The sequence below is a fragment of the Mya arenaria genome, chromosome 7 (genome assembly GCF_026914265.1).
Source record: "Mya arenaria isolate MELC-2E11 chromosome 7, ASM2691426v1".
In the NCBI taxonomy this organism is placed as follows: domain Eukaryota; kingdom Metazoa; phylum Mollusca; class Bivalvia; order Myida; family Myidae; genus Mya; species Mya arenaria.
This window is the reverse complement of record NC_069128.1, coordinates 53,681,901-53,746,813: the sequence shown is the minus strand read 5'-3', so window position 1 is coordinate 53,746,813 and position 64,913 is coordinate 53,681,901. Positions and strand designations below refer to the sequence as shown.

Below are 64,913 nucleotides of genomic sequence, written 5' to 3'. Positions count from 1 at the left end.
TATTTGTTGTTTGATAGTGGAATTTGCGATTCAATTTGTTCTCTCAGTATTAAGTATTGTTTATACGCTTGAAATGTTGGTACTGCTTTTTTATATTTTACTGAGAATATGAAAAATTTCATTAACAGAATAAGGAAATTGCAAATAAGGGTGTTTTTCCTTTAACAAGAATTCCTAAAACGCCTCCTGTTTGGCAATGCAAATATTCATTGATTTAGATGTAATGAAATTATTTAGTTCGTTCCATAATGGTTGTATCTTCAGACATATATGAAATATGTTTGGGATGGGTTGCAGGGACGTAGCTAAGCAGGTTTTGATGATAACTGGTAACTCATTTTCAATTGAAATCGATATGACGCTTGCGCGGTCGCCTCCAAGAATTTAACATTTACTTCAAACTACATTGTGTTTGATTTATGTTTAAGTTATAATAAACCATGACATATGTTCTAAATACTTAGGGCATAATAGTTGAATAAAATTACACCTGTCACGTTTTAATACTAGCTGTATTTCCAAATACTGTAATTCATTCGCATCTTTTTTTTTCATGTCATTTTTTAACATTTTGATACATTTGTACTCAATGCATTCTCTGTCACTGAGTCTGATACTTCGATTCAAGAAATAGATTGCCGTGTCAATGACATTATTTTACTCTACCTTGGTAACACTTGTTAGTAATATTGTTTTCGTTCTAATACCAATCCCATATTGCATATATTATTCCGTACAAACTTAATATTTTGACTAGATCATTTTAAATTCATGAACAAATATGTTAAGAGATCTACTTTCGAAATTTCATGTGCAATATTTGGCAATGCTTCATTGAAATATGCTTTTGCGTATTGAATAATTTTGATAAAATGCGAACAAAGATAAAACATTCATTAATAATATCACAAAATCTGCAATATCGTATGTGAAAGATCCATTTTATACATGAACGGACTAACTTACGTAAATTACTTTGAATGCTGACACGCGACACTTTTAAGTTTTTACAAGGGAAGCAATTATGATTCTCTTCGTGCAGACTTTCTATAAATACTCCGTTTATCAGACAACTTGAATAGGCTAATGCAAATGGAATACGTGAACAATTAACGGTGCTTAACTTCAAACGGAGTGAATTTTCTAAGGGAAACGTGACTTACCTTTTTATTGTTTAAATCTATTGGATTTGAACTAATTTTTAATGAATTGTATGGTTGCCATATACTTGACACGCTAGAACGGCATTTTAACCAGTCTGAAGTCTGCCAATGTATAAGGAAATCAATTAGTAGTGTGTTACCTTTAAACAAGTACTTGTAGACTCGTAGGAAATCAATTAGTAGTGTGTAACCATTAAACAATTACTTGTAGACTCGTAGGAAATCAATTAGTAGTGTGTAACCATTAAACAATTACTTGTAGACTCGTAGGAAATCAATTAGTAGGGTGTAGCCTTTAAACAAGTACTTGTAGACTCGTAGGAAATCAGTTAGTAGTGTGTAACCTTTGAACTTGTACTTACCGTGTAAGTAGTGTTATGCAACCTCTCTATTGATCGGAAACGAAAGTTTGACGACGACATAGACGAAACCTGACCAAATAAACCCAATGTGATTGCCATGCTTGCAAGCGATACAAACAGTACGTATAATTCAATTCCCTATAAAGATGCTTACTTACCAGGACAGTTCGCTGCAATGCAAATTTCATAGTTGATATTATCCCCAAAACAATGGTTGCCGTCCTTTGAAGGCCATGGATTATCACACACGCGGTTACGACGCTTCATGCCGATACCGCACGTTGAACTACACGGCCCAAAACCAGTCCAGTCACTCCCTCCTCCATGAACGGGCATGGTATACAAACATCTTTGAAGTAAACTTCCTATATTATTAAGATTACGAATCGTACATTCTCCACTTCAATATAGTTGTCAAGTAGACGTCTCTGCACAAAACTAAAATCGGGAAATTGGATGTGTTGGGTGTCGTGAGCGCCATACGTTTTTCAAAACAAAAATAATTATAAAGGAAAAGGAACAAGACTGTGCTGTGCAGTTTATGATAATCAAACTGAAGCTCATTTAAAAAAAGGCATAACGCTGGTGTTACTGGGGGATTTCAATGATTATCGAACTTCATAGAACAAATTCAGTTTCTACACACATATATCATGTTCAGTTGCTACAGTTGCTACACCCATATATCATATTCAGTTGCTACAGTTGCTACACCTATATATCATGTTCAGTTGCTACACCCCATATATCATGTTCAGTTGCTACATCCCATATATCATTTTCAGTTGCTACACCCCATATATCATTTTCAGTTGCTACACCCCATATAGCATGTTCAGTTGCTACACCCCATATATCATGTTCAGTTGCTACACCCCATATATCATGTTCAGTTGCTACACCCATATATCATGTTCAGTTGCTACACCCCATATACCATTTTCAGTTGCTACACCCCATATATCATGGTCAGTTGCTACAGTTGCTACACCCCATATATCATGTTTAGTTGCTACACCCCATATATCATGTTCAGTTGTTACACCCCATATATCATGTTCAGTTGTTACACCCCATATATTATGTTCAGTTGCTACTACCCATATATCCTGTTCAGTTGCTACACCCCATATATCATGTTCAGTTGTTACACCCCATATATCATGTTCAGTTGCTACTACCCATATATCCTGTTCAGTTGCTACACCCCATATATCATGTTCAGTTGTTACACCCCATATATCATGTTCAGTTGTTACACCCCATATATCATGTTCAGTTGCTACACCCCATATATCATGTTCAGTTGTTACACCCCATATATCATGTTCAGTTGTTACACCCCATATATTATGTTCAGTTGCTACTACCCATATATCCTGTTCAGTTGCTACTACCCATATATCATGTTCAGTTGCTACACCCCATATATCATGTTCAGTTGTTACACCCCATATATCATGTTCAGTTGCTACACCCCATATATCATGTTCAGTTGCTACACCCCATATATCATGTTCAGTTGTTACACCCCATATATCATGTTCAGTTGTTACACCCCATATATTATGTTCAGTTGCTACTACCCATATATCCTGTTCAGTTGTTACACCCCATATATCATGTTCAGTTGTTACACCCCATATATCATGTTCAGTTGCTACTACCCATATATCCTGTTCAGTTGCTACACCCCATATATCATGTTCAGTTGCTACACCCCATATATCATGTTCAGTTGCTACACCCCATATATTATGTTCAGTTGCTACACCCCATATATCATGTTCATTTGCTACACCCCATATATCATGTTCAGTTGCTACACCCCATATATCATGTTCAGTTGCTACACCCCATATATCATGTTCATTTGCTACAGTTACTACACCCCATATATCATGTTCAGTTGCTACACCCCATATATCATGTTTAGTTGCTACACCCAATATATCATGTTCAGTTGCTACACCCCATATATCATGTTCAATTGCTACACCCCATATATTATGTTCAGTTGCTACACCCCATATATCATGTTCAGTTGCTACACCCCATATATCATGTTCAGTTGCTACACCAATATATCATGTTCAGTTGCTACACCCATATATCATGTTCAGTTGCTACACCAATATATCATGTTCAGTTGCTACACCCCATATATCATGTTAAGTTGCTACACCCCATATATCATGTTCCTTTCCTACACCCATATATCATGTTCAGTTGCTACACCCCATATATCATGTTCAGTTGCTACACCCCATGTATCATGTTCAGTTGCTACACCCATATATCATGTTCAGTTGCTACACCCATTTATCATGTTCAGTTGCTACACCCCATATATCATGTTCAGTTGCTACACCCCTTATATCATGTTCAGTTGCTACACCCCATATATCATGTTCAGTTGCTACACCCCAAATATTATGTTCAGTTGCTACACCCATATATCATGTTCAGCTGCTACACCCCATATATCATGTTCAGTTGCTACACCCCATATATCATGTTCAGTTGCTACACCCCATATATCATGTTCAGTTGCTACACCCCATATATCATGGTCAGTTGCTACAGTTGCTACACCCCATATATCATGTTCAGTTGCTACACCCCATATACCATGTTCAGTTGCTACACCCCATATATCATGTTCAGTTGCTACACCCCATATATCATGTTCATTTGCTACACCCAATAATTGTATATTTACACAAGCAACAAAACAACAATATTTGTATTCTGGTGCTTATATAGGTGATTCATCTGACGATGAAACTTTGCCTAGTCAATATGTCAGCAAACATTGTTACCCAGTTTCAATATGATTCGACAATCAATAGTATGTTATTGTGTGCACAATATATTAACTCGACAATATTAATGTAAAAGGGATAAAACAACTTCAGTTTTACTTTGGCGATCTTTCAATCGATCTTGGCAGGGATATAATACCCATAAACAATGTGACTAAGTATTTGCCATGCTCGGATATTGAATATTTAAAGCATTCACTGCTTAAGAAATAAATGATATTTTTATCGGGGCGTTACAATGGTGTTTGAGGTGCGTTTCATTTGACATTCGAATTGACTGGGACTTTGTTTCTGTATAATTTTGTATTCAATAGCTACTGACAAGTTACTGTCTGTATAATATACTAACCTACACGTTTGTGTAAAAGGGACACTACTCTGGTGTTGTTGAGCCGATAATTTCACGATTGAGTTTGTTCACAGTTTCACCACTATAAATACCCCAAACTTGAAATTATTTGTCAGCACAAGGTTTAGCGGACACCGACGCCTTCTCTTACGCCAAAAGTAAAACATGTACGACGCCGTTTTAGGCGATACAAAAATGATTCATTAAATATACTTTAACGTATGCTAAACGCGGATAATGTAGGTTTTGTATGGTTCAAAAAGGTATATTATCCTCGAAATCTAGCTCTATCGTTGTTCAAAATTAAGAGGAATTTACACAATTGTATAGTTATTACTTAGTGCTGTGACTTATTTGCAATTTTTTCTTCCAAAATCTTAATTGTAAGGGAGTTAACTCTAGTACCTTTAATAACTTTTCGGTAATTCTTTGCTTGATTTATTTTATTTGGCGCTCACATTCATTGTTAACATTCAATTCGCATTATCAAGTCTGCATTTCTAAACTTGACTTTGCTGATTTTGACACGCATCCTTTAAGTGACAGGCACATACTTATGAATAAAGCACTGCACATTCGAAGGAAGCATGTCTTTTGGTCTTTATTTCGTAAATCGTTTGCCAAAAGTTCAAATATTCACCTTTCCTCGGCCATCTTGGCGGTTTTCAAAAAGATAATTATCGTAAAATCCACCAACAGGTTAAATACAACTGTAATATCAAACCGTACAAAGTGGTTGTTCAAAGTATTTAAAATTGGCAAGTAATTCCAAATATGTTTAAACGAAGCACTTATAGCAAGTGCATAGATGGCTTGGTAGCCCAGATTTATCGCTTACCTGAAGCTCGTCGGCATCAATTGAGAGTTAAGCTGTAAACTGCAGCGACTGTCCGCTCGAGTCTCTCCCACTCTACATTTCTGCCCACTCACGACATATGACCGCGCACCCATGGAAACTATACAGGAAATACGTCTCGGTGAACAGGCAGTTATGAGTGTATCAGATGACACTTCCACACACAAGTGTGAGGCGTTCAATACAGGATTACAATGCCGAAACATGTAAATATGTCAAGGAACATTGCTTTTTCTCTGGCGTTAAAGACACTGCAACTGAACATCTCACTAGAAATGTCTGTTCAGAAAAAGTAACAACTATGACAGGGCAGCCTTTGTCACCGTAAACATCTAGTTACTTGACAGTAGCCTCACAAAACGTATCAGAAAACTGTTAAATACCGCAAAAAGCCTAAACTGAGGCGGGCAATTTTGGAGCGAAAATATTTCGAAGGAAAGAAATCTGTTAAAAGTATTTATAAGAATATGCCAAGGGTCAGCTTGTTGATTTGGTACTTATTAAAAGATCTACTCATTAACACGGCGAAGTTAATTTATTCAAACACCATCAAAATGACAGGGGAAAAAATGTGTGTCAATATCAATGAACTGTATGCAGTGACAAACTTTATGCGGTGGTGAACTGTATGCGGCGGTGAACTGTATGCGGTGACGAACTGTATGTGGTGACGAACTGTATGCGGTGGTGATCTTTATGCGGTGGTGAACTGTATGCGGCGACAAACTGTATGCGGTGGTGATCTTTATGCGGTGGTGAACTGTATGCGGCGGTGAACTGTATGCTGTGGTGAACTGTATGCGGTGGTGAACTGTATGCGGCGGTGAACTGTATGCGGCGGTGAACTTTATGCGGTGGTGAACTGTATGCGGCGGTGAACTTTATGCGGTGGTGAACTTTATGCGGTGGCGAACTGTATGCGGCGGTGAACTGTATGCTGTGGTGAACTGTATGCGGTGGCGAACTGTATGCGGCGGTGAGCTGTATGCTGTGGTGAGCTGTATGCGGTGACAAACTGTATGCGGCAGTGAACTTTATGCGGTGGTGAACTGTATGCGGCGGTGAACTTTATGCGGTGGTGAACTTTATGCGGTGGCGAACTGTATGCGGCGGTGAACTGTATGCGGTGGTGAACTTTATGCGGTGGTGAACTGTATGCTGTGGTGAACTGTATGCGGCGGTGAACTTTATGCGGTGGTGAACTGTATGCGGCGGTGAACTTTATGCGGTGGTGAACTGTATGCGGCGGTGAACTTTATGCGGTGGTGAACTTTATGCGGTGGCGAACTGTATGCGGCGGTGAACTGTATGCGGTGGTGAACTTTATGCGGTGGTGAACTTTATGCTGTGGTGAACTGTATGCGGCGGTGAACTTTATGCGGTGGTGAACTTTATGCGGCGGTGAACTGTATGCGGTGGTGAACTGTATGCGGCGGTGAACTTTATGCTGTGGTGAACTGTATGCGGCGGTGAACTTTATGCGGTGGTGAACTTTATGCGGTGGCGAACTGTATGCTGTGGTGAGCTGTATGCTGTGGTGAGCTGTATGCGGTGGTGAACTGTATGCGGCGGTGAACTTTATGCGGTGGTGAACTTTATGCGGTGGCGAACTGTATGCGGTGGTGAACTGTATGCTGTGGTGAGCTGTATGCGGTGGTGAACTGTATGCGGCGGTGAACTTTATGCGGTGGTGAACTTTATGCGGTGGCGAACTGTATGCGGTGGTGAACTGTATGCGGTGGTGAACTTTATGCGGTGGTGAACTGTATGCGGTGGTGAACTGTATGCGGTGGTGAACTGTATGCGGTGACGAACTGTTTGCGGTAGTGAACTGCATGAGGTGACGAAGAGTAGGCGTTGGCGGACTGTATGCGGTGGTGAACTGTATGCAGTGGTGAACATTATGCGGTGGTGAACTGCATACGGTGGTGAACTGTATACGGTGACAAACTGTATGCGGTGGTGAACTGTATGCGGTGGTGAACTTTATGCGGGTGTGAACAGCATACGGTGGCAAACTGTATGCGGTAACAAACTGTATGCGGTGGTGAACTCTATGCAGTGGTGAACTTTATGCGGGTGTGAACAGGATACGGTGGCAAACTGTATGCGGTAACAAACTGTATGCGGTGACAAACTGTATGCGGTGGTGAACTGTATGCGGTGACGAACTGCATACGGTGGCGAACTGTATGCGGTAACAAACTGTATGCGGTGGTGAACTGTATGCGGTGGTGAATTGTATGCGGTGACAAACTGTATGCGGTGGTGAACTGTATGCGGTGGTGAACTGTATGCGGTGACAAACTGTTTGCGGTGGTGAACTGTATGCGGTGGTGAACTGTATGCGGTGGTCAACTGTATGCGATGACGAACTGTATGCGGTGTTGAACTGTATGCGGTGGTGAACTGTATGCTGTGGTGAGCTGTATGCGGTGGTGAACTGTATGCGGTGGTGAACTGTATGCGGTGACAAACTGTTTGCGGTGGTGAACTGTATGCGGTGGTGAACTGTATGCGGTGGTGAACTGTATGCGATGACGAACTGTATGCGGTGTTGAACTGTATGCGGTGGTGAACTGTATGCTGTGGTGAGCTGTATGCGGTGGTGAACTGTATGCGGTGGTGAACTGTATGCGTTGGTGAACCGTATGCTGTGGTGAGCTGTATGCGGTGGTGAACTGTATGCGGTTTTGAACTGTATGCGGTGGTGAGCTGTATGCGGTGGTGAACTGTATGCGGTGACGAACTGTATGCGGTAGTGAACTGTATGTGGTGACAAAGAGTAGGCGTTGACGGACTGTATGCAATGGTGAACTGTATGCGGTGGTGAACTGTATGCGGTAACAAACTTTATGCGGTGGTAAACTGTATGCGGTAACAAACTGTTTGCGGTGACGAACTGTATGCGGTGGTGAACTGTATGCGGTGGTGAAATGTATGCGATGGTGAACTGTATGCGATGACGAAATGTTTGAGGCAGTGAACTGTATGCGGTGACGAACTGTTTGCGGTGGTAAACTGTATGCGGTGACGAAGTGTATACGGTGGTGAACTGTATGCGATGGTTAACTGTATACGGTGGTGAACTGTATACGGTGCTGAACTGTATGCGATGGTTAACTGTATGCGGTGGTTAACTGTATACGGTGGTGAACTGTATGCGATGGTTAACTGTATACGGTGGTGAACTGTATGCGATGGTTAACTGTATACGGTGGTGAACTGTATGCGGTGGTTAACTGTATACGGTGGTGAACTGTATGCGATGGTTAACTGTATACGGTGGTGAACTGTATGCGATGGTTAACTGTATGCGGTGGTGAATTGTATGCGATGTTGAACTGTTTACGGTAACAAACTGTATGCGATGGTGAACTGTATGCGATGGTGAACTGTATACGGTGGTGAACTGTATGAGGTGGCAAACTTTATGTGGTGACGTACTGTATGCGATGATGAAATGTATGCGGTGACAGACTGTAAGCGGTAGTCTGTATGCGGTGGTAAACTGTATGCGGTAACAAACTGTTTGCGGTGACGAACTGTATGCGGTGGTGAACTGTATACGGTGGTGAACTGTATGAGGTGGCAAACTTTATGTGGTGACGTACTGTATGCGATGATGAAATGTATGCGGTGACAGACTGTAAGCGGTAGTCTGTATGCGGATGCGAATTGTATACGATGGTAAATTGTATGCGGTAACGAACTGTATGCGGTGGCGAAATGTATGCGGTGGTTAACTGTATACGGTGGTGAACTGTATGCGATGGTTAACTGTATACGGTGGTGAACTGTATGCGATGGTTAACTGTATGCGGTGGTGAATTGTATGCGATGTTGAACTGTTTACGGTAACAAACTGTATGCGATGGTGAACTGTATGCGATGGTGAACTGTATACGGTGGTGAACTGTATGAGGTGGCAAACTTTATGTGGTGACGTACTGTATGCGATGATGAAATGTATGCGGTGACAGACTGTAAGCGGTAGTCTGTATGCGGTGGTAAACTGTATGCGGTAACAAACTGTTTGCGGTGACGAACTGTATGCGGTGGTGAACTGTATACGGTGGTGAACTGTATGAGGTGGCAAACTTTATGTGGTGACGTACTGTATGCGATGATGAAATGTATGCGGTGACAGACTGTAAGCGGTAGTCTGTATGCGGATGCGAATTGTATACGATGGTAAATTGTATGCGGTAACGAACTGTATGCGGTGGCGAAATGTATGCGGTGGTTAACTGTATGCGGTTGTGAACTGCATACGGTGACGAACTGTTTGCGGTGGTGAACTGTATGATGTGATAAACTGTTTGCGGTGGTGAACTGTATGCGGTGACGAACTGTATGCGGTGGTGAACTGTATGCAATATTGAACTGTATTCGGTGTTGAACTGTATGCGGTGACGAACTGTATGCGTTGGTGAACTGTATGCGGTGGCGAACTGTATGTGGTTATCACCTGTATGCGGTGGTGAACTGTATCCGGTGGTGAAATGTACGCGGTGACGAACTTTATGCGGTTTTTGAACTGTATGCAGTGTTTAACTGTATTTCTTGACAAACTTTATGCGGTGGTGGACTGTTATTGGTGGTGAACTGTATGCTGTGATGAACTGTATGCGGTGACGAACTGTATGCGGTGGTGAACTGTATGCAGTGTCGAACTGTATGCGGTGGTGAACTGTATGCGGTGCTGAACTGTATTCGGTGACGAACTGTATGTGGTGTTAAACTGTATTCGGTGACAAATGTATGCAGTGTTGAACTGTATGCGTTGACTGATGGCTTAAGTAACTCCTGCGCCAGATTAGATTATTGATATACGTAATATATTCAGTACCCCTAAGGCGTGTGACCATTTAACACAGCCTTCTTAGGCCTCGTCTCAATCTCCTCTTCGTTATATTTTATTTCTTTTATGTTCTCCAATTATTCCCCCAAAGTAGCCATTTATTTCGTAAGAGAGGCATTAGTTTACAAACAGAAAGTTCCTACGACGAAAGCTTGTGGAACGACGTGAGTAGATTAATGAATTCAGCTGGTTAATTTTCTTCATTCTAACGCACTTGGTGATTTTTGATATCTAAATTTTTTAACGGTTTCATGCTTAAACATTTTCCGTGAACAATACTTGCTCGGACCATTAAAAACCGTATTCACCGTCGCAAATGTTAAAACACAACACAGCTATTCCTATACTCTAACGCTCTTGACGAAGTCCTGCAATCTGATCATATTTTGTAACCACATTTTTGTTGTATTCATACGCGAGCACTGAAACAACACGTGACTATAATTATATTTGGCGACCTTTAACACTCGTATAAACCGCCACCAATTTCAAAATTACAACACAGTTATTTCTTTAATATTCTCAAATTAATGTCGCCCAAGTAAATATTCCTTCCGTAAGATAGCCATACGTGTGTAAACAAGAGTGTTCCAATGTTGAGAAATGACATGACTATGAAGTAAATGAGTTCAGCTCGTTTGGTTCGAAAAACAATTTACTGTCAAGGTATTATCACAGCATCGGCGTCGTTGTCGTGGATACCGTCATCATCGGCGCGCTAAAACTTCAACATTGGCAATAGCTCAAACTCTGTTCAAGATATTCGAATGAATCTTGGTGCGCATGTTGCAAGGCAATACGCATATATATAGCAAGGCCCATAACTCTGACTTTAATCTTTTTTAGTTGTGCGCCTTTTTCTACCAAAAAACAACAAACGAACCTTGGAGTTCGTTCATCGACACTCTTGTACTTCTTTTCATCAGACACAAAGCTCTATTCATTCAACAAGCTCAAAACATTTATATTGTGTATTTTTGAACTAAGTTATAGTTCGATGAAATGGAGTAAAACCTTAATGATTAACAATGGGCGGAATAAGCGTAGCAAACGAGCCCTTTCTTAATCATTAAGATTTTACTTCAGGTCATCTTACTGACTTAGAGTTCAACCTCATTGGCTGACACATTGTCAACGCAAAATCTGACAAAGGCTGTAAATCGGATGTATGGCAGTAGGCGGACTTTCAAACACCCGCGAAAGTTGAAATTCTAAATGATTAAGCGTAGTACTTACTTAATGATTGCCGATCTGCAATTTCATTGGCTAAAAATGTAGGTTGTATTCTACTTTATTTTTAACTCGATTGTGACGAAAGCTGATAGCTTACAGAATCACTCTCGAGTTCGTTTCCTGGGTAACCAGTACTGGCCATGATAAAGTACCCTCGCAGTCAATTGTTTGGTCAATTCTTTGGGTTATTCAAAGATAGCCGAAACGTTTATTGATTAGTCAATATTTATCCAAATACTAATATTAACCAATCAAATCATTTAAATGTGCAAACTAACCAAAATATAACCTGTGGACAACTGAACCAAGTTTTATACAATTGGCTGCCGTTGTGGATCGAACCCAAAACCTCTTGGGTAAGAGGCGGACATATATACGGCTAGACCACTCTCACCCACTTTGTATTGTGTATGTGAGTCTTAAATCACCTATAAATAAGATATTTCAATAATTTATAAAGGATTATTATCAAGGACATATCTCTCATACTCTGACAACAGTAATTATATATAATATTTGTCAAAACACAGTAGCAGCTATGATCTAAAACAGAAGACATAATACACGAAGAGGAGTGTCCCAAAAATGTGTGTGGTAAAATGGTATTTTTTAAATGCATATAAGCACACAAAGCCACACTGAACGATTTTAAAATATTTGACATTTGTTACGTTGACTCCTTGATGTTACGTCGGCGTGCGCCGGATTTCAAATAGTGATGTTTTTTAAACATACGTATTTTTGTCAGTTTTGGGGATTTTATCTTAAATTTTGTCCACAATTGCAGGTATTATGTGTAGAAGGTGGTGGTAAACTCAACACTTCTCAGGGTTCTACCGTTTATTACCAGTGTTTATAGAAAAAACATATCAATACAATATAATACAACAATAGACAAATGTTTAAAAGACAAAATACAAGGTGCAATACAATGGCCACGCCCATGTGTTGGAACAAAATATAAACACATACAAAACAGGTTTAATAGTTATTTAGATATTGATTAATACAAACGAACGACTAATAGTACACTATGTAATGATATGAAACAACTCACCAGGCTGTGAAACGATACAATTATTTAAATAAGATTCATACAGTTATGTTGAAACTGAATGCATTAACTATATACGGACAACTTTGCAGTTATGCGTTTAGGTTGAGAATGATGAGAGAAACCTAGAAAGTTGGTGTGGAATGGTGAAGATATAAATCAACCAATGTAATCGTCAGTTAAATATATAAAACCTGTTTAAGACATCACACCATACAAAACATTGTATATACTCGTACATGAAGGTTACATGGACTGAACGAATGAAAATTACAACATGGACTGTTGGGGTGGAATCAGCCTGTCTTCATATGTATACATACTGTATTACAAATAACTCGCCGAAATTCACTCGTTTTGTAATGGTGATTGTCTACGATATTCTGGGACAGCCCTTTTTCTAATGTAATTATATGTATTTGTTGTTGTTTTTTCTCCGTTCAAATCCGATAGTTGTATAAATACGTTCTATCAATGATACTTAGGTGACTGAGAACTCAGTGTGTGTATACCACGTGATAAATTACGTCATATATGCTACAGCAGAAGGCAATATTTTACTTAAAAAATGAAGACTTCAATCAAAGATTAATTTTCTATTACTACACCATTTTAAATAAAACAAAAGGCAGTCTATGCCGCTTAAAGAACCGCGCCTTCGTTTCATTACCGGGTAGTTTCATCAAACACTTCGACAAACCTGTTTCCAAAATAATGTTTTGACAGTGCTCCGTCAGACGGCAGTATTGTGAAAAGGTTTGTCGAAGTGTTTTAAAAAAAACTACACTCTCAACCAAACTCTGGTAAAAGACCTAAGGCGGGGCTCTGTAAGCGGCGTAGACTGCGCTTTGTTTCATTTAAAATGGTGAAGAAATAGGAAAGTTTAAAGTCTTCATCGGAAGCAAAATATTGCCTTCCGACGTAGCATTTGTGACGCAATTTATCACGTGGTATACACACACTGGTAGCATTTGTAACGCAATTTATCACGTGGTATACACACACTGGAACAAGTAGTTGAACATGTGTTTGTTTCGTTGGAAATAAGTAAAGCAAGCAAATGCATTAACATTGCACATACTTTATATATTCTGACATAGACGGAACATAGAATATCTTAACTGTATAAGTTCAAAATCAAAATATTGTATATTGTTAATGCTCTTAACTGTTTTCTTTTCAATTTCTTAAGGTTTCACTCATTTTAAACGAACGAAAAAAGTAACAAATTCTGATTGTTTTTTTCTGTATTATTAGTACAGGGATAAACTTTCATTAATCTGAACCAATTACATTAGCTGGTCATAAAGTTGAAAACATAATTATACTTTTATAGCTAGTTGAGTTAAGACAAAAGAAGTTGTTATAAATTTTGTTCAGAACTCCGCCACGCACTAATGTTTTACATCAGTCTAGGAGCTGACGATCATCTTGATTTTCGATCTGACCACTTGCAGCATGATCAACTTCCGGGCGCCATATTTGTCTCCAAGGGCAACGATGGTTCCCTTGTCACGTGACATGGTGACGTAGAAGATGTCCACACCGCAGTTGAACACGCACGTTTCCGTTCCGTTCTTCACGTGCCACAAACGGATCGTGCCGTCAGCGGAACCGGAAACCGCGATCTCGTTGTCGCTCGAGAGCGCAGTGCACCAAACCTTGGAATGGAGATAAGAATAAATGACATATTTTTAAGACTGCACTGTTATTCGTTTCAGCAACAACATTTTGAATTTAAATGGTATATCAAATATGACATTAATTTACAACTGTTGAAACAATAAGAAAAGCATGTTACAATATGAAAATTAAATATAGGTTAAATACACCACGGAATGATAATCCTGTCATTTGAATAATGACAAGCCTCAAAGGTTCTTTTTTTAGTTTACTTTAATTTAAAATATATTTTAGAATGTAACCTCACAACAGCTCCACTCACCTCGTCCGTGTGTCCCTGCAGCGTGTGAATGGGCCTCTCCGTGTGCATATCCCACACCTTCAATGTCCCGTCCGCCGAACCGGAAACCAGGTATCGTCCATCGTCCGATAACGTCACGCTCTTCACTTCCCGTGTATGCGCATGCGCACCGCCACTTCCGAGCAGTTGCCGGTTGGGTTGCGCGGTCTGGAGGCTCCAGACGACAAGGTCACCGTTTCTCAAACCTGTCAAAGCTTCGTCCTTTGGCAAGATGACTGTTACTTCCGGATTTGCGTCTAATTTCAACATGGCGGGTTCATTTACGATATAGCTAGTCAATGTCATATCAAATGTCATGAATTCTGTGTCATTATCAAATGAGTTCGTAAATCCCGCTATTATATAGCGGTCGTTCTTCGATATGTTTAGGAAGGAAATGTAGTCATTATTTCCTACTGGCGCGTCATATCGCATTTCTTTGATCATTTGATTCCCCATAAGGTCCCAGGCGATAATGGACGTTGCATCCCCAAATTTGTCCGTCCGTCCGAAGAGTACTTTGTCACTATCATTCATGGGACACAGCGCGGAACAATACTCGCCCACAGCCATGGCCAGTGGCCGACCAGTCTGGAAATCCCAGATCTGAAAATAGGAGAATGCAATTGTTCACACTGGCTTTATTTCTTCGATATATTTCTGCGTGTGTACTAACAATATATATAACAAAAGCTTTTTGACTGACTCTCTTTTCCAAGCCCAGGGCAACATTTTAAAACCTTGGAGGGAAAGAGCGTTAATGTGTATTACTTAAGTAGGTTTTAGACGAAAATAGCGAGTTTATGCCATAGGCCATGATTACGAAAAGTTTCAAATCCAATTCTAGACTCAGACTCTGAAAAGTACTTTTATTAAATTATAAAGAAACCTCTTTATTCAAATCGTTTTGCAGAACAAATGTGAGTAATTGTACGTTTCGAATAGTTATATAATCCAGCAAATTTCACAATTCGACTAGAAAGAAAGTTACAATGAAATGAAAATTTGCAGTTTTGCCACTTAAGTCTGAACTCAAACTTGAGACTGTTCGTTATCATAGCCTCTGATGCTCTAGCGCTTATAAAGTATCAATTGAATGCATGCATATACAAAACACTCAAAATCACTTCACAAGTAACTGAAGTATGTCAATATCTTCCAACGATTCAGTTCTACCCGAAAGTTCTCTATACGAACCACCACATTATCGTTAATTATGAAATTGCCAGTTTTATCATCATGTCAAATACAGTTTCCATATGTGTAAAGACAGCAACTAGCCTTAACGTTTTTCTTTGAACGTTTAAACTATATGGACAGAACCATTCTGTTTGACAGCAAACTATGACGTTATATTACCTGCTTACGTCATTACAACTATTCATACCTGCTTACGTCATTAACACTATTCATACCTGCTTACGTCATTAACACTATTCATACCTGCTTACGTCATTAACACTTTTTATACCTGCTTACGTCATTAACACTTTTTATACCTGCTTACGTCATTAACACTATTCATACCTGCTTACGTCATTACAACTATTCATACCTGCTTACGTCATTAACACTTTTCATACCTGCTTAAGTCATTACCACTTGTCATACCATCTTACGTCAATACCACTTGTCATACCCGCTTACGTCATTACCACTTGTCATACCCGCTTTCGTCATTACCGCTTGTCATACCCGCTTTCGTCATTACCACTTGTCATACGCGCTTACGTCAATACCACTTGTCATACCCGCTTACGTCATTAACACTTGTCATACCTGCTAACGTCATTACCACTTGTCATACCCGCTTACGTCAATACCACTTGTCATACCCGCTTACGTCATTACCACTTGTCATACCTGCTAACGTCATTACCACTTGTCATACCCGCTCACGTCATTACCACTTGTCATACCCGCTTACGTCATTACCACTTTTCATACCTGCTAACGTCATGACCACTTGTCATACCCGCTCACGTCATTACCACTTGTCATACCCGCTTACGTCAATACCAATTGTCATACCCGCTTACGTCATTACCACTTTTCATACCTGCTAACGCCATTACCACTTGTCATACCCACTCACGTCATTACCACTTGTCATACCCGCTTACGTCAATACCACTTGTCATACCCGCTTACGTCATTACCACTTTTCATACCTGCTAACGCCATTACCACTTGTCATACCCGCTTTCGCCATTACCACTTGTCATACCTGCTAACGTCATTACCACTTTTCATACCTGCTAACGTCTTTACCACTTGTCTTACCCGCTTACGTCAATACCACTTGTCATACCCGCTTTCGTCAATACCACTCGCCATACCCGCTTACGTCATTACCACTTTTCAAACCTGCTAACGTCATTACCATTCGTCATACCCGCTTACGTCATTACCACTTGTCCTACCTGCTTACGTCAATACCACTTGTCATACCAGCTAACGTCATTACCACTTGTCATTCCTGCTAACGTCATTACCACTTGTCATACCTGCTAACGTCATTACCACTTGTCATACCTGCTAACGTCTTTACCACTTGTCATACCCGCTTTCGTCAATACCGCTTGTCATACCCGCTTACGTCATTACCACTTGTCCTACCTGCTTACGTCAATACCACTTGTCATACCAACTAACGTCATTACCACTTGTCATACCTGCTAACGTCAATACCACTTGTCATACCCGCTTTCGTCATTACCACTTGTCATACCCGCTTTCGTCATTATCACTTGTCATGCCCGCTTTCGTCATTACCACTTTTCATACCTGCTAACGGTATTACCACTTGTCATACCTGCTAACGTCATTACGACTTGTCATACCTGCTAACGTCATTACCACTTGTCATACGAGCTTACGTCAATACCACTTGTCATAACTGCTTACGTCATTACAATTTTTCATCATGTTTCTGCCTTCATACGCACCTCTCATCAAACGATAATCTAACTTGAGTGAAATATCGCGGATACCTGTAGTGTATGGTTAAAGACGCCCTTCTTGCTTGAGTATTCATTAATCTCCATGTCCGCGTGCACGGCTCCCACGAGCAGCCGGTCCCCGCACACCAGGTGGAGGTTGGTAGAGCCTATCGTGTCGCCCTTCATGATGTGCTGTAGTTCACCCGTCTGAAAGAATAACATGGTGAACCGTTTTAGAAAGTATCCTTGTCTTCGCCTGAAGGCTCCCCCCCCCCCCCGAACACATACAGACAATAGGCCATGTATGTAAATGATAAAATATTTTAGTAATCTCCGTTTTTAACGGGTATGAGTTGACTTTTAATACATTATAGTCAATAATGTTATTTATTGTTAAATATTACACCAAAACAGACCTGCATGTCCCAGACTTGCGGTGGTCCAAGGCTACTTCCGGTCACTACACTCCGTTCGTCTCCGGGTATCAGACAACAGTCTACTCGCACCTCATCCACAGCGTCCCCCGGTGTAACCGCCCCCGCTCCGAACCCGCCATTCGCCGATGACATCACGTATTGGCCCTGCTTGTTCATGGTGACCGTCTTGAGATTCTGGACCTGTAATGGAAGACAGTGTTGTTAAGAGCATTGTTGATTTGTTTGTTTTACATATAATTGTCAAAATAAGCCATCGTTCATCAATTGTTGCAGATCAGAATGAATATCGTTTATCTTTTGTTTTTGTTTTTTGTATATATTATTTTCATTAACTACAATTGCATTTCTGTCTATAAGGGTGTGGACATTAACTTAGAATATATAATTTTGGGTTTAATAATCATCATTTCGATTTTGTACAACTGACCTTCACACATATTAGTTTAAAATGACCTTTTATAAAGAACAGAAAACATGTATACACAGAAAGCTACAAAGTGGTTTCAATCTACAAGTTAGTCCAAACGCATTGTTATAACACTATTATTTCAATTCATAGACACACAATCGGAAATTAATTACAATCATACAATATATACAATCATAAATAGAAACACGTAGGTTAAAGACACGTGATCCGTGCTGAAAAAGAACTAAACTATTCATGCCAATAAGTGAATAAGGTAAATTAGGATGCAGGAATTAACATAGAGAACTAAAATACAAAAGAAAAATAATTTCCTTTTAAGACAGTTTTACTATCAAAATACAAAGGAAAAGGGTCCATTAAGGACAATCTTACTTTCAAGTAAACATGATCTAATCATGAAAAACAATTATACATTCCCATTGTAACATGCCAAGTCGTTTTATCCATCATTGAATTGAAACGAGAAAGAAACATAGGCGATGATGACCAGCGCAAATACGATCATAAAACAAGAACACATTCTACATCACTCGTACAAAACTAGGCATCTACAATGTCATAGAGCAAAAATGAATACATTTGTACATTACAGGAAACGGCTGTAATCGAGGTTTTATCGCCGATAGTTCAAGTGGCAGACTGTCATGCATGTGTACCGTATACACGTCCGTATCGTCACTTCCGGTCGCCCCACCGAAAGCGAGCGACTGTACCTCCATCCACCTGCCGGCGTCCACATTAATCCCCGTCAGGAGTTTGTGGAAGCTTGCATTTAGCTCCACGTCCAGGTCGCGACCACTTTCGGTCTACACTTCCGGTCATGAAGATTCCGGTTCCAGTTTTGTCGCAAGTGACAATGATATTAATGGTAGAGCTGCCTTGAGTCGAAGATTGGCCGTTGGTTTCATCCAGAACATGTACCGTTGAGGATTCAGAACGCGTTTGTTTTTCTTGTAAAGGTCTCTGGCTGATGCACGATGATGTTTACCGAACGATCCGTTTGCTGGCCAATGAACGGTGATGAGCATTTTGCGTTTGGTCTGTTGTTTTCATCACCATAATTGACGACGACGGCTCAAACAATGTTCCCATTAATTCCGGACAGATCCTGCTTCTATGAATCCATGGACGATGCACTGCTGTCAAACTTCTGCTCAGTTGATTTATTTTCGTCTTTTAATTGTGCCGTACATGTGGCTATTCATTGCTCACCGTCGAGGACAAACACTCGTTCATTTCAAAGGACTGCGAACTTTTCAAGGACTTTTAAGTTTTAGTATTCTTGTTTACCTTGGCATACATATTGTCAATCGGTGTTTCCTCTCTGGTCATATGTTCGCCTCCTCCGAAACTGGCTGACTTTACGTCTTTCATTATTTCGTATTAGAACTACCATCCAATAGTACAGTGTCCATGGAATCGGACCGGACATTGGAACTACCATCAAATAGTCCAGTGTCCATGGAATCCGACCGGACATTGGAACTACCATCCAATAGTACAGTGTCCATGGAATCGGACCGGACATTGGAACTACCACCAAATAGTCCAGTGTCCATGGAATCCGACCTGACATTGGATATGATCGTGGTTGTAGATTTGAACAGATCATCTCGTGAATCGTCGATGTGAGTCGTGGTGGATGTGCGCGATGTCTCACTTTTGAAAGTCTTGACATTAGTTTCTGATGAACTATTCTCCAGGCGTTGGTATCCAGCTTTCGAACTTCCGGCAGCGGGAACCTGTAGTGATGACTTCCGGATTGACGTTTTCCTATTTTCACGAATTTCGATGAATTCTCCCCTCCCTGGCATTTTCTGGTTACCCCGGTTGCTGTAGCTGGCATGTGGAGCACCGGAAGTATGCAGCGTAACACTTGAGCTGTTTTCCGATACAGTTAATTTCATAAAAACTGATCACATAACACAAATCTTATTCTTCTAAAAAATGGTGATTTTGCAAATGCATTGTCGGTTAGTTATTCTTTTAAAACCTGATAACCATTTCGCACATATGACGAAACACGAATACAAACATAATAATGTTTTCCAAACGAGAGGGTGGGGCGGGTACACCCTGGGGTTGTGCACAATCTCCCATTTGTAGTCTAAAGCTCTCCTCTGGCGCACAAAGATTTGTCACATTGACCCGGGTTGGGGGCTGTCTCGGCTATAAAAAGTGTTAAACCAGGTCAAGTTTATTTCCCGGGTGAAATATAAGGACCCCCCCCTCTCTGGTTTGGAAAAGTCGTAGACAAGTGCAATCAGTATACACACAAAGTAAGACATGACTAAGCTCAAGGTGATCCTCTTACCTGGTAGTTATAGTTGGTGTTGAGTGTTGAGAAAGAGTAGGACTGGTCCGTTACCTCCCCGGTACCTCCAAGCGGTATGTCGTAATCAGGGAAATCGTCATCACCCGCAGAGAATTGAGATAATTCTTGTCTAAAACATATATACACATGCTATTACCTTTATAGATACCATTATAGAATTCAAAACATGTTTTATATCTCTTGGTCGGTCAATATTGTTGGAGTACCGCCTTTACTTTCATAACACTACTTCGTGATGAAATTATAGTTGGCTGGGAATGCCGACGAAGGTGTGAATGTACATGTCCGGTATATCCGCTATCCATAGTACCGACGACACCGCTGTTAGACTGCATGGTGTTGGATGATAGCTGGCGACGGTATTAATGTACATATCACCTATTGTCACCAACCCAGTTTATCCGCGGTCAATAGTACCACCGCCACTGCCGTAAGACAGCATGGTGTTTGATGATAGTTGGCGGAGTATGCCGACGACGGTATACATGTACTTAGAATACAACTTATATTTTCAGCCAATGAAATTGCAGATAAGCAATCTTTAAGTACTACGCTAAATCATAGATTTCATCTTTCGCGGTTGTTTAAAGGTCCGCCTACTGCCACTCATCCGATACACAAACTCTGTGTCAGATTTAGCATTGACAATGTGTTAGCAAATGAGGTTGTATTCTAAGTCAGTTAGACGACCTGAAGTAAAATCTCAATGATTAAGAAGGGCCTGTTCGCTACACCACCCATTTTTAATCATTAAGATTTAACTTCAGGTCATCTAACTACATGTATTACATATCACCTATTGTCACCTACCCAGTATATCCGCGGTCCATAGTACCGCCGCCACTTCCGTAAGACTGCATGGTGTTGGATTGATAGTTGAGATTGGAAGAGTACGACGAAGACGTTATACGTCTGTCTGCCGTCGGGGAGCCGATCGCCGTACCAATGTTTGAAAAGGTGACTGAAAGAGGAGCCGACTGGCTGATTTAAATTGAATACAGATACGAGTAGAAGTTTATTGAAGTCTATTTTAAATTGTATTTCCTCTCTAAAAAAATCTGGTAATCGTTGATGATTAGAACCACTTGAAATAATCAATAAAATCAATAATTTACAAGCAAGTTACATGGTACAGATATCTATGGACATGTATGCGTTCTCCTTACTTAATAAATCAGTTGTTCAAGAATGGAACTTGACTAAGACTATAAGTATCGTCCATGGTCGAGAGTGTCATCCCCACCCGAGCGAGGGTGTTTTGCGGAAACGAGGCAAAAAACCCTGAGCGAGGGTTGGGAGGAACCTATCTTACACGAGCGGCAATGGTAGATGCTTTTTCTCCCACCTCACTTCAACAAAACTTAGTAAAATGTATTTTAACTTATTCTTTACATAAGGCTACTTTTTATCTTTGCCCGTGGGTTTCCAGGATGGCCAACAATTTGGATCTACTTATCTGGGGTGGGAGAAACTGGTAGTCGCGGTTGTGGAATATTTACCTTTTTTATTAAGGTAAAAACGGCTTGGTTTCACACAAAGTTCGCATAACAAACTAAGCAAAGACCTTTCTGCCACCAGATTGGACTGTTATTATCATTACTCTCTAATCGGATCATAGGATTTTAGTCGGGAAACTATTTTATTTCTCAGTTTGTTTGTGAAACCGAGGTCTGTAAATTAACTCTTAACAATCGAGCAGTTTGAAAAGTCAGTCAAAGCAAAAGTAATGCATTGTACAAATAATAAAATAGAAAAGGAGAACACAGAAAAAACATAACAGGAGGGCACACCTGTAGACATTAGAGTTGAAAAATCGGTAACGTCCGCACCGCCAGCACCGCCGGCTCCCGCGCCGCCACCCGCGCCGCCACCGGAAATGGAAGTAGACGTGGATTTGATGTATGAAAGGTATGTGGAGTTGCCGCCGCCCGCACCGCCGCCGTCTGTGAGAGGAAGGGAGGAGAAGCGAGGGATGAGCGACCGGAATTAACCGGAAGTTCATTCAGATATGCGTTGCTGATATGTTATCAATACATATTTTCCAATCGATAGTTTCGGTATATCAGAATTACTAGAGGGATTAATATAGCCTAATAAATATTGTAGATATTATTCTCATGCAAGATAAAGGTAAAAATGATAAATGTAAAGGCCATTCTGAAAGTATAAGTCATGCTTGGAATTATATTATTCGAAATATATTACGATGTTTTTTGTTTATTTTAAAGGCAATGTACAACTATCATGATTAAACTGATGACTGCAATCTGTCATACCTGCCGCTGATCCATCCACAACCGTCACTGTAAGAGCTCCGGCTCCGGCACCTCCCGCTTCACCTCCAGCGCCGCCCGCTCCCGCGCTTGCCGCCTTGACGGCCCCCAGGTTAGAAGTGGGTCGTGGAGAGGATATGCTAATGTCGGCGTCATCTTCGGCCGCACCGGCTCCGGGAGAGAGGAACGTGGGCACACCGGGCTTCAGTTTGTATAGCGCCCACATCAGACTCGTTAGGAAGGCCATAGTACCTGGGAATTGTCGATGAATCGTCGATTATTTAGGATGAGAAAAGACGCTTAGTTGTTTAAAAATATTGTTTGTAGTTAGCAGGTACCGTGACTAAATAATATAAATATGCAGACGTAAAACATGTTGGGTTGAATAAGTTGTGTTTAAACTACTTCAATTCTCTATAAACAACAGAATACAACTATTATAATAGTTTGAACACAAGTAATTTAAACGATTAAATGAGACGGTGTCCCACATACCTAGAACAGTTCCGACCACAGCACCGGCCCGAGCTCCGGGCATGATCGGTCCTCCAGCCCTGGTCACTTCCACAGGTGCTGCGTGCGGGACGGCTCCCACGCTGATGCCGCTTCCGAGAGAAGAGAAATGGCCCCCAGTTTCGCCAAAACTTGGGACCCTCGGGGGAGTGCCGCCATCGCCAACACCGCCGACGCCTGTACCGATTTCTGCACCTCCGCCGACATTCACGGGAACCTTTTCCGCCGGATTGATAATAAGATCAGGCGGGACAGGGGAGGTCTTTCCGCTGTTAGATAACAAAGGGGAAGTCAAGAAAAAAAGTGAATTGCAGTTAAATGTCAGTTATAAATATGATACCTGACAATCGTTTTAATGGTTTTAATTGGGTGCAAATTAATTTCAAGATACAATATGACACGAACAGTAGTTACTGATTGAAGCAAAGTGTGACATATGTTGTGTTACAAGACATTGAGTGTCGTAATATCATATCGTTTTTAAATATATGAGTGTGATATTAAAAGTTTACACATGATATATTACGGAATTTGATTAGTGTCGCCAGAGGGGGCGATGGAGTGCTAATCCATTTGGATCTCCCCGCATGGGCCTGAATTTCTTCATTGTCGATATTTGTTTTGTGAAATGTACATTTGAGGTACTTAATTTCACAGTTTGGACCAAGTCATTAGTACTTTTGATTAGAGGTACTTCCTGGGGAATTACACGCCACTAGTTTCTTGTGTCATCTACCAAAGCTCTCCAACTCCCCTCCCCAATTACCCCGCCTCACCCACCAACCGGAAATCACTTGTCTTAGAAAGCACAATGTCTACCCTGTTGATTAAACATTTTCCATGCTCGTCCAATACACCTTTTCGTCACCTTCATCTACCTACCTCCAACATTCACTCCCATCCCACCCCTCCAATCCTTACTCTCTCACAAATCTCACCCGCCGGGCACCAGTAGGTTAATCCTGACTAGGACCACGTCCAACCATCATCCTCACTTCACTCCCACCCCACCCGCGTCATATTCCTCCCATAATCCCAACTCACCCGCCGGGCAGCAGTAGGTACGTCTTCGTGAGCACAACGTCTCCCCGCATGTTCACGAGTTTCCCGTGCAATGCCGTGTTGGAAAGGAGAAGATCCAGCCATCGGTGGCCGTTGTAGTAGGCACCTGAAACATTTGGGGTAGGATATAGTTTGATGATGAGCTTAAAGGAGCGATCTTGTCATCAAGCGTACGACATATTATCGTAAACCGGGTCACCAGTTTCATTGTTCATTTTAATTGCAAAATCAAATAAACATTGCGAAGGCTGATAGCCGTTAGTTTCGGAATACATAGTTGAACTACTCAGAAATATTAATTCGAAAAAAATATCGTACAATACGTGCGTAGATCAGATGACCTCAAAGATACAATTAAGACCATAAATGGAACAGATTACATAATTGTTTTATTATTACTTTACGTAGGTTTTCCATAAACATGACATTTTGTAGCAGCAACAACTAGATTTGTAGACCCGAGGCTCTACTTCCGGCGACGCCGTAAACGTTTCCAGTTATGTCGTACTTTTGGTATTGAAGTTGTTTATGTGTTATTCGTTTTGATAATTATATATTTGACCAAATATTGTTCGCCTACTTAAAAAAATATATATCAAAGCCATTAAACTTACCTCCGATAATTCCGTAGAAGTTTCGGATGATGGCTCCCTTGGAGTCTATCCGGCCTCCCAGCATTACCCGGTACACGCTGTTGAATAGCGACACAACGCCTGGGAAATATGTACATAGTAAATAATGACTATTGGTAGCAGTAAACAAAAAACAAAAATAAAACGCAGAGTCTACCCGGCCTCCAACCATGAATGGATACAAGCTGTTGAATGGGGACAAAACGACTGGAAAATATGAACAATGTAAATATTGAATGTTTCTCGCTGTAAACGAAACAAAACACGGAGTCTATCTGGTCACCAGCATGGCATAGCAACACAACGCGTGGGAAATATGTACATGAATATGTATATGAATATTGACTGTTGGTAGCAGTAAACAAAACAAAACACGGAGTACATCCGGCCTACCGGCATTTACCCGGTACGCGCTATTCTGAAAATGAATGCTATGCCTGAAACTTACGGGGATGTATGTATGATTATATTAATATTAATAATTATGCAAGTAAAGACTTTGATATATCGTGTTATATAGTTCATAAATTATCTTTGATTTGACAGTAGAATCCTGATCGATCCTATTCATGTGAAGAAAAAAGAAGTCGTTTCAGACCATGAGAATGCACTCTTACCAACACTTATGGGCACGTATGGTTGGGAAGTTTGGGGAGACGAAATATATATGTATGGGGATTAATTGTGTGTTTAGCGAGCTGTTGGGGCATCTACAGGCTAGATTTCCTGCATGATGCTTTATGTATGGACGTACCTGTGTTAAATTTGTTAGCTTTGTGGCTACTTCTCTTAAAATTCGGTGTTATTGATATATAGGAAGAAGGGATAGAGGCGAATTTCAGGGGCGATGGGCGTACTTTTGTTAACGGCCAACTGTGTAGGGAGCTGGTCCACCTGCAATGTGCTGTTACCGCCGGTTCGGATGTAGCGAACCACGTGGTATTGCCCGTCGTTGAACACGCGTGAATTCTCCACGAGACGCACAAGACCACTTCCGGTGTTAGCCTCAGCGACCACGGTTCCATTTTCCTGTAACATGGAAGAATTTGGTTTGACCGATGAGAGTTTTCTTCTGACGTGGTGTAAATTCAGCCCTTAAAACATACTACATTAAAAGTAACTATAACATTACATTTATGAAGAACGAAACGAACATCAAATATTATGAGTGAACACTCAAATGTCTTATCTCTATCTATTCGTTGTTGTCTAGGCTACTCGCTATACGCCAACACACCTCTATACAAAGTGACATTCAAATGCATTGAAAGATGGGTGGGACATTTATACTCACCAGCCTAATCTCTATATACTCGTTGTTGTCCAGGCTACTCTCTATACGGTAAAGCACTCCGTCCTTTTCGAGCGTCTTGAAGCCGAAAGCAAGCATGTCCGTGTTCGAGTTCACCTGTTTGTGCTGAGGGAACTCGTATACCACGACACCCCCTTGACCGTTTTTACCAAAGTAGTAACCATTAGGATCTGAAATGTAAAAAGCTCAATGAGGGAAATCGTATTAATGCCAAACCAAATAAAATCGTTTGTTTCCGATCTCTCTGAGCCAAAACATACGTTTTCCTGATAAATTTTCTATGTAAAACTTTGTCTGATAATGTGGTTCAAACTGAAACCCATCGACATTTTGTTAAGGTCGACGTTAACTAGTGCATTTTATAAAGAACACATTACCTTACGTGCAAGGAACTACTGAAATGATATATCCAAAAGGAGAAAAAAATCAACGTTCAGCATATTTTTTTATGTCCGGTGGCAATGAAAAAGTTGGGGTCGGGTGTAAAGAAATAGGGTCGGTCGGAAAACTGGAAATAATCAGGTGCTTTGTTACACTTTATATTTTATCTGTAGAATTAGTTATTCCAATATTTAATTACGATCTGCAAGTGAATCACACGTATCTGTTTTGAAAAAGAAGGTTGGTAAGCTAATTAAACTTTTAAAAAGTTTATGAAATACAGGTCTCAAACTGTGTCCGGAAGTGTACTCACTGGTAGTACAGGGGATGCCCACGAGCCCTGTCATGTTACAGTCGCACCAGAAATCGTTCACCCTGGGGACACAGACGCCTGGCCCACAGGCGTTAGGCTGGCACTGCACTGTCTGGTCTGTAGGTGGGATAAGTATGCATATAAAAGTATGTGGGGATAGAGAAATCATACAATGCCTTCTTCTCCCAACATGACACACGTGTCATATTTGTCTAGGTTCAATAATGATACAAGTGCAGAATGAAAATGGGTATGCTACAAGTACTAGATTTTTTCAAAGCTTTCGAAGGACACGTTCATAATTTTATATGTTCAATAATGATAAAAAGGCAGAATGAAAATGGGTATGCTTCAAATACTATTTCGAAGGACACATGTCATATTTGGAAGGACACGTGTCAAATCTTACCCGTGCATCCATTGAGGAGCTTCGTCTTATCGCTTGCGTAGCTGACGAGGTCTGGGACGGCACCGTTTAGGTCGACGGACGCCAGGCAGCCAAGGAACCCCTTCCGTGAGTCGAGCAGCGCCGTAACTTCCGGTCGTGAGAACAGCGCTGTCGGCATCCCGCCAATGTATAACATGCTGGAAAGAGTGGGAGAGGATCATGATAGTGTTATTTAAAAAAATATACAACATTACAGGAAAAATAATACAACTCAATATTACTTTAGGAACTATATCCTGCTTTATTTAACTCAGTTAAAGCAGGATTTTTGATATTGTCTAGTTTATTTTAACATGTATCTGTCTACTTTGTATTTCGTGGTCAAGCTTGATTTGTCTATGTTGAGTATCGAATTTGAAAACCGAATTGTGTATGTTCCAACATTTTGGCTCGAAGTATTTTATCTGGCAACCGTGCCGGTATTCAGTATTCATAAACGCTGCTAGATATAGGATCACTTACCCATTGAGAGACAGCGTGTTCCGGTTACTGTTGGACACCTGCACCGTCTCCCCGTCCACGCGCACTGTGAACTGTCCGCGGTCACTGAGTGCCACTTGAACGTCATGCCACGTGTTATCGTTCAAATTCCGGGTCGGTACCACCGTGTGCATGATCCCAGCGCCAAGGTTGAACGCAAATCGGATATGCCCGTCACTCAGCTCAATGGCGATGACGTCACTTCCTATTCCGCTGTTGTAGAGGATCAATCCGTTCGACTCTCGGGTCTTAAATTTGAACATTATCTTTAGCGTGCGACCAACTGTCATAGATGGAAGCTGGAAGAAGGCGCCATCGGAAGTGACAGTGATTGGCTTGTACGTGAGAAGCGGTAAGAGGTCAAAGGGGAGGTCAAAGATCCACTTCGCCGAGGACGACTGTCCCTTCAGCTGACCAAAGAGTTCCTGTCCGTCATAGACGAAGTTCTGCATGTAGCCTATGTAGTTCCCTCCGCGCAGTTCACCCGTCTCCCCAATGGAACCAAACTTGATGCGGTCGATGTAAAGGTTGTAGTTCTCGCCTCCAATGACACCGACGGAACGTGGCTCATCGTCCAGCCAGATTTGAACGTCGTCGGCCCGCCGGCGGATGTACATCGTGTGCCACAGATAGTCATTCAGGATACTACCGGTCACGAACGTCTGATATAGGTGAACATGGTTTGTACTGGTAACAAGTTACTAAAACGGTGTAATGGTGGATAGTATACTCATTCCGATAAAAGTTAAAAATCTGTAGAAATCAAATTAAAGCCGCATAATGCCTAATAAATAGAGTTTAAACTTGACAGGAGCATTCATTACATAATTCATTGCATGCTACCGAATACGTTGTATGTCATCATCACTATGCCTCAAAATGAATTGAATAATGCAGGTCACTGGTCATGATGAAAAGACTTGCAGATGACAGTGAATGAAAATATTTGCTACACCGGCCTATTCCTATTCCCCCAGGAAGTTATGATTTAGCTAAGCCATTTTTTTTTAATTTGATACAAAATATTGACGGAACGAGTTTCCAACAAGTACCTTGGACTGTCCGTCCACCAGAAAGGTGATCTTGAGGCGACCGTCGTCCAGTTCCGCCTGGATGTAGTCGCCCTTGCTATCTGTCTCTGTTCTGTAATAAAGGATGTATGTGTGTGAAATTTGTGACGTATGGATGTGAAGTTTTGGTGAAATATAGAATATAAGGTTTAAAGGTATTTTAGTAGGACTGAAAGGTGAATGAGCATAATACAGAGCTGTGAGTAATTATGACTCCCCCCATAAATGGGAAGACATATTGTTTTTGCTCGAGTTTTCTGTCTGTCTGTCCGTCTGTCCGTTCGTCCGTCACAAATCGTATCCTTTCCATAACTCTTGAAAAGCTTGAAGGATTTTGAAATAACTCGCCATCAATATTAACCATATTAAGACAATGTTCAGAGCACATGTTACAGCCAGCTCGGTTCAAGGTCAAGGCTACACTTAGAGGTCAAATGTCATATGACCACAATTCGTGTCCACTCCAAATCTCTTGAATCTTTTGAAATAACTCGCCACAAATGTTCATCATATTGAAATGATGTGCAGAGTGCATGTTACAACCAGTTCGGTTCAAGGTCCAGGTCACACTTTGAGGTTAAAGGTCATATGACTATAATATGATTAGTTTTTGTGTGCGCTCCATATGTCTTGAACCCCTTGAAGGATTTTGAAATTAATCGCCACAAATGTTCACCATATTGAGACGATGGGCAGAGCGCGTGTTACAGCCAGCTCGGTTCAATGTAATGGTCAGAAGCCAAAGGTCATAGTATTGTAATATGACTTTATTTCGTGTCCGCTCCATATTCCTTGAACGGCTTGAAGGATTTTAAAACCTCGCCACACATATTTTTATCATATTGAATATGGTCATATGACTACATTTTGTGTCTGCTCTATATATCTTGAACCGCTTAAAGGATTTCGAAATAAATCACCAAAAATTATCACCCTATTGAGACAATGTGCAGAGCTTGTGTTACAACCAGCTATGTTCAAGGCCAAGGTCACACTTAGAGGTCAAAGGTCATATGACTACATTTCGTGTCTGCTCCATATCTCGTGAACCTCTTGAAGGATATGAAATAACTTGCCACAAATGTTCACCATACTGAGACGGTGTGCAGGGGGGGGGGGGGGGGGACATCAGTGTTTTATTATAAAAACAACCGTCTAGCTGTATTTCATTTTGTATATGTTCGCCACAATCACTCCCCCCCCCCGCTAAAAAAAAGAAAAGAAGGTCTGCATTGTTTCTTAAAACAATCTATTAGACGAGCATAAGATAGCTGACATTATAGTAACAGTCAGCTGTAACATCATACGGTAAAGAAACATTATAAAGAATAGGATATACACGGAAATTCCCATTTCTTCTTTAAGAATAGGCCTTCGGACCTTCTTGAATGACCAATAATGATAGGGGCAACGCTCCATAAGAACGGTAATCTTGCTGTTATACTTTTCATGTTTACTGTCAATGCTTTCTAAAATTCAATCGGAGCACCTTAGCCATTTTCCTTCAAAACAACATGGTATGGCGGAGATGGCCGAGGTGTTCCGATTAACATTATTTCCCCTACCGGAATAGAAGCGTATCCTTAAGCGGCGTGTTGAAGCGGACAGAGAGGTCGTTGGTGTGGGTCACGTCACGGTTGACAAAGTTGAACGCGGTGGAGAAACTCCCGTCCCACCGAGCAATCGCTGCGTCTGCGTTTAAAAAAAAGAACAAGTCATCATCGCTTTTTGAGCGGGAAAGTGTTATGGAACGTGGATGGTTTTTGGACTAGGGCACTTGTGGCCTAGTGCATAGCCATAAACACGTTATCTGCATTCTCAAGCTGTATCTGGGGGTTCACTGACGTAATGTATTCGTACGCTGTATTTTGATTGGATTGCCGTTAGCGAATTTGAATAATCAAAGTAGTACCAGAACTGATGACAATGAAAACATCCAATAAAAATAGTTATCCTAACAATTCAAGCTAACTGTATGTTCTTTTAATGAAGCACAATACAATTCATACGTAGCGAGTGAGTTAATCGGGTTAACTACATGAATGTTCTTGGATACGGTCAGGTTATATGCAATAATATGAACATATTAGAAAAGTACAAAGAATTTTTTTTTCCGTTCAATGCTCTGTATTGATAGACTGGTACCCTCTTTCTCTTTTATCTGAAAATAAATCAGTATCAGCTAACCGCGGTGCCCGTCGCGCATTCGAAATGTATTGTGAATTCATACGTAAAGCGAATAAAGCGTGCGGTCTAAGTAGAAAACAACCAGGAAAGTTGGTTAAAAAAAGTATTGTTATCTTTTGTATACAATGTTGGTATTCCGAAGTCGTTCCCTGTTCTTTTTTTGACATAATTTGCATGTTTCCGTGATATGTTCTTTTCGATACAAAGTTTTTTAACTAATCATCGCATGTCACTTAGCACTTTTTTAAATACAACATGATTTTTGGTATTTATTGTTCAAATACTATTAATGTTAACTAAAAAACATATGCCGCGTTATATTTTTTCGGAAAAGTAAATCCAGTCTACTTATTGACCTCAAAATTTACTCTGATCAGAGCGGCCGAACGACATGTATGTTATCACTGCTTCCGGATGCTGACGATGTGAATTTCATAGTGTTTTATTGAGGAAATTTATCAATAAAGCCGCCATTGAATGATTACCACCATCAAACGGATTTATTTTCATCTTACCGTGGGTAGCATTTTTAATTTGACACGTAAATTTTCAAGCAATACAAGTTCGTTTGAAAAAATCATGTGATTTCAATTTTGCAACATGGAGATAAAAAATATCAAATATGCGCATACTTACTTATGAAGTTTCATTCTAAATGAAGCCAAATGTATGAATATGTGCACAGCATCTGTGAATAAGGTGATTGTTTACCTATGTGCATAGAAAAGTCTTGGAGCCACTCTCAGTGTAAGTACATGACATTGTGATAAACCATCGCCATTGATAAAACAATCTTGCATGCTCAATGTTGATTTCCTCTCTTATAATGCACCAGTCAATTGTTACCACGGCCCCCTTGGGGATATACCAGGAAAAGGGCTGTGTTTTTACCTTTCAGGTGTCCTCGTAGCTAAAGAACTTCAGCGAACACATTATATATTACCTTTTTGGACGTGTTGTAAACATCAAAAATATAAATATCAACATTAAAATTATGGAAGCCAGAACTAGTGTTCTCGCAATGCCGGGTGATTGCGGTGGTTTTGTCTTCCCTTAAAATATATCAGGGAATTGCTCTTACCTTAGATCCCCGGGGTGCGGGGTTATTCACGGGGTTTTACCACCAGTTCGTTCTCGAGTGGTTACAATTGACTGGTGCATACTTTACAAGTTCTATTTCTGAAGACGCTTTGTGCTCACTTTTTGTTTTCTAGCCAAGAATGAAAATCAAAAATCAGTAAGAGATACAGTATGGTGATGCATTGTTGTCGATAGATCAATATAAATTTGTGAACTATTTGAGGGAAAGGTATTTGGTTAAATAATTTACAAGTGAAACTTTTGAGTTTTATTTAACAATGCAGTGCCGAATATTGTGGAGATAGAATTGAATTTGTATTAATTAATCAGTTGACTTGTGGCGTTTCCGGAACAAAATTGAAATCAAAATATTCAATAAAGTTCCCTTATCACCCAATGTTGTGGAATAGTGAAGTAATGAAGATTTAACCTTACAACAGTCTTTCTCAAATGCTGTCCAGGCTTTTTTATGTTTAAGAATAACTAACCTCGCGATGTCAGAACAGAAATCATCTTGGCATGAGATTGGATCACTATGGATCATTATGCACCAGTCAATTGGTAACCACGGCTCCCACATCCGGGGGTATACCGGGGATAGCCGGCAAATTGGGCCATGTTTTTACCTTTCAGGTGGCCTCGCAGTGCCAGGTCTTCCCGGAAAATACAGTGTGTATGGGGCTAAACCTAATGTCCCTTGGTTGCGGGGCATTTGGTGGGGACTTTATCATCAGATTATCTCCGATTTTAGCTGGGGTTGGCTGGACCGAAAGTAAAAGTCCCTGCTATTCCGGGACCGGGAGGGGGGGGGGTATGGTTACAATTGACTGATGCATTAGCTTGTGTATTCAGATAAAGTTAAGAATATATATGTATTTATATAAGTTATACTTTGCAATCTAAATCAAAGATTTGAAAAAGGTATCCTTTATCAATAAATGCAAGTATACATAAATGACTGTGCAAATCTTTATGTATCATCCAAGTATGAGTACCTTGCAGGGTGAATGTTATTTGTAAATATTATACTAAGTGAGCTTTCAAGATAACCTTTCCAATCGCATACACAATGCAGTTTGAAACCTGGATAATTAAAACAAATCTTGGTTGTAGACCATTACTATTAAATATTTGATAAGTCACAGACATTATAAGGTACAGTTTAAAGGGCTGTACCAAGTTAATGATGAAAAAGCAAAAATTTAAAGAAAATTGTGTAAAATTGACATAAACTTGGTATCGATGTGTACAATTCATGCATTGAAACTTACTTACTGATGATCCCCATAGTTTAGAAATGATTTATTAATAGCAGTTATTTCGTGTTTTTCCATTAAAAAAGATTACTAGGTATGTCTACCGAGTAGAATTCATTCCTTATGCGTGATCTGCCGTTGATGTTATTACATGATATTATCGAGTTAGGTATACCTCTGGAAAATTCCACCCAGTAAAAGTAAGTCTTCATAGCATCGTGGATACGACACTTCACTGCATTTTTTTTTTCATTTTGGTATTTTATTTACAATAACGATATCAAAGAGTAAAATATTTTGTTAAAAAAGTGTCCTTAGATTCGTTACAGGAAAAAAACAACTTTTTTTGGTGCCAATCTGGTGTAAAGTCCCTTTCATAAACAACAAGTGAAGCCAATGCTGTATTAATTTGAGACAAACAAAAAGGAGACAGCACAAAGTTCAAAAAGTGTGACCAATTTGAGAATACCTTACATAATCTATACATTTTCATGCGATTCGGACAATTTTAATGCTAGAAATCACGAAAAAATCATTCCCTTGAATTAATCCTGTCATAGTTTAAAGCTGCACTCTCACAGATTTACCGTTTTTACAACTTTTTTTGTCTTGGAAAGAGCAAATTTTTGCGTAAACATCTTCAAACCAATGATATCAGATTGCTGACAAACAATCAGCTCGTAGATTGTCATATTTCCGTTCGAAAATCAATGTTTTATGGCTTAAACCGTGACTAACAGTTTAAGAATAATGCTTAAAACATCATGTTTTTAACTTTAATATAAAAATCTACCATCTAAATTATGGTCAGCAGTCTTATATAACTGGTTTTCATGGATTTTCGCAAAACTTGGCTCGTTCCAAGACAACAAATAAAAAAGTTTTCAAAATGAGAGTGCAGTATATGTGAAATATGTGAAGTATTCCAAAAGATACCATTTGTTCAGCTTGTGTAAATAATGAGAAAATTGTTAAGTAAAATTATTTATTGTTTATCAGGAAAATGTTAAAATCTCATGTTTAGGCCTATAGTGATCATACTTGATTTCTATGTTATTGGCACTTTTTGCAATATGTTTTATTTATTGCAATATCTATGTTGACTTCAGTTTGTAGATAAGAACTAATGGTATAGGTGATGTGAGAATGATCTCGTAAGTATTTAAAACCACTTTTGGTATAATTTTTTTTTTAGTTTTTTGCTCCAATCTTGTTCTGTTTAGCTTTTGAAGATTTTCAAAGTAACTGCAAAACAAGTGCAGCTGTCTGGAAAGACTATGTCAAACCCTGACCAGATATAATTTCTTAATGTCTTTTCAAATGACCAACTTAGCAATGGTTTTATCATAACATAAGATATTGGTTTTAAAGAACATGTTAGTGTTATGTATTGTATGTTGTATGTGGAATTAAATATCATAAGTGGCACTAAATTGAACATAATTTATAGTTCTCATTGATATTACACATAGCCCCAAGTACTTGTTGATCTAATATTTAAGGTTTGGATGGAGTCAGGGCAAGAAAAACGCATGTTAATACATTGTACTTTCCAACGCAAGAACTGTTTGTTTATTCAAGTAAATAAAGCAATCCCCACACCAAGGAACTGCAGTATTGCTTAACAGTTGTCTTTTACAATGATTGTTCAAAGTTACCTGTGGGTTAAAGATGCTCTGTCCACGGGGAAACAGGTTTTGTACATAATAGGGTTATACGTACTGCTTTTTGATCCAGGAGGTTGTATTCGACTCAAGTAGATTTTTTGCAGATTCGGATTTCACAAGGCACAAGCCGAGTAAAATCAAAATCTACAAAAAACTACCAGAATCAAATATGACATTCCGCCATATCCGGATCAAAACGCAGTACTAATAACCCTTTTATTATATACATTACTGATAAGATCACTTAGAAGCCACATCTTTGCATAATAAATTTCATGTTGAGGATGCACTCATTGGTGTACTGAACGTCAATTCAATATTGCGCAACATAATTGTTATGACTCGACGTCACAAGAGTGGTATATGGCCGTATTGCACTGGAGCGGAATATGGGTTAAAGTATTTTGTGATATGTATTGCATGTGGATTGATGATGGGTATATGATAAAGAATATAATTATGTTTGGTATTTGATGGTCAAAGTATTTAAAAGACATTTCAATATTTCATACTTTAAAAACGATATTCATCTCATCTTAGTCAACTCAACTTGCTTTGCTAATAATAATTCTTCAATTTTTAATTAAAAACTACTTCCTAATAGCATTGTGTATGCAGTCTGACATAGGTGTACAATGTAGATGTTTTTTACAAAGATTATTTAAAGTATGGCCCTATGGTTTAAAGCTCCCCTGAAAAAGAGGTGACAGGTTTTCTATATAGTATATAATTACATCATTGAAAATCTTCTCTGAAACTGCAAATAACAGACCTTTGATATAAAAGGAGTTGATCAAATGAAAGAAGTATGTGTGCCAACCACGTAAAATAATTTGTACAAGTCTGATTTAACGACTTTGAGAAATTCAAAAGAACTATGCCCCCACCCCCCTCACTCTACACACACTTAACTAGAATTTTCAAATTTTCTTTGCAGCTTGCAAGCAGTTTTAGTCCAAAATATAAGCTAGCCCATTAAACAGTGACCCCTTGTGATGTGAGCCGATTTTTTTCAATGCTTAGAACATGGTTGTCAACATTCCCCTGAATGAAGCCCTAGTCCATCAGTGCTTTCAGCACTTTGATTGTATTACAAATTGCTCATGTCCATAGAGATAATGTTAAACGGTACAATATTTTATATAGATGCTAGTGCAACATAACACAGACAGGACAATGGACCATCTTGCCAACTAGAATCAGAAATCGATTTAAGATGTTAACTCTTATATTGAAATACACCTAGGTTTATATTTCTAGGCTTACATTTTGTTTCAAAATATATCACATCCCGACCAATAGAATAGAAGTGGAAAAAGTAATCATACGATGAGTTCGTATATAAGATTGGTTTAAAAAACAACTAATACATCTTCACAAGCATTTACAATACATACTTTTAATATTCAGACAAACGTTTCGATACGTCTTTAAGGTAAGTGTTAAATTCACATCATTTTATTATAAAATAAAGCAGGTTTACTTTGTTAACATTCAATTGGATGCGTGAAAGAGAAAAGGTTCTATCTGCTTCTTTATTTAATGTCACTTAGAACCTTTTCGCATTCACCCCACGGATTGGAAGTCTTTCTTACTTTCGTTGCAGTTCCGGCCAGTGTATGGCGTGTCCGCGCAGTCGCACACGTATCCGGACATCCGGTCCCGACAGAAGCCGTAATCGCAGGGCTGCGCCTGGCACTGTCCTAACATGGACGCACATCCGGTCTCCACATCCGACATCCGCTGGTTTCGGATAAACATGTGCAGGTCGTAGCCTAGATGGAGCAGTGAAAGATGGAGTTGGAATTATCAAACATTTATACATTCAATGATTTTTTCATCATCCTTGGCAAAATCTTCACAGCTCGAATGTTTTTTTTTATTGTAACACTTTACGAGCGGTATTAAGTACGATCGAGCATTGTATCATTCTTAGAACGGTTATTCCGCTTGGACATTACTCTCATTCGCGTTGAGCGTATACAGGGTTTGTATAGAAAAGCTTAATTTTAATCTCAACGAACCTTTCCCTCAGAAGTGCAAAATGTTATTCTTTCACTAAAAGAATCATCGACGAGGATGGGATTCGAACCCACGCGGGGAAACCCCAGTCGATTAACAGTCCATCGCCTTAACAACTCGGCCACCTCGTCTGGCGACATTAAGGGACACCTCATATGTTTATATACGATATACAATTACGAAACTCCATATCGCCAACGCCTGTTGGGTTTGATAAGACTACACATGTCAAACGTCACTGAAATAAGTAACTGTTTGTATCATATTTTATTTACTAGACACTATTTTGCACTATAATATATAACGACAAGAAAGACCATTGATGCAAAGCATCACAGGGCGCCTTGAATTAGTTTGTAAAGTTATCAGGTTCGTATTGGAATGAACGACAAACAAAATATAATGAAACAATATATATTATTTTATCGGCTTCAATTCAACACCTCATGGTGGCTCTTGTCCAGTCAATATGTTCAGTTAGGGTTAAACGATACACCAAAAGCGTATTGCGTTGTATATAGCGATACGCTTTACCCGCACCATCATGACATGATATATAGCGATACGCTTTACCCGCACCATCATGCCATGATATATAGCGATAAGCTTTACCCGCACCATCATGCCATGATATATAGCGATACGCTTTACCCGCACCATCATGCCATGATACATAGCGATACGATTTACCCGCACCATCATGCCATGATATATAGCGATACGCTTTACCCGCACCATCATGCCATGATATATAGCGATACGATTTACCCGCACCATCATGCCATGATATATAGCGATACGCTTTACCCGCACCATCATGCCATGATATATAGCGATACGCTTTACCCGCACCATCATGCCATGAAACATAGCGATACCCTTTACCCGCACCATCATGCCATGATATATTGCGATACGCTTTACCCGCACAATCCTGCCATGATATATTGCGATACGCTTTACCCGCACCATCCTGCCATGATATATTGCGATACGCTTTACCCGCACCATCATGCCATGATATATTGCGATACGCTTTACCCGCACCAACATGCCATGATATATTGCGATACGCTTTACCCGCACCAACATGACATGATATATTGCGATACGCTTTACCCGCACCAACATGATATGATATATTGCGATACGCTTTACCCGCACCATCATGACATGATATATTGCGATACGCTTTACCCGCACCATCATGACATGATATATTGCGATACGCTTTACCCGCACCATCATGACATGATATATTGCGATACGCTTTACCCGCACCATCATGCCATGATATATTGCGATACGCTTTACCCGCACCATCATGCCATGATATATTGCGATACGCTTTACCCGCACCATCATGCCATGATATATTGCGATACGCTTTACCCGCACCATCATGCCATGATATATTGCGATACGCTTTACCCGCACCATCATGCCATGATATATTGCGATACGCTTTACCCGCACCATCATGCCATGATATATTGCGATACGCTTTACCCGCACCATCATGCCATGATATATTGAGATACACTAGACCCGCACCATCATGCCATGATATATTGCGATACGCTTTACCCGCACCATCATGCCATGATATGTTGCGATACGCTTTACCCGCACCATCATGCCATGATATATTGCGATACACTAAACCCGCACCATCATGCCATGATATATTGCGATACGCTTTACCCGCACCATCATGCCATGATATATTGCGATACGCTTTACCCGCACCATCATGCCATGATATATTGCCACCATCACCATCATGCCATGTCACCATCATGCCATGATATATTGCGATACACTAGACCCGCACCATCATGCCATGATATATTGCGATACACTAGACCCGCACCATCATGCCATGATATAATGCGATACACTAGACCCGCACCATCATGCCATGATATATTGCGATATGATTTGTTTGTTAATTTGAGTTGTTCAATGTATACCTGCGCCTATTGGCTGCATTATGGTTTGACCCCGCCGTGACGCCATCACGACTTAAATTGTGGTGAAATGCCATTAGTGACATGAGATAAAAGTGACTGAAATACCCAGTCAAATCCAGATAGAAGAAAACTTGAAGAAAAATATTGAGATACAAGATATTCGGGTGCGATACCCTAGGTCTTTGCGAAGAGACCTCTTGGTTCTTTAACGTGCTCGGTGTAAAGCACCGATACACAGGATACAACTTAACCGGGTTAAACCAGTACTGAGTACACTAATTCCAGAATACTACCCTTTTAATGCCGAGCGCTAGGCAAGGGGGCTAATGGTACCATATTTTAATGTTTTTTTTCTGTTTGACGCGGCGAGGGTTTGACCCTACGTCCTTCCGCACCCTAAGCAAACCCTCTACCACTGAGCTTTCTTGGTAAAAAAACGGGACGTATTATAGTTTTACCTGCGGCGTACGGGCGGTCAGGCGGGCAGGCGTTCGGTAGCCGTCCAGTACGTTGTCCGCTCAATAACTAAAGAAGCCTTTGTACAATCATCACCAAACATTGTTAGAATGTTTGATAACCAGCCATATCACTTGACTAACTCGTGAATTATCGCCCTTTAATTATACAAATAACCTCAAATCGGTCTTGTCCAATCAATAAATTCTTAAGCCTTTGTCCAATTATAACCAAATTTAGTCACAATGTGTATGGGCATAATATCACGGACAAATTCGATAACCAGCAATATCGCTGTCGTCGCTCAAGAGTTATTGCCCTTTAATTATAGAAATAAGCTTAAATTGGTCTTATCCCATCATTGACTTTTGAAGCCTTTGTCCAATCATCCTCAAATTAAGTCGTAGTGTGTATGGACATACTATCTCAGAAAAGTTGGATAACCAGCCATATCGCTGTATTCACTCAAGGGTTATTGCCCTTCAATTATAGAAATGACCTTAAATTGATATTGTCTGCTCAATAACTTTAGGACCTTTAACAAACCATCACCAAATTTGGTAAAAATGTGAATGGGCATAATATCTCGGGTAAGTTCGATAACCAGCCATATGACTGTAGTCACTCAAGAGTTATTGCCCTTTAATTATATATATTACCTTGTCCGATAAATAATTTTAGAATCCTTTGTCCAATCATCACCAAACTTGGAGTCCAAAAATTAGGACGGGCGTATTTTGTGACAGCTGGCGCTCTTGTTTAAATATTATTTTATAGGTTTCAATTAAACACCACCTGACTGCTATCATTCAGTCATTGTGTAAATTAGGGTTAGAGTGATAGGCCCAAAAACATATCGCAATATACATGAATATATACATGTATATCGGTATGTTGAGATATGTATTCTTTTATTTTTTTAAAACCTCTTGTGTATATTCTATAATAAAGACTGTTCATTAACATGCTACTTTTATTTACTTATTTATCTGTTATCATATTTAAGAAAATTGTATTACAGTTGCATGTTTACTTAACAGTATTATAATCTTTACTAAATGGCAACGCTGAGACAATACTGGTACCAAAGTTATTTATAGAATAATACATTTTTGACAATGGCTTTTGGTTGATAATTGCCCCATTTGGAAGAAAATTACCGAGGCTTTTCCCATGTTGTCATTTGTCAATCTTTATCTTTTGATCCGGTTTTGTAAATAACAATTTGTAGCAATATAGACCAATATATTATATATTATAGGGTTTGATTAGCAGGAAATTTGAAAGGTAGAGGAAATGAGATATAGCAAATGGGTTTTGAATGGCATAGGCTATTCAAAATAACGAGTAATATGTAATTAAAATAGGAAACCTTTTGTAACGTGATTACGCCATTAGATTTGATGGTTGAGTTCCCTTTCTTCTAATATTTCTTGTTTTTATCAGATGATCGTTAATTTCAATATGTGAGCACAGCTAGGGTCGATCAAGCCTAAGAACATTTTGTTTAAAAAATTGTGCTTGAATGAGCATTGCCATTTCGTGTGAATACTTTAAATTTCTCAGCAGAATATGTTTTCAACAAAACTTTCTTAGTGTCGAGCGCGAAATTCCTCTATACTAGCCAGTGCACAAGCGCGAGCTTCTTCATTACCAACTTGATAAAACCAATTAATGAATAAATGGAACTTTCGGCGGTTGTTTTAGTCAAGAGTTTAAAAATAATTAAATGTGAATCCTATCGATGGTCACATTGGCCGAGACATAAGCGTGGACAGTAACTTAAGTATTCTTATATTTGTCTCAAGTGCATTAGCTATACCATCGTAGGCTTTATGACTTTCCAAAACTCGTTTTTCATAACTTTCTGTATTAAATGGCAACTCATATACGATCCTATATATATTAGCCCCGTCAAGTGCATTACCTATATCATTGACCTGAAGCGATTCAAGACATCCCCTGTACCCCTTGCGAGCGTACAACGGCCAGGGAGTATTCCGATAGTTGTCGTAGCCGCCAAAATACATCTTGAAGAAGTATAGGGAAAGGAGCTGGTCGTAGGACAAGGGGACGGTGAACGGCCGTCCATCCAGGGCTAGCGTCATCCCTTGACTGCCGGCGTCCACCCGCATCATCACCTGTGGAGGCAGGGTAACAGACGTTAGAGACGATAGAAACTCGCTGACCAGAACATTGTATCTGAACAGTTACTCTTGTAACCTTACAGCTCAGCACATATATACATTCATCTACCCTGCTCTATTACATATCGAGTTTATAAAACTTGAACACTAAAGGGTATACTAAAATTAATTAAATTAAGGTATTTTGTACGCATTTTGTCCTGGATTCCAGTCATTAGGGTCTGCACAAATATACATGCATCTACATTGCCCTAGTAGAACGTGCCCACGTGTCGTCACTTACTTCGTGCCACTCGCCGTCATCCACGCGGCGGTCGGAGAACATGTTCCGAGCGTTGAGACTCCCGAACTCGTACACGAAGTAGAGGATCCCGTCATAAACCTCCATCGCGAAGAACTGCACGCCGGATCCGCGTGCGATACTTAGTAACCCGCTTGGCTCAATGGTGCGGAACCGGTAGCTGACCGTGCCGCCACTGCGCATGTCCAGGGCGTCAGACAGGAAGAACATGCTGTTACCGGTTTTGAACGTCACCGGGGTCGGCTATTAACATAATGGTAATATAACTTATATATGTACTTAAAACTTCTAACATTCCGCGAATCGGATGACGTTGAACTTTGAATGTAGGGGTCATTTACTCACCATGAACAATGCGCATACACAGTTTGAAGAATCTATCGAAGTCTTTCAAAAGTTATTAATCGGAGACAAAAGTGTGACGCTTACGCGGACGATGACAAGGTAATCTATACGTGTCTGCCATACTTCGCATGTGAAACATCCACGGCCAATCGGTTTGTATTTAGCCAATAATAGCTTAAAAATATGAAAGATAAAGCCAGACAGGACGGCTTGCAATTTAAACAGACATGTTGTTGATTCATAATCAAAATTATATAACTGGGTAGAATTTTATATATACGGTCCCGCTTACCCTCCTTGCTGCGGGCGTGGGTGGTGCCGATGTGGTCCCCCAGGTCCAGCGGCCACTGTTCCAATCGTCCGTGTCGATGATGGTGATGTTTCCCGTCGCCTGCCCCACCTGCTGTAGGAAGGAGATGATGATCTCCTTATTAGGGCCCCGAGATTTCTTGGACTCAACCTGTAAAGGAAAATAGACAGTGTAAATGTTTTAAGTTAAAACTGACCTGTATCACGGCGGCGCAATGTCATAAATGGCATTCATGTTAGGGCTATGAATTGCCAGAATCCGTCTCATCCTGTAATGGAAAGTAGGTAGTGTAATAATAATAGTGTATAATTTAAAATAACAGAAAATGCACCGTGTGAACACAAACATCAACTCAAATTTTCATTTAGGTTTCGGGAATGGAATTAATTCCATCCTACCTAACAATCTATCTGGGTTTCGTGTGTCAGAATTATACACACCCCACTGGCATCTTTACCGCATCGACGAAAAATTGCCAAAAATCCCAAATCTAGACAATGCATCTACGAAGTTCACGGAGTAAAATGGCGCCGACGAGGGATCCTGATTGTGTGTAAAACGTCGATACCTGATTTAATAAGCGTTTATTGTGACAGGTGGCGACTGGTTACGTGAAATGCGGACAGATACACACAAATATTTTGTTTAAACGATCGTTTGTGAACTCGTCAGTAGCATAAATTGTTTAACTGAGAAAGTTTGCTTCATACTCTTTTGTAATGAAACATACTTTCCGATCAAATATTGAACTATTTTCAACACATATATATTTAGGGAAAGTGACGATGTAAAAATATACATAAACCTCGAGTGTTTCTATATGAATTTTCAATGATTTACGGAGGTCAGACCACGCCCAGATCAAGAACAATTTGCTTACCGGCTTGCACTTGCCTTATATGAGCAATGAATGACAAGTTTTTTTCTGGTTCCCATTAGCTGAACCAAAACAAATGAAACGCATCACTCCTATAAAAGGAAGTAGTTCCTTTCACATAAACCGTAGAAGGACTTAAATTCCAGGGCAGGCTGGACCTCAAGCCCGTAAAGAAATTAACACAACAAATAAACAATGAGTGGTGGAAGCGAAAACAAATACTCTTTCAAGTGTGGCCTATTCATGTTTCTGGGTTGACATTCAGACATTTATGCTTGTCCGTGTATTACCATATTAAAATCCATTCAGTTCACTATAAATGTAAATCTATCATTTATTTTTGCAACCTCGTGTCCTCCATCCCCCACCATACTCACATCAACAAGAGCACCGTCAAACTTTGTGTTGACAAGCCCGGTCGTGTCTGTCCGTGGGTCGGCTGTACCCGCTAAATACACATCTGCACGCCGGGTGATGAACTGTATGTCTCTAGATGAGGTCACCGTCTGGGCCAGCTGCTCATCGAGGAAAATCGTAAGCTGTAAAAAAATACGTAGGAGAAAATGAAGACATACTATTATCCAGGACAGCGTTTCATTTAAGGATCTTTGTCGTTAAATTTAGAAATTAAACAAGTTGATATTTTTTTTACATTTCACTAGCTTTTCTCTTCAAATTTGAAACAGGGAATAGTTCATTTCACACAACTATGTTGCAAATTGTCAAACAAATAACACTATGATAATTTATATAGTTTCACTTAGATCTTGAAACGTGGGACTTTGTCATGGAAAGAAAACTGGGATTAATTACAAAAAAGTGTCGCAAAACATAAAACTATCAAAAGCATAATAAATAAATTCATTTATAACAGTTTTAAAATCCACTTAATCATCCAACGCATATACAAAGAAATATGCGAATAAAATACTGGACTTCAAATAAGGCTTCCTTGATGCCAAAAACATTTGTTTGAAAGGTAAAACAAATATGCACCTCGCGTCCATTTTTTTCCACACGGATGGTGTGCCACCGGAAGTCGTTGACCACGCGCGAGTCCGGATGTTGCACTCGAACCTGTTGCGGAGATCCTCGGCTGTCATCGTTCACGAAGTAAAGACTTCCGGCCTGCAAACGGAAATGCAAACTTGATAAATTAGTATTTTTGCGACATAGAATATCACATGCGTGATCATTCGATACTTAATTTTTAAAACTCGCCAAAGCTCATTTTTATCAAATTTAGAAAAGTCGTTTAAAATATAATGTGTATATAACCACTCGTGAACTATCCTTTATATAAACTGTATAAAAAAGACTAAGCATTCTCGAGAGTTCCCTACCTTAAGGCTGATGTGCATCTTCTGACCGGCACCATCCTTCCAGAACCATATCAGCCCGTCCGAACTTTGGGTAATGAACGTGAGCGACACAGACTCCGTGTCCATCTCCTCGAACAACTCTGAGGGCAGGCCATCGAACGAGTACCTGCACAGAAAAGCGGGGGTTGCGAGTGTAATGATAGGGGCATTATACACACTATTGTTGTTTTCCAAACCCGTATCAGCATAGCAGCATGTGTTGAGTGCTACCGTTAACACACTGATTTCTATTCAAGTATTTACAATAAACTTACTATTAAATCTTAATATATATTTTTCAGGAACGTACTATGTTTCCTAAATAAATTATTTCGAATGCAATCAATTGCTGATTTGTGTTTATATTCAAGAAAATGTACGAAACCATTAATGCGACTCATTAATTAAGTCATTTCGGGCGTTGACATTCCGAAAATGTCGTTTAAAATCTAGGTGCAGTTCCGTTGGTTTAAACTTAAGGCATTGCGTTTAAACATTGAAATATTCAAAGGAAGGAATATTACGATAGACGATGCTTTTCTGACGACCTGTATCACGTCTTGTTCTCGACCGACACCCCGAACTCGACCAGATACAGAACATCAGAAAAGCGTCATATGGTAACATCCCCTATGCTTTTGTAAAATATAATACAGCCTCAAGATTTAAACTACTTTGTTATAATAGATTTGTTGACATTGTGAGAAGACAGAGCAAAATGAAAATACCCTTTAAATAAAAAGCACATTTGCACAAAAAAATGGGTAACAGCTAGTCCTGGTTCCTACTTGATAAATGAGTCTCCGAAGAACCGGATGATCTTGGACGTGGTCTTCACGAGCCGGGAGCTAAGCGAGTCCTGCCCGTTACTAGGATTAACCGTCATGGCTGTTGAAATCAGAAACAAAACATGAATAATTCAAAATCCAATCATTACTCATTGACTGTTTCTAATATGTAAATTATACATACAAACTGTAGAAGAATGGTTTAAGATAACTTGAACATCAATTAAGCAGGTCACCTTAATTGAAGGACACCAATTGCCCATGGTCATCTGAGCTGTGATGTCGGCTGCTTCATAGGATACGGATTGGCATGACCGTATGTGAACAGAAACTCAAAATTAAATTCTAGTGGCTTATGAGTGACAAATCACGATGATGAAGTATGTATAATGGACAAACATAATCTATACCCCAAACTCATGATTGTGTATATTGTCCAATTACATGTATTTATTATATGCTTTCTGGTCGTTTATAAAGAGTTTTTAGTGAAACAAAATGATATTTCACCGTATTGATATATTCGCCCGCTTCGCGCGCACACGGCTTAGACACAATTTTAACGACGTTATGCCCGAAATGACGTTACATTCGCATATTATACTGTTGCGGGCTTCTCCGAAAATTTACAATTACCTATTATAGTAGTATATCCTTTTATTGCCCTTGGTGCTCAACCGATGAAATATATTATTATGATCTTACACTGAAACAAACCATTATCCTCTTTACATACCACTTCAATACATATCAACATAGTGGTAACAGTTTTAACAGATTCACCTTACGAGTACTTTCCATTTTCTGTGTGTTGTTCCTCAATGTCTGATTCTTCTGTTGTCTCAGTTGCATGCTTTAGAGAGAATGTCACTTTATGTATATGCAGATATATCTAAGGTATTTGATTCACAATTATGTAAATTGTGGATGCCTATTTCGGTTTCTTTTCAAATGGTATTATGTGCATAAAATATATATACAAACAATAAGCCTAAACTAATGAAAGAAACAATATATTTTAGCCTTGAAAAATTGCAACATAGGTTATTTTACAATAACAGTTAGATTTCAATTGAAATAAAGAGCTCCCACATTATTGTTTCTCAATAGAACTAATTTTATCACCCAGTTCAAATTTATACTACTCAGAGATGTCACCAGAATAACGAGCCTTTTTGGTAATCGGTGACTTAATCCCCAATAATTTATTAACACAGTAACCATGTATAGTCAAATTGACATTATTTTTAGGTGATAACCAAGTTTCAGTGAAAATGCAAATATCGTGTGTTTTAATTATATCTTCAAAGTCTAGGTCCGGTATTTTTCTACACAGTCCGTTAATATTCCATGAAATAATGTCTAGAGGCTCTCCCCGACCCCCTACTTGGGGAGTAGTGTGGGGTGGGGTGTACATGTCTTTTCTGTATTTCGGCTTGAAGAACTGGACAGAGTTTCTGTCGCGTTTCGCGCCACTTCTTTGGCAGTTGGATCCCGACTCCGACGCTGAGTTTATTGAAAATAGTGAAATTTGTCGAATGTAGGGCGGGGTCTTTTAGACTTTCAATATTGCCCAACCTGTGTGCACAATCAAATAACATGCATGTGACGTAAAGACCAAGGCCGTTTTGGATGACGTATACTAGTAATTCGCTGCATTCGCGACTATCTCTGTCCATAGGTTGCTGGTACCGGACCGCTTCCGGTCTATGTGTGGTTTCGCCCTCCGCTGCTTTTGTTGTTGCGGGCGCTTCCCTTTCCGGAATGCCGTAGAAAATCAGGTTTTTGTTCATGCTACGGAATTCAGAATCTAGTAACTTGCTGTTTGTGTGCTCGTGGGACTTTACTAAAGATTCCACAGTGTCATGTAATTACAAGTGGCTTGCAGGTGCTTAATGCTCCTCCTTAAATCATTTCCAAATGATTTGCTTTGTTAAATTGGTTGTACATTTTAAACTTCCTTGATCCATAAAATAGCTAGAGGTCAAGGTGACGCAACCCGATCCAATGCATTGATCGGTATTTTGGCTGTTATCGAATTGAAGATAAAACAGAGATAATGACCCATTAAACTATTGTAAAAAATCTGTAGAAATACAAACAATTCTAATCGTATTGTATTTCGTTAGTTCGTTTGTAAATACACCGCTCAGTGCAAATTTGCATTTTACTGGGCAATTTGAAACCGACTATTAAAGTTAAAAACATAAACTGCCTTTAAACTGAATTCATTTCATTTCGACTTCTTGTGGAAAATTACAAGTTACATGTAAAGCGGTTATTAACTATTATATACAAAATTTGCCTCATACTGGAGTGCACCATTAGGTCATAAAACGTTTTCCGTCATTGTTAAGCCCATTGTACGATACAGATTGTATGTGCATTGATTCAAGTGCATATGCTGTTTGTTATTGCATAGTTGATAGTTGCCTTGAAAACAAGAAAACTTGAAACCCAATCAAAATGAATCAGACAAGACGTTTCAATATAATTTTGAAATTAATACAGAAATGCACGCAGAAGGGCAGCCGATTGGGATCATTCAACCGAGCAGGTATTTATAAATATGGTGGCAATATGCTAACGAATGAATGAATAATAATATCTGTCCTGTGTTCTCGTTCCGGATTAATAATATCTGTCATGTGTTCCCGTTCCGGATTAATAATATCTGTCATGTGTTCCCGTTCCGGATTAATAATATCTGTCATGTGTTCCCGTTCCGGATTAATAATATCTGTCATGTGTTCCCGTTCCGGATTAATAATATCTGTCATGTGTTCCCGTTCCGGATTAATAATATCTGTCATGTGTTCCCGTTCCGGATTAATAATATCTGTCATGTGTTCCCGTTCCGGATAGAAAAATCCGACCCGAGGGCACCTGCGTTGCCAGGTAACGAGGCTTGCCGAGTTACCGGCTACGCAGCGTGCCCGAGGGTCGGATTTTTTTATCCGGAACGGACACACATGATTGATATTTTTTTCTAGCATACCTTAAATTACATTTTTTGTGAAGAAAATACATAAGAAAGCGCGTTTTTGTACATTTCACCAAAAAGCGCGTGCGATGATGTTTACTGACATCATGACGCGCAGTAATTTGTATTCTCTGCATACGTCAATAAGTTCCTTTGCTATCACGTCTTTTAAAGGTTATTTTGTTTTGTTTTTAAGGAATATTTTTTTAAAGTTAATGTTAATGGAACTCATCTATTGAAATCTCAAAACTATGGTTACCATAAGTGTTTAATAAAAGAAATTGAAAGTATTACGTCAGAGCGCGTGACTCATCTGGCATGGGGGGATGCCAGATGGAGTTTTCCAGCACGGCTGACTTCAACGGAAATGCCTATCCGGTGTGCTAGAAAATATTGTCTAAAATTCAACAAAGCCATATTTAATGTAATAAGTTATTAAAGACGATTTCCTGACTAACCTCAAGCAGTCACCAGCGTTTGTCACCCAGTGTAGTATGACTGGTCCAATGGCCAAACCATCAATTTTCTATCAAATTACTAAGAAACTTGATGAATATTTCCCAACAACGTTACAAATAACATTAAAAGAGCAGGTTCTTGTTAGGCCATACCAAATAATGTTTTTCGTTTAGCATCAGTCCAAGATATAAAAACCAGAAATTCTAAAAAAAATGCCATTCAAAAACATTAGCCGTTTTTGTTGAAAAATGCTGATATGCTCAACATAAATATCTCTGAATAAAAATAGCATGCTGTAACCTGCAAACATAATAAGTTATGCTCATAGTTAATATTGCAAAATAATATTCAATGTATGTTTTCGACAACCCGTTTCAAAACAAATCCGTCCGGGCTTAATGCCAGTAATGGTAAACAGGTAAAGAATGTGGCATGAATGATAAACATAAATTCCTGAACCCAATAATAATCAGCATGAACATGTCGTGCTAAAGTCAAACAATTAATACGCTTTGTTTGCGTTTAAACTAAGTAATTTGATATTTGAACGTATAACAAGAACCAAATCAACCCTCGCTTTAGTTCACGTGGTCTTAGTCGGACGTATCTATAGTGTTTCTAGATGTAAATTGTTCACATTTGCTTTACAAAGATTGCTTTAAGTTGTGAACAAAGCGATTTACATTAATCTGTTTTATATTTGTTCATATATTTTCACCCACTGTAGTAGGATTGGTCCCAGTTATAAACAAAAACAAAATGTGGTGAAACAAGACACATATTAAGTGCTAATTTCAGATTTCCATTTAAACATTACAAAACAGAGTGAGAGTGGTCTAATGGTATAGGTGTCCACCTCTTACCAAAGAGGTTGTGGGTTCGATCCCCATCGGGATATTTCTCATAGCCCCGTAGGAACCCTGTACTGGTTTCTGCTCAGGACACGGACTTGAGTGTGATTCATATCAGCTTTCAGCTCATCATCATCATCATCATCATCATCATCATCATCATCATCATCAACATCGTCGTCGTCGTCATCATCATTATCATCTTCATCGCTAGCAAAATTATCTTCATCAACATCGTTAACAACCTCCTTATCAGTTCCACACCCACCACAACAACATTTTATATGACAAATGGTACAACGGAAGTATGTTTATTGTAAAACAAAAGATGAATAGTCTGCCAACTTACTTAGTAACAAAACACACCACAGGAACCCCCTCATCCTTGCAATGTTGCGTGTCCAGGGGTTGGAAGCTTCCAAAACATTAACTTAAATCCGCTTGCACAAAGTAAACAGTGAAAAACACAGTCAAATAAAACTCCTTGTATGATACATGTATTATAGTTCTTTGCTTAAGCTCTGTATACACGCTGGTAAATTGCAGAGATCAAATCGAGCACAGAACTGATAAGGGTGTCGGCCCACAAAGAAATGCTTTCGGATCGTTGTATCCCTTAAAATAGTTCTAACAAAATGTTTCTCCCCCTTTAGGTAGCGTTTAAATATGTGTAAATTGCATTCTTGTATACATGTATATTTTCAAGTTTTCACATGATTTATATCATATTTGAAGACATTTATGTGGTTTTGAATTATATTTTGTAGGACCTCTTTCTCGGGTGGATGAATTCACGGATGACCCCAGAGATGCGACCATAACTGTGACACATGGACGTTATAGATAGCTACTGTAAACAAATCATGATAGCAAAAAAAAAAAGAAATGGCGTTGATATGTTTTTTTTGGTGTTAATTAACAGACGAAGTGTTTATAATTTGAGGAAAAATAGTGTTAAGCTAACAACTTTTCTGGAAATTCATAATAAAGTGGTAAACAGGAGTCATTTTACATATAACAAAGAAGGGAATTTCGTTGTGGTCCGACACCTTAGCCTTTCTCAGGCAGAGAAATGAGTCACTCTCAGACTACATAATAACCATGCGCTCCTATATGTGTGCAAATCATCAACCAGCACAAAACGACTAACCCTCCTCTGTATTGGACGCCCCAGGGCACCGTTCAGGCACAAACATATATCTCCTCTGTATTTGACGCCCCAGTGCACCGTTCAGGCACATACATATATCTCCTCTGTATTGGACGCCCCAGTGAACCGTTCAGGCACATACATAACTCTCCTCTCTGCGGAACGCCTACGACTGGTTTAATGCACTTTGTAGCCTACACTGCTTAAGCCATATAAAAATTGTTTACGTCTAGCCATTATGGATAAAGGTGCAGTGCGGTTAGATGGACTGAATAGAAAAATGCAATTACAAATAAATGCGTTTGAAGTGAATAGAATCATGGTATAGAAAGATAATGGACTAAATCTTTAAAGCCAAGATTGCTTCAACGATACATGTAGTCTCCACAATAACATTACAGTGATTGTTAAAAGTTATTTTGTCAACTTATCATTTCCATCTGGCCATACAACATGCGGTTTTAAATTATTCGTTTGTTCGTTTTGTTGTTTGTTTGTTCGCTCGCTCGCGCAATAATTTATTCATTCATCTTCATTCGATCGTTCGTGTGTTCTTTAATTCTTTCATTTGATATAGTTATTGTAGTAGTAGTAGTAGTAGTAGTGGTGGTGGTGGTGGTGGTGGTGGTGGTGGTGGTGGTGGTTGTAGTAGTAGTAGTAATAATAATAATAATAATAATAATAATAATAATAATAATAATAATTATACACAAACATGTATACTAATATTTTACAATTTTATTGTAAACAAATGTATAATAGTGATTAAATTGGTTGCTTAGAAAGTCATTAGTTGCTAAGGAAGTCATTAGTTCATAAGGAAGTCATTGGCTGCAATCGACGAAGAAAGTAAGGCTGTATAGCAAATATCAAGGGTCTGGGCCTTGCGTTTTCAGAGAAGAAGATTTTACATAATAAGTATATAGAAAACTTGTGACCCCTGGGGCTGGGCCACTTTTGACCCCTGGGACATAATTTGAAAAACGTTGTTAAAGGACCACTACATGAGGGTGCATACCAAATATTAAGTGTTTGGGCCTTGCGGTTTCAGAGAATAAGGTTTTGCTATATAAGTTTAAAGAAAACCAGCAACCCCTGGTGCGGGGCCAATTTTTATCCCAGTGATATAATATCCAAATCTTGTTAAAGGACCTCTGCATGACGCTGCATACCAACTGTTAAGGGTTAGGGCCTTGTAGTTTCAGAGGAGATGATTGTCAATTTTTTTAATATATAAGTATATAGAAAACATGTGATCCCTGGGGCGGGGCCATTCTTGAACCCATGGACAAAATTTGAACAGATATTGGTAAAGGACAACAACATGAGGGTGAATACAAATTATAACGGGTCTTGGTAATGCGGTTTCAGAGAGGAAGGTTTTTAAAAATTCAAAATGTTGACGCTTAACGCAAAGTGTAAAAACAAAGTGCGACCAAATATCTCATCTTGAGCACTCTTTAGTTCATTATATGACTGAGTATGTTACACATAAATTGACACATAATACGTTCATCTTTCCTCATTCCTAACACCGAGGCCACCTGTGAACATTGAACTGAAACTTAAAGCAATAGGATAAGATCTTGGCTTCTGCACTGTGAAACATGTGCAAGAACAATTGTTATACCCAAAGTAAAGATTACTTCCAAAAATGTGGTGGCTTATAATTTTTGTTTATGGTACAAACCTCATGCCTATATTCTTTAGCATAGACATTTTAAATTACTATTACATCAAATTCATTGAGTTTGATAAAAAATATCATAATACGGACCATGTTTAGCAATATCAGAAACATGATCAGACTGTCTGTTGCGAATCAGGTGCTCCGAACCACTTACGAGCAGGGCATCAATTTATTCCAGATGCTGTCTGTCAATATTTGAAGACATTCGTTGACAATTTGTCCTGAAATACAATGTTTACTATGTTGCTATGGTTGTAGTTTAATAGTTTTTTTGTGTTTTTTTTAAATACAATGGTCTTGCACATCAATTGGTTTATACTTACTGATTAGCTCTTCGTCTGTTGGTATCTATTTCATAATTGAAAACATGTTACATGCATGCTCACAATATTTTTTTAGCTGATTTTACTGCCAAATATTAGCTCTTTTGCCAAAAAGCCACAAACAGCTTTCATTTTATTCCAAATTTGTTTTCGTTTTTCATCCTATTACTAATATCTGAACCCATTAGCAAGAATGGAAATATAATATTTTTAAAACAATATTAGTTTATTTAACATCGCCATCCAAGTTTTGGAATTATTCAATTTGATTTTCCCAACTAAAAAGGAACGCAGGCAGTAAAATTAGTATCAAATGAAATAATTGGCTCCAAAGCATAAACTTCGTTATATTGTGATGAAATATGACTTTTAGCAGCCTTTTAACCTTGCAGGTTTTGTCTATTTGATAGCATCAGGACATTTTGTTAAAGAAAGCATGTATGGTATTTTTACTAAAATGAAGGAGAAGAAATGAGAACAACAAAGTTACCTACAGCATTAACACCAATAGTTTAGTTTTCATCTACAAACCACCCAACGGTACGATTGATATCGCGGTTCAACCATAATGTAACGAGCTGACGGTGATTTTAACTGCATTTTAGGAGCCATAATGGTTTTATAATGTGTTTTAAGATTACATGTCGTCCCGAACCGTAGAATTAAAAGAATGCCATATTTAGCGTTGCATTGAAAACTGTTACATGCTTAATTACTATCATCCCTAATTCTATCTTAACTGAACAACTATCATCCCTTATTCTATCTAAACTGAACAACTATCATCCCTTATTCTATCTTAACTGAACAACTATCATCCCTTATTCTATCTTAACTGAACAACTATCATCCCTTATTCTATCTTAACTGAACAACTATCATCCCTAATTCTATCTTAACTGAACAACTATCATCCCTTATTCTATCTAAACTGAACAACTATCATCCCTTATTCTATCTTAACTGAACAACTATCATCCCTTATTCTATCTTAACTGAACAACTATCATCCCTAATTTTATCTAAACTGAACAACTTTCATCCCTTAATCTATCTTAACTGAACAACTATCATCCCTTATTCTATCTAAACTGAACAACTATCATCCCTTATTCTATCTTAATTGAACAACTATCATCCCTAATTCTATCTTAACTGAACAACTATCATCCCTTATTCTATCTTAACTGAACAACTATCATCCCTAATTCTATCTAAACAGAACAACTATCATCCCTAATTATATCTTAACTGAACAACTATCATCCCTTATTCTATCTAAACTGAACAACTATCATCCCTTATTCTATCTTAACTGAACAACTAGCATCCCTTATTCTATCTTAACTGAACAACAATTATCCCTTATTCTATCTAAACTGAACAACTTTCACCCTTTATTCTATCTTAACTGAACAACTATCATCCCTTATTCTATCTAAACGGAACAACTATCACCCCATATTCTATCTTAACTGAACAACTATCATCCCTTAATCTATCTTAACTGAACAACTATCATCCCTTATTCTATCTAAACTGAACAACTATCATCCCTTATTCTATCTTAACTGAACAACTATCATCCCTAATTCTATCTTAACTGAACAACTATCATCCCTTATTCTATCTTAACTGAACAACTATCATCCCTAATTCTATCTTAACTGAACAACTATCATCCCTTATTCTATCTAAACTGAACAACTATCATCCCTTATTCTATCTTAACCGAACAACTATCATCCCTTATTCTATCTTAACTGAACAACTATCATCCATAATTCTATCTTAACTGAACAACTATAATCCCTTATTCTATCTTAACTGAACAACTATCATCCCTAATTCTATCTTAACTGAACAACTATCATCCCTAATTCTATCTTAACTGAACAACTATCATCCCTTATTCTATCTAAACTGAACAACTATCACCCCTTATTCTAACTAAACTGAACAACTATCATCCCTTATTCTATCTTAACTAAACAAATATTATCCCATATTCTATCTAAACTGAACAACTATCATCCCTTATTCTATCTAAACTGAACAACTATCATCCCTTATTCTATCTTAACTGAACAACTATCATCCCTAATTCTATCTTAACTGAACAACTATCATCCCTAATTCTATCTAAACTGAACAACTATCATCCCTAATTCTATCCTAACTGAACAACTATCACCCCTTATTCTATCTTAACTGAACAATTATCATCCCTTATTATATCTTAACTGAACAACTATCATCCCTTATTCTATCTAAACTGAACAACTATCATCCCTTATTCTATCTTAACTGAACAACTATTATACCTTATTCTATCTTAACTGAACAACTATCATCCCTTATTCTATCTAAACTGAACAACTATCATCCCTTATTCTATCTTAACTGAACAACTATCATCCCTTATTCTATCTTAACTGAACAACTATCATCCCTAATTATATCTTAAATGAACAACTATCACCCCTTATTCTATCTAAACTGAACAACTATCATCCCTTATTCTATCTTAACTGAAAAACTATCATCCCTTATTCTATCTTAACTGAACAACTATCACCCCTTATTCTATCTTAACTGAACAACTATCACCCCTTATTCTATCTTAACTGAACAACTATCATCCCTTATTCTATCTTAACTGAACAACTATCATCCCTAATTCTATCTTAACTGAACAACTATCATCCCTAATTCTATCTTAACTGAACAACTATCATCCCTTATTCTATCTAAACTGAACAACTATCACCCCTTATTCTAACTAAACTGAACAACTATCATCCCTTATTCTATCTTAACTAAACAACTATTATCCCATATTCTATCTAAACTGAACAACTATCATCCCTTAGTCTATCTAAACTGAACAACTATCATCCCTTATTCTATCTTAACTGAACAACTATCATCCCTAATTCTATCTTAACTGAACAACTATCATCCCTAATTCTATCTAAACTGAACAACTATCATCCCTAATTCTATCCTAACTGAACAACTATCACCCCTTATTCTATCTTAACTGAACAATTATCATCCCTTATTATATCTTAACTGAACAACTATCATCCCTTATTCTATCTAAACTGAACAACTATCATCCCTTATTCTATCTTAACTGAACAACTATTATACCTTATTCTATCTTAACTGAACAACTATCATCCCTTATTCTATCTAAACTGAACAACTATCATCCCTTATTCTATCTTAACTGAACAACTATCATCCCTTATTCTATCTTAACTGAACAACTATCATCCCTAATTATATCTTAAATGAACAACTATCACCCCTTATTCTATCTAAACTGAACAACTATCATCCCTTATTCTATCTTAACTGAAAAACTATCATCCCTTATTCTATCTTAACTGAACAACTATCACCCCTTATTCTATCTTAACTGAACAACTATCACCCCTTATTCTATTTTAACTGAACAACTATCATCCCTTATTCTATCTAAACTGAACAATTATCATCCCTTATTCTATCTTAACTGAACAACTATCATCCCTAATTCTATCTAAACTGAACAACTATCATCCCTTATTCTAGATTGTGTAAGATTGTGCCAAGTTTAGAAACTTACTTAGGAAAGGAAAACAAAAATTAAAAAGGACAAACAAAACTAGACTTAAATTTAATCCCGAGAATCAATAAAAATAAAATAATTGAAAACACAACTATTCTGCCAAAAAATATTAATGCCTACATTGACAATTTATGACGAATGATTTTCCTAACAGAATTTACTAACGTTTTCCTCCTCAAGGCCATTATCTATCTGCCGGCTCAGATGTGCTACCTCACACCAACTTAAAGCTGTTTCGCGCCAGTAACATTTCGAATTGACATTTCTAATTGTTGTTTATAAATGTGAGCAAAAGAGACGATACCAGCAAGATTTGTTTACAACGGAAGTGAAGAATTTTCGCGGGATGAATGAGCAGCCACTAAATGTGTTTATTTTGCTAAATTGGACCAATTCGTATGATATTAGTGTCGCTTGATCCACGTGGATCAACCGCTGATATCACAGGTTGTTACTACTTATAGCAACAGTGACAAACTCAGGTCATGGAATTTTTGTGCAAACTGCTCGAGAAACCTATGATATCAGTTCATATCACAAGTTTCACGCGCCGTTTGCACAATAATTCGTCAAAACCTAGGTCACGGTGGAGAACCCACGTGACTTATTTGGTAAAGTGCACGGCAACAAATGTCAACAAGTCTCGATTCAGGTAAGGTTTTTAAAGATATCTTTCTTAATATTTGGAGAATTTTTGTGAAATAAAGACCATAAACCCGCATCTAATATCCTAATGTTTTCCTGAAAATCTTGACCAACTGGTTTCTCAGAGTTGAAATCTAAGGCAAAGTACACGGCTTTTGAAAAATCTATCGCTTTACTTCATGCTATCCGTAAATAATTCATACAAAAATCTTATTTTAAGCATACTTTATGTATTTTAAAGTTTTCAGCGTGTATTGTTGAACTTCTTATAGTTATTTCGAAGGCGAAATGAACTAACACCAAATTGATAAAGTACACGGACATTTTAGGTTTGATAAAGTACACGGTCGTTTACCACCTTCAGTGTATATACTCATTATTTCACTGACTGGTGCTAAAACGAGTTATTATGAATAAATATATTATTTCTATTCTTCAAATTTATTATTGAACATTGCTCCATGTTTGAAAAGACGCATTGTAATGGAGTGGCAAGGGAAGAATGAACGCGTTTTAACAGTTAGACCGACAGAGTCGCCTAAATGATGGGCTTATTTTCATGAATCATGGAAACATGTGTTATCACACTAAAATTCAGTCCCGTATTTTAACAATATATTCGCAATTGACATATAAAGGGCTTGAAGTTTTTGTAAAGGCTGTTCCACTTGTTTTTCGTATCGTATTCATTATACATGGTAAACAGTAACACATAACTGCTAAATAACTCTTCATTTTGTCAATTTTGAGAAAGAAAAGTGTTCTTGTACTTTTAATGTCTTCGATTGCTAGCTGATTTGAAAGACTTATAATTTTGTGATATTTGTTTCATTTCAGAATATGAAGACTCCGACTTTATGCAAAGAATGCGGAATGGCATTTCAATATAAAAAACAAAACAAAAAACATCTAGTAGACCACGATAGAAGGCATTCTGGTCGATTGCCATCGTTTTTGCGGGAAAGTGTTTACACAGACACAGGTTAGTTTTTAGCCTTATTTTTTTCGCCGAGAAATAAGAATATACTAACAGTTATACTTTTATTATGACTCCCCTCGTGTAGAGGTAAGATTTGCCGTCGACTGACTGTGTTTTCAACGTTTTTTTAGAGGTGGCGTTTTTCACATACCGGGTAATAATGTGGTCCATGTTTCTGTGGACAAGGTCGTTTAGTTATATGGCGCTGATTACACGATCAAACACTCATTGCATGGGAGTAATATAGTGTTTTTTTTTATAAATTATAGCCAAGTACTGACATTGTCAGCAATTCTCGCTAACTTGTGACAGTACATGTCTTTTTTATAGGTGCAGCAATCACGGCGAGACAAAATTGCAGGTTTGCAAATAGTGTAGCAAAACTGCCCTTGCATGACTTGAAGATACACGAAAGACGCGACAGCGGCCAATTGAAGCTAACCTGTGGTGTGTGTGGGTTCAAATTGGGTGACACGACCAATCTCAGTGACCAGATTTCTACTAGACACAGGGGTATGACACGTCACAAATGTGTCGCTCAGCATTCAAGTTCAAATCTGGACTCAGCGGGCAATATAAGACGAAACACACCTAATCATGACACATTGAAAGATTACAAAGGTCTAGTTAGAAGTGCATTCCAGTATGTTGCCGAGTTAAAATAACGTTTTCATGATTTTAACATTTTATTAAGATAAATAGCAAAACGTACTGTTACCAAATGGTGCTCTTTCAAAATGTTCGTTTGTCTTACAATACTGAAAAAATTGCAGTGTAAAAATAGTATGAAAACGGATTGAGCATAAAACATCTTCACAAGGTTAAGAGATGCATTGTTGTCATTTTCCCATTTATTTCCTATAAACTCTTAACTGCATGTATCTTATATAATTCAGCAAGCTTTGAAACACAATTATTTCGTAATCACATTTCAGCCTTTAGTCTAGAACATTATAATGTTCCATGCTCAGCTCTTATCTAGATGTTCAAGTCTTAGTCCTAGCCTGTAAGTTGGTAATATAGTGTGCTCTCATTCCTCCTAGCTGTTTCCCATCTAACTCTGAGCCTCCATCTTTACAATGAGTTCCTGTCTGTATTGTTCGAACGACCGCAGTTTTACTGGTGTAGATCAGATAATATTTGTTCTGACTGAACCAAATAAAAGATTCAGCGTTACCTGAAATGTATGAACAATATGCTTTAAATGTGGAAATATATATAAACTAATTGTGATGTGCAAAACACATCAAAATAGGAACATTCATGAAGTTTATAATCAAAACAAACGGGCCGCTAACTACAGAGATGTTTTATTCGCCGTCAGTCCAGATTGTAATTTATAAATACAACTATCTGATGAAGAAATGTATGTATGATTCTGTATTGATCTGCATATTTAAAAGTAATCGAACTTATAATGGCAGACTTTCTCTTAAATTATTCCATAGACTATCTTTCAACTCCTCATTTAATATGATTGCTAAATATTTAGTTGTTTAGGTGTGCGTTATAATGCAAAAATTATTGTTACAACTTAGATAAAAACTAAACACTATACATTCTTACTTCACGAATAGAAAATGCTTATATAACGATTAGTATTTAAAACGCACTCTACTTTCAAACATAAACTAAAATGACCGTGTACTTTATCATCCTAAAACATCCGTGTACTTTATCAATTTGGTTTTAGTTCATTTTTACCTTTGAAATAACTAGAAGTTAAACAATACACGCTGAAAACTATAAAATACATAAAACTTTTTAAAATAAGATTTTTGTATGAATTATTTACGGCTAACATGAGGTAAACCGATAGATTTGTCAAAAGCCGTGTACTTTGCCTTAGATTTCAACGCTGAGAAATCAGGTCAAGATTTTCAGGAAAACTTTAGGATATTAGAGAAAGTTCTTTACTACCGTGGATAGAGCTCTTAAATGCGGGGTTTATGGTCTTTATTTCACAAAAATTCTCCAAATATTAAGAAAGTTATCTTTAAAAACCTTACCTGAATCGAGACTAGTTGACATTTGTTGCCGTGCACTTTACCAAATAAGTCACATGGGTTCTCCACCATGTAGGTTATTGAAATAACTTGTGGTGTTGATTGATAGGCATAGGTTTCTCGAGCCCTTTGCGCAATATCTCCCCATAAACTATGTTATCGGAGCGAAACATATGATTTCATAGGTTTTATGAATTATTGTGCAAACGGCGTGCCATACAGGTGAGCTAAAAAACTGAAAGATTTATGATAACTGCTAATGTTTTCATTTGTCAGATGACTACATGATGCAGAAAATGCAGAAAAAACATCACTATGCTCAAATTTGATTTTTTTACATACTAAAGAATCTGTTTTTATAGCTAAATTTGGCATAAATTTAAGAGAGATCGCTTTCCGATTGTCTTATGTTGCTTTAATATAACTGATTAGCTGAAAATGTCACTTCTTTAATTATTTACTCACAAACAAGTCCTTCAGGGGAGACTGACATCTTCATTGTCCTGAAATATAGGATTCAGAGTGTCCTGGTTTCAGATTGCTTCAAGAATAAATAACTTGAGATTAAGCTGATATTAAACTGATACCTACTTTGAAAAACTAAGGATTGAAATTCAAATTGGCAGCATTGAATTCCTTGGCCAAACTGTTAAATCACAGCGTGCGTGCTAGTTACAAAGTAAAGTGTTTGTGTAGTATACTGCAACCTCTTAAGGGACGCAGTCATTGATGAACATCTTTACCCCCGATCCCTATCATATATAAAAGGTGCATGTCAGGAAGGCAATCGGTACTCATTCATGTAAAACCTCTGTGCCACCTAGGATTAGATAGTTAGGGAAAATAGTGAGTATATACCTATGACATAGTCTTATATACTGTGTGATCACCACGACAACGGACCAAAAATACACATTTTATACAATAATAATAGTTACCTTATTATTTTAGCGTTTCAACCGCTATCTATGGCAATTGTAATTGAATTGCTGTGGGTTTTGTGTGTTGTTGTTTGTTTTCAGTTTAAAGTTCAGTATTTACAGTTTTAATTTAGTATATACAGTATACTTTGCAGAGAACGTCAATATGTGCTAAAATTCATAACTATATTAAATTCTTAAGTATTTTTTGGGGAAAATCCTTGACTAAGTTTTTAATGTATTATTTTAATTTCGGTTTAACTGTGTGACCTTGTTTGTCTAAGTTCCCAATTCATATATAATTTATACAGTAGATTCTGTATTTTCTGACTGACCGATATTTTACTGAATTGAATAAATACACAGTCAGTTTACCATTCAAGCGAAGAAACTCAAATAAACTGTCTGCATTCACCCTTGTTGTATCAGGTTTTGTTGTCTATGTAACTTTGACATTTTCTTAATAATTGATTTTGACTTCTCACATAAGTTTGCATTTTGAATACATATCTGTTGTTTGAATATCTTTAAGACATTAAGTCCTTCTGTTTTAGAAATCTATATAAATTTCTATAAGTGTTCTTGGTTAAGTAAAAGTGAAAATATCGCATTCAATTTAACATGCCGGGAAAGTGTGTAGACAGGTGTTTTATTTCTCTCCTACTAATAAACTGCATTACTATTAATATTTATACACGTCACACGACAATTGTCACATGACAACTTTAAAAGGCACACGAATTCATGTTATTATGGGTATTGCTCTACATGTGTTTATGTGGCGGTCCACCATGTTGACAAGCTCTGTCCTTGTCCCTAGTCTAGTCAGATGTGTTGTACGTGTGAATGCAAGTTTGTAATTGGATGAAACATCATAATTGTACAGATTTTAATTATTGTCTACACATGTTTGTTTCATAGTTAAGCAACGACAGCGTATATAAGTGTTTTTGCAATGGTTAAAAAATCATTGAGAAATGATGCTATGATAATGTTAGGTATATCAATTCCACTTTATTAAAGACAGCGAAGCACAAACGCATTTATAAACTTATACAATACAAATAATTGAACCTACCTATCGTACTATTAATCTTAAAATTCTTTATGTGTTACAAACTGATTCATAATCATTAACATTAACATTATAAAATACATTTATGCTCAAAAAGCTTATGATTGTATCCGATGTGAAAGCATCTCATCCGTTTATACTTTCTCCATACAGATGTCACAATTTGCAATAAGTTGCCTAGTATACTATATAACTGACCTTGAAATTATTTTTCTATATTAATGTTTAAAATCATTTGACACTAACAAAATATTACTTCACATATAAGCTCATAATATAATGCTCCCATGGCGTCACTAAATTGGTGTGTTTTATATAAATATATATATTGAATTTTTCCATTTTCTTATTTTGTATATAAATAAGTTCTTTGTTTTACGGCATTTTCTAGTAGCAAATAGAAACATACTTTTCCGAGCTCGACATAAATTATTCAAATTTACCAATGGGTATCTGTTTCTGACGCGTCATACTTACACGCCTTTTGTCAAATAACTTAGGAATAAATACTTATATATATCTTCGCATTTAGTAAGTATACATTTAATGAGATTCTGATTTTCTTATCAACACAATCGGTATTAATTTTAATTAATTAACTGTTTTATCAACGTAATTGCACTTGTTCGCTGTAAATCAGCAAACTACGGAATTATATACATCGCGCTTAAGTGCAGCAATTAACGATTTTTGCACCAAGTGTCATAAAAATAACTTTCTTGGGAGGAAAGTGATCATGAACGTGAAGTGATATTTCCGCTCATCTGCCTTTCATTACTCGACTGCTTTAGATTTGAGCTAAATTTAAGAAATTAACCAGATTCGATGCGGAAATTCACATTGATGTGGATTGCAAAATTTAAAAGGCTGCATAATGTCGTCTGCCCAAGTTCAATGTTTGTGACAAGTTTGGTGGAGAGTTTAAATCCATCACGCTTAGACGAGATTTGTTCGGGTGCTGATGCGTTAAGTTGGTCGGCATCTATTCTAAATATAATATTTGGAGAATCTAAGCCTGTGTGTACATGACAGAGTCAGGCTGCACAGGTTTGGTACACTCGTACATTTGGGAATTTCAATCTGCATTTTTGTATACCGTCACTCTGTGACGCCCAGGGAAGGATATAAGAACAACTGGGCAGTATAGGATATAAATTAGCTCGCATGTTGCTCAAAATGTTCACAAGTGAAAACATTATCTGGTAAAGTATTTTTCTAAAACAATATACAATAAGAGGCCTTCGAAATATGATGAAAATGATACTTAATTTTAAAGTCCTTATAATGCCGAAGTTGGCACATGTTGTGAAACGTATGCGCATGAAATTCCGCAAATAAGTGTTACACTTAAGGTCCTTGTTAGTCGGTGTAAGCATAAGCTGCGTTAATATATAAATAAAAGACCTAAGAATGTCGTCCCAGCAAATGAAGGAAAAGGAGGAGGTCCGCCGAATGATTGTCTCAGTTTATACTAAGTGTAATAAACGTTCATCACCTCAGAGAATATATTTTCATTATGTTATCACTTTGATTTCCTTTAATTTTGACTTTATTCAATGCATGTTTTAACATGGTCCTCGGTTAGCTAGTTTATACCATAGACCTCTCTGAAAGATACATGTACAAGCACGTGGGTGTGTGTATGGGATGGAGGGGCTGAGGCTTTTTTTTTTAAAGAAAACTCATCATCCATTTATTATTTTACTAGACTATACAAGGAAAAGTAACATGAGTATAAATAACATTATAGTTAAGGAATGCACCCATCTGTCAAAATAACCAATAACTGTATAATTCGCATGTCTCAGGTTCTGTTGCATCTTCCTTTTGAAGAGTCCCCCAGGTATGTCATCCTTCATCTATAGTGTAGCCGAGATTATCAGGGCTTCTGCAAAGACGTCTGAAACAATAAAAGCATTTAATCTCTTTTAAGACATTAAATTTTGTATTTTTCAATATTTTTATATCAGATTGGAGCAATGTATGTTATGCAATTATATAGTTGATAAATTGAAACGGTATAAATTTTCTCTCCGAATGTCATGTCATGTTTGCTCTTAAAAATAAACAAATACCCGATAACTTACAGCCTGTGGAGTTCAGTGGGTGTTCGTCAGTTCCTGGTTAGACCATTATGCCCGGGGAT

The 64,913-nt window shown here is 38.3% G+C and overlaps 2 protein-coding genes and 1 non-coding gene across 5 annotated transcripts; all 3 read right to left on the bottom strand.

Moving 5' to 3' along the window:
- Positions 1–6,810: 6,810 nt before the first annotated feature.
- On the bottom strand, positions 6,811–11,794 carry LOC128241250 (uncharacterized). Its single transcript, XM_052958196.1, has 3 exons — positions 11,750–11,794; positions 7,677–8,321; positions 6,811–7,437 (listed from the first exon to the last, which is right to left on the bottom strand). The coding sequence occupies exons 1-3, from the start codon at positions 11,792–11,794 to the stop codon at positions 6,811–6,813; spliced, it is 1,317 nt and encodes a 438-aa protein (XP_052814156.1).
- A 690-nt stretch (positions 11,795–12,484) lies between these two features.
- On the bottom strand, positions 12,485–51,553 carry LOC128239940 (neurexin-1-like). 3 transcript variants are annotated; one of them, XM_052956397.1, is made up of 28 exons: positions 51,511–51,553; positions 50,710–50,892; positions 46,068–46,167; positions 45,262–45,406; positions 44,915–45,046; positions 44,296–44,457; positions 43,024–43,191; positions 42,369–42,629; positions 41,866–42,079; positions 37,083–37,262; positions 30,863–30,989; positions 29,280–29,370; positions 28,210–28,889; positions 27,709–27,884; positions 27,300–27,416; positions 26,588–26,775; positions 26,151–26,322; positions 25,276–25,374; positions 24,644–24,767; positions 23,582–23,868; positions 23,090–23,338; positions 22,604–22,756; positions 21,624–21,774; positions 20,793–20,922; positions 18,028–18,228; positions 17,663–17,818; positions 14,652–15,275; positions 12,485–14,367 (listed from the first exon to the last, which is right to left on the bottom strand). In XM_052956397.1, the coding sequence occupies exons 2-28, from the start codon at positions 50,741–50,743 to the stop codon at positions 14,119–14,121; spliced, it is 5,370 nt and encodes a 1,789-aa protein (XP_052812357.1). In that variant the 5' UTR covers positions 50,744–50,892; positions 51,511–51,553; the 3' UTR covers positions 12,485–14,118. The 3 variants fall into 3 exon arrangements, with proteins under 3 accessions (XP_052812357.1, XP_052812358.1, XP_052812359.1); XM_052956398.1 differs by lacking the exon at positions 51,511–51,553 and having other exon boundaries at positions 50,710–50,925; XM_052956399.1 differs by lacking the exons at positions 50,710–50,892; positions 51,511–51,553 and adding an exon at positions 49,509–49,551.
- Trnan-guu (transfer RNA asparagine (anticodon GUU)) lies at positions 37,559–37,640 on the bottom strand. Its single transcript has one exon. It is a non-coding gene; the product is annotated as a tRNA-Asn (tRNA).
- Positions 51,554–64,913: the final 13,360 nt, after the last annotated feature.

Bases quoted from the DNA above. Each gene is read 5' to 3' on its own strand.
- LOC128239940 (XM_052956397.1), bottom strand. From the start codon at position 50,743: ATGAGGGGGTTCCTGTGGTGTGTTTTGTTACTAA. The intron at 17,819-18,027 runs GTCTGTTTTGGT...TTATTCTTTCAG, and splicing joins CGCAAGTCTGGGACATGCAG to ACGGGTGAACTACAGCACAT. The intron at 15,276-17,662 runs GTATCCGCGATA...TCCTATTTTCAG, and splicing joins TCTTTAACCATACACTACAG to ATCTGGGATTTCCAGACTGG.
- LOC128241250 (XM_052958196.1), bottom strand. From the start codon at position 11,794: ATGGCCAGTACTGGTTACCCAGGAAACGAACTCGAGAGTGATTCT. The intron at 8,322-11,749 runs GTAAGCTATCAG...CACCACATACAG, and splicing joins ACGAACTCGAGAGTGATTCT to TTCACTACCGCATACAGTTC. The intron at 7,438-7,676 runs GTTTGTTACCGC...CACTGCATACAG, and splicing joins ACAGTTTGTCACCGCATACA to TTCACCACCGCATACAGTCC.